The sequence below is a fragment of the Oryza glaberrima genome, chromosome 9, assembly GCF_000147395.1.
Source record: "Oryza glaberrima chromosome 9, OglaRS2, whole genome shotgun sequence".
NCBI lineage: Eukaryota > Viridiplantae > Streptophyta > Magnoliopsida > Poales > Poaceae > Oryza > Oryza glaberrima.
In genome coordinates this window covers 17105752-17165390 of record NC_068334.1, presented here as the reverse complement: position 1 = coordinate 17165390, position 59639 = coordinate 17105752, and the positions used below count along the sequence as shown (strand labels likewise).

The 59639-nt window shown below is 47.4% G+C and overlaps 8 protein-coding genes across 10 annotated transcripts; 3 read left to right on the top strand and 5 right to left on the bottom strand.

The window, feature by feature from the left end:
* Positions 1-4767: 4767 nt before the first annotated feature.
* On the bottom strand, positions 4768-5806 carry LOC127784190 (fasciclin-like arabinogalactan protein 1). Its single transcript, XM_052311381.1, has one exon. The coding sequence runs from the start codon at positions 5719-5721 to the stop codon at positions 4900-4902; it is 822 nt and encodes a 273-aa protein (XP_052167341.1). The 5' UTR covers positions 5722-5806; the 3' UTR covers positions 4768-4899.
* A 7911-nt stretch (positions 5807-13717) lies between these two features.
* LOC127783804 (uncharacterized) lies at positions 13718-14497 on the bottom strand. Its single transcript, XM_052310964.1, has 2 exons — positions 14209-14497; positions 13718-13956 (listed from the first exon to the last, which is right to left on the bottom strand). Exons 1-2 carry the CDS (start codon positions 14495-14497, stop codon positions 13718-13720), a joined length of 528 nt encoding a protein of 175 aa, XP_052166924.1.
* Positions 14498-17824: 3327 nt separating this feature from the next.
* Positions 17825-22473, top strand: LOC127783993 (uncharacterized). Its single transcript, XM_052311162.1, has 2 exons — positions 17825-19946; positions 21860-22473. The coding sequence occupies exon 1, from the start codon at positions 17957-17959 to the stop codon at positions 19769-19771; it is 1815 nt and encodes a 604-aa protein (XP_052167122.1). The 5' UTR covers positions 17825-17956; the 3' UTR covers positions 19772-19946; positions 21860-22473.
* Positions 22474-22737: 264 nt separating this feature from the next.
* On the bottom strand, positions 22738-25506 carry LOC127783995 (protein MICROTUBULE BINDING PROTEIN 2C-like). Its single transcript, XM_052311164.1, has 5 exons — positions 25257-25506; positions 25115-25163; positions 24548-24832; positions 23419-23640; positions 22738-23282 (listed from the first exon to the last, which is right to left on the bottom strand). Exons 1-5 carry the CDS (start codon positions 25346-25348, stop codon positions 23133-23135), a joined length of 798 nt encoding a protein of 265 aa, XP_052167124.1. The 5' UTR covers positions 25349-25506; the 3' UTR covers positions 22738-23132.
* Positions 25507-27347: 1841 nt separating this feature from the next.
* Positions 27348-28536, bottom strand: LOC127783996 (dof zinc finger protein MNB1A-like). Its single transcript, XM_052311165.1, has one exon. It carries the CDS (start codon positions 28257-28259, stop codon positions 27570-27572), a length of 690 nt encoding a protein of 229 aa, XP_052167125.1. The 5' UTR covers positions 28260-28536; the 3' UTR covers positions 27348-27569.
* A 3780-nt stretch (positions 28537-32316) lies between these two features.
* LOC127783991 (uncharacterized) lies at positions 32317-40297 on the top strand. The gene is made up of 14 exons (XM_052311157.1): positions 32317-32738; positions 33652-33809; positions 33949-34171; positions 34266-34408; positions 34516-34718; positions 35118-35252; positions 35551-35679; positions 36052-36443; positions 36976-37186; positions 37383-37576; positions 37747-38035; positions 38106-38198; positions 38411-38502; positions 39000-40297. The coding sequence occupies exons 1-11, from the start codon at positions 32371-32373 to the stop codon at positions 37958-37960; spliced, it is 2370 nt and encodes a 789-aa protein (XP_052167117.1). The 5' UTR covers positions 32317-32370; the 3' UTR covers positions 37961-38035; positions 38106-38198; positions 38411-38502; positions 39000-40297.
* Positions 40298-42032: 1735 nt separating this feature from the next.
* LOC127783994 (rhamnogalacturonan I rhamnosyltransferase 1-like) lies at positions 42033-45557 on the top strand. Its single transcript, XM_052311163.1, has 8 exons — positions 42033-42660; positions 43070-43137; positions 43244-43332; positions 43418-43583; positions 43684-43973; positions 44056-44260; positions 44349-44503; positions 45068-45557. The coding sequence occupies exons 1-8, from the start codon at positions 42339-42341 to the stop codon at positions 45309-45311; spliced, it is 1539 nt and encodes a 512-aa protein (XP_052167123.1). The 5' UTR covers positions 42033-42338; the 3' UTR covers positions 45312-45557.
* Positions 45558-48252: 2695 nt separating this feature from the next.
* On the bottom strand, positions 48253-55584 carry LOC127783992 (pentatricopeptide repeat-containing protein At3g12770-like). 3 transcript variants are annotated; one of them, XM_052311161.1, is made up of 12 exons: positions 55331-55584; positions 55082-55189; positions 54312-54563; positions 53505-53714; positions 51069-51195; positions 50238-50307; positions 50054-50149; positions 49909-49947; positions 49606-49816; positions 49352-49493; positions 49123-49255; positions 48253-48766 (listed from the first exon to the last, which is right to left on the bottom strand). In XM_052311161.1, exons 1-12 carry the CDS (start codon positions 55341-55343, stop codon positions 48650-48652), a joined length of 1518 nt encoding a protein of 505 aa, XP_052167121.1. In that variant the 5' UTR covers positions 55344-55584; the 3' UTR covers positions 48253-48649. The 3 variants fall into 3 exon arrangements, with proteins under 3 accessions (XP_052167121.1, XP_052167120.1, XP_052167118.1); XM_052311160.1 differs by lacking the exon at positions 55331-55584 and having other exon boundaries at positions 55082-55302; XM_052311158.1 differs by lacking the exons at positions 48253-48766; positions 49123-49255; positions 49352-49493; ... (6 more) ...; positions 55082-55189; positions 55331-55584 and adding an exon at positions 51474-53498 and having other exon boundaries at positions 51067-51195.
* Positions 55585-59639: the final 4055 nt, after the last annotated feature.

Genomic DNA, 59639 nt, shown 5'->3' with positions numbered 1-59639 from the left:
TTATTTAATGATTTTTAATCCCGATCGAAAATCGGGGCGTTACATTGGAGGCCACAGATGTTTGTGCAATTTGCGGTACAGAGGAAGAAGACTCTGCCCGTGCATTGTGTCGATGTCCATATGCCAAGTCTCTTTGGATGGCCATGAAGGAGTCCCAGAATATATCCTGTATTATGGATGATGGCCCGTTTGGATCAGGTTGGATCTTTGATAGATTGGAGCATCTTCTCGAACCCGAGCGGGCTATGTTTCTCATGGTATTGTGGCGCAACTGGTTTGTTCGCAATGAGATTACGCATGGGAAACCTGCACCGACAACTGAGTCTTCCAGAAGATTCTTGGAAAGCTATATGTGTTCTCTGCTTGAGATCAAACAACAAACCCCAAGCAAATTTAATGAAAGGAAAACATGTTGTGGATTATGTAGCGACGGGCGCCATCAGGAGTTCCCAGATGCAGAACAATGTCAAGCACAAGTGGGTGAGACCTCCTTTGGGCTGGGTGAAACTGAAAATTGATGGGTCCTTTGATGCTAGTCAAGATAAGGGAGGAATCGGCATGGTCCTCAGGGACAGTACAGGAGAGGTAATTGCTTCAGCCTGTAAACCCCTGGCGAGCTGCATCAGTGCCTTAGAATCAGAGCTTCTTGCCTGCAGAGAAGGATTACTATTGGCCCTGCATTGGTCCCTCAGGCCGATCATTGTTGAGTCTGACTGCCTAGAAGCAATCCAGCTTCTAAAGTCTACTGAGAAAGCGATGTCGGATCAAGCTTTTCTAGTTAAGGAAATCAAGGACCTCATACATGTTAGTAGGGAGATTAAGTTGGTTAAGGGTCACCGAAGTCAGAATAGTATCAGTCATCTTTTAGCTAATAAGGCTCGCGGTGAAAACATCTCTGAGGTCTGGTTAGGAAATAGTTGCAGTTTCATCTCTCATTTGGTTTGTAATGATATTCTAGAAGAGTAATCTATTTCCTTTCGCCGCAAAAAAAAACAAGATATCACGTCATTATATTCTAAGAAAAAATACAAATGTTTCAACCGTTGAACTTGGATGTTTCACGTGTGAGAAATAAATGTTTCAATTGGAATTTGACTATGTTGCACATTTTAAGTGTTATGTTGTAGTAGATCTTTATAAATATTGCACGTGATATTATTTAGATGTTTCAATAAGTATTTTCTAATGTTTCACTAGTTCAATGTAAATATTGCACCGGTGTTTTTTCTAGTGTTTCAATAAATAGGTGCAGTGTTGCAACACTTATAACTCGATGTTTCATATATAGAATAAAAATGTTTCAATTAGGATTTAATAGTGTTTTATTCTTTTTATTTATTTTTTTATCAAAAATATAATCAACTAAGATCTTATTGTAAAGATTTAATTGCAACGGATATAATAGTGTAATCGGATTGTAGATTTAATAAATATTTTTAGGAGAAAACTAGTTTGAATCTACTAATGCATGCATAGCTTTTTTTTTTCTACATACATACACACTTATACATTAGAGTGAAGTACTAAGGAGAAAAGTAAGAGAGAGAGAGAAATGTGCAACCATGCAGTAGGCTGAGAGAAAAAAATAAGACAACAGCTAGACATATACTCCCTCCTTCTCTAAATGTTTGACGCCGTTGACTTTTTTTAAACATGTTTGACCGTTCGTATTATTCAAAAACTTTTGTGAAATGTGCAAAACTATATGTATACATAAAAGTATATTTAACAATAAATCAAATGATAGGAAAAGAATTAATAATTATTTAAATTTTTTGAATAAGACGAACGGTTAAACATTTTTAAAAAAGTCAACATCTTCAAACATTTTGGGATGGAGAGAGTAGTATGTAGGTCGTGAGCAGATCACGTCCGATTTTGTTTGGTGCGTCGGACGTCCGATCGCAAGCATTTTCCTTCTTTTTTTGCAAGTTAAAAACTCCTGAACTTATTTCTTCAAAATCAGTTTGAAACCTCCCAGTTTTTTTTTCAGCTCAGCTCTGATTGATTGAGCTATGACTGATAAACCGTAGAAATATAAAAGAAGCAATAGAAAATAATTGATGAATCAATTTTTTATATGTGTTATTAGCGGATTGGGTTGGAAAAGAAGTTTATTATGAAAAAAATACTCTAAAATATATTTTTAAAATGGAAATGTACGAATTGCCCCCTGAACTATCGCGGTCGTATAAATTACCCCTTGAACTCGAAAAACAGATATTTTGCACCCTCAACTACTAAAACCGGACAAATAACCCCCTCTACTCAATCTCTAGAGTGGTTTTGATCTACGTGGCATACACGTGGCAGGCAAGTCAGCACTCCTTTAAAAAAATTCGGGGGGGCCCACCTGTGCACCCCTCCTCTCTCTCTCCTCACATATTCATCCCCTCCCCTCGCTAAAGCACGCAGCGGCGGTGGTGGGCGCGGCTGCGACGGCGGCTGGCTGGGCGAGCAGCGGCGACGGCGGGCACGGCTGGGCGGGCAGAGGCGACTGGCTAGCCAAGCGGCTGCGGCGGCGGGCGCGGCTAGACGGGCGGAGGCGGCTACGGCGGCGGCTGGCTGGGCAAGCGCCGCCGTCGCCCTCGTGCACCACTTGGAGCAACAGCACGGTGCCGAGGCCCTCGCGCCTTCACTCTCTCTCTTCAACTGGGTGACGGAGGGGTGCTGAGGCGATGTTGTGGCGGCGAGGTGAGGCGAGGTAAGGCGGCAGCGGCGGAGATGAGCCGAGCACTCCGGCGGCTGGGGCGGTGGTAGCTAGGTGGAGGACTCTCCTCTGCCGCCGCACTCTTCCGTGGCCCTCTCTCCTCCTCCACCGCCACGCTCTTCTATCGTCCCCTCACCTCCTCCGCCGCCGCGCTCGCCTGCGCTCGCCTTCTCCGAGACGCGACAGCGGCAGCACACGGGCGCAGGATGATGGCGACAGATGACGGCGCGCAGGTGGGGCTCAAGGCGATAACGACGACGGGCGACGGACGAGGGCGCGCGATGCGGGCGAGGCCCGAGGGGAGATGGCGCCGGCGCGCGGTACCAGCGACGACGACGGTGACCGCCGCTCCTCGAGTTCCTCCGCGGTATCGACGAGCCGCCGAGCGTGCATGCGCATGAGAGAGAGAGAGGGGGGAAGAGTGAGAGAGAGGAGAGAGAGGAAGTGGAAGAGGATATGACAGGTGGGTCCCATTTTTTTATATAAATAGAATGCTGACTGGACTACCACGCGTACGACACGTAGACCAAAACCATTGTGGACTGGGTCGAGGGGGATAATTCGTCCGGTTTGCATAGTTGTGGGTGAAGAATGTCCGGTTTTTGTGGTTCAGGGGGGTAATTCGGACGACCGCGATAAAGGGGGTTAATTCGTACTTTTTCCTTTTTAAAAAGAAGTGCAAGGAGTGAAAGAAGAGAGTGACAGAGTACACAACTTCTAGTAGAATTCGATTCGAATTTAGCAAAATGCGGATTTTCCGGACTAGGCCAAAAATAAAAACCACTCGATTTTTCACGTAAAGTTAAAAACAACCAAACTAAAATTTATTTTTTCAGCAAAAATTATTCAAATTTTATCAGTCTTTATCGATTTATCAACGGATTCCACGAAATTCGATGATACCGTTCGTGACCGGATTGTGAAGCTTTAGAGAGGCCGTGACTGAAACAACCAACAACCAAGTGATCAGAGAAGCGGCATCACTGACCACCAAAGAAGAGGAATGACTGAAACAAGATTTGCTGCCCACTGTCTTGTCGGAAACGGGCACAGTTCCGAAGCGCTTTCTCGTGCCAAAAGATGCTGGGCTAGGATGGCAACACTGCGAGGTCGCTCAGCTGCGAGTGGCGGCAGTGTCCGGATGGATCCACGGCCCTGTCGGTGCTACCAATAAAGGCTCGTTTTCATCCCCTCCTAGGGGGAAATTGGCCCGAATCGGAATCGGTCTCGTGTCCTGTTTTCTCGGTAAAAAAGACACAATGCAACTAAAATTATGGCTGAGTTCTAAAGAAAAAAAATTAAGAACGTTTAACACGCTTTCAAAACTGCTCAACATTACGTTTTTTACATTTAAAAACCTTTTATATATAAGTCTTATGTAAATCAAAATTTTAATTTTGCGATAGCTAATACATATAAATAATTATGTGCTAATGTCTCGTTTGTTTTCTGTGTCAAGGCACAATCTCAACCCCTCTTTCAAGCTCACCTTAAATCTCTCCGGCTCGATCACGTCAAATATCTCTGTCTCGATCTCCTCCTCTCCTAGTAACAGTTACTTCCACCTTTCTTTATTTTTACTGTGTGCTTTTTAAGGAATTTTTTACTGTTGCTTTTGATGTGTGGGTTGGGTTGTTTTGACCTCTGAAGCAAATGGCCTTATGGCTCCACCGACAACTGAAATAACAAGAAATGAGCTGCAGAAGTTGCCCTTGATGCAACGAAAAGATCCTTGCCAATTTGTCAGTAAAACGGGCACCATGATAAGTTTCATATCTGAGATTTGGTCGAGGAGATGTACAGAAAAACATTCCAACAATTTAAGTGACAAATCTCTCTGTCAAAAAAAATAATGGAAAAGCTGCAAAATGGGTTTAAATTTTAAAATGCACGGTTCATGTAGCAGAATCTCAGCAACTTAACTGCACTCATCAAGTCAAAACCAAAATGCTGATAAGATATCAACATCTCATGATCTACTATGCTAATTAACAATTAACAAGTAGCAACAGCAGGCACAAACAAAAAAACGAAAATCTAGGAAAGCACTAACAAAATATTTAAGCACGCCACTAGTTCTTCCACGAAAGTAAGCACAAATCTCGCAAGCACATCAACACGCCATCACACCACGATCACGCCAATGGATCATCAACCAAGAACACAAAAAAAAAAAACGAACAAATGCCCTAGGCCAATGTGGAGGCCATGGCGACGGCGGCCAACGCCGCGGCGAACCACCGGACGCACGGCGGCGCGCCGGCCGCCGCGCTCTTCTTGGCCTCCTTCTTCTGGTCCGCCGGAGGCGAGTCGGTGGCGGCGGGGCCGGGAGCGTCCGCCACGACGGGCGCCGGGTGGTGCGCGGGCTTACTGGCCTTGGGAGCGTCCGCCGCCGGAGCGGGCGACGGCGCGGGCGTCGGCGACGGCGCCGGCTTGAACAGCTCCACCGGCTCGATCACCGCGTCGACGGTGAAGATGGCGACGGGGTCGGCGTCCACCACCGTGGACTTGACCCGCGCGGCGTCCCCGGAGGCGGCGGTCTTGATGGTGACGGCGTCGCCCTCGTTCTGCACCGTGAAGTTGTAGTTCTTGGCGGCGCCGTCGGTGGCGAGGGTGTTCATGACGCCATTGTTGGACTTGAGGCTGCCGCGGGAGTAGTACACGGGCACGGCGTGGAACAGGAGCAGCTCGGCCTTGCCGTCGGCGGTGAGGTTCTTGTACCTGGGCAGGAACGCCCTGACGGCGTCGTCGGTGGGGCAGAACACGGTGATGCCGCCGCCGGCGGCGGACTGGTACGTGGAGGACGCGTCGGGCGACGCCGCGATCAGGTCGGCGAAGGCCTTGCACCCGCCCTTCGCCATCGCCGTCGTCACGTTGGGCGGAGCCGGCGGGGCCGCGGGCGCCTTGGCCGCCGCCGGCCCGGCCGCGGCCACGAGCGGCAGGAGGAGGAGGAGGAGGAGGAGGACGCCGTGTGGCGCGGCGGCGGCGGCGGAGAGGCGGAGGCGGCGCATGGCGCGGCGCGGCGTGGGGTGGGGTGGGGGTGGAGTGGAGCGTGGTGCAGGGTGCAGCGGGGTGCGTGCCGCGTGGGAGTGAGGGGGAGTGGGCGCAGTATACAGATTGGCGCTCACTTAACTTGGTTGGGTGCGCACAGCGTGATGCCCCGGGGGTTCACAGGTAATTGCAACCCTTTGCCATTTTGATATTTTCTTTTCAGTTCCTGAGCCTTCCTAAGCCAAAACAGTTTATTAAAAAATAAATAGTAATTAATAGGTAAAATTTTTATATATTTGTTTATAGTGATTTAAAAGCCAATGCTAAAAATAAATTACTTTAAAAATACCTTAAAATTAAATTTGAAATTTAAATTTTAGCTTTTGCTTTAGTTTATTTGACCAACCGATGGGGCTCCGAATATGATCATAGTTTTCGTACGCATATGTGCACATATATCATTACACATGGACATCACGCGTACATATATTTATATACTTATGTATACTTTATGTATACTTTAAAAGAAATTTAAAGATAAAAATAAATTCATAGGTTAACTAAATATATTTATACTACTGAAAACGTATTTTTACATAATATTTATAAGCATAATGATTTAAACTCTGACGAATATATTCATATGTCCACGGCTCAATATCACCAATGGCAATGCTTGTTCCTCCAAGCTCACCGCTTGCTCTTGCACTCCACCGAATAACCTTTTTATGCCCTCATCTTCCTCATCTCTTTTCATCCTCTTTATTTGGATCTTGTGTTTGATGTGATGATGTCCTCATTTACTATCAGTGGTTTCTAGCGTACGTAGGAAAGGCTGTTTTCATCAGCACTTCAGCAAGTTGTCGCGCGCAGTGAAATGTCTTCATGCAGAGCTTGCTCATGTCTTCACTCTAGCAGTACTCGAGCTGCCTGGAATTGAAAACGAAGAAAGAAAATTTTAAAAAAGAACTAGTCGATGTCCTTTTCGAGCATGCGAGTTGCAATCGAGAAGAATCATGACCGGTGGAGTGTGCAGGGGCAAGAACAGCGGGCGGCGGGCCCAGCAGTAAGCGAGACAAAATTAGCACGGCAACTGAATTCTATCCGGAATTCCGGATGCATCATGAAGTGGTTAGAGCAGGTACAGAGAGGAGATAAAAGAGAAGAGTGAAAAACAGCGGGCAATAGATTTATAGCCAGCTGCAGTACGGACTCCTAAATACATGTGTATATGATATGTGGGACTAAGTATAATTGTGTAGTATATGTTTATAGGTATCTATAGTATGAATTTGGCTATAAAATTGACTATAAATGGTTTGGAGCTGGTAGTTAGCGATACTATTAAGCTTGCTCTTATACGGATTGCAGAGCATGTCTAGTTTTCAGTTGTAAAAAAAAAAAAAAGCATGTCTAGTAGGAGTACTCCATCTTCTCTAAGAGCAAGTTTAATAGTATAGCTAACTACTAGCTCCAAATCATCTATAGCCAATTCATATAATAGTTGCTTACTATTCTATTAATACCTAGTCACATCTATCATACACACATTATGTTTTAAAGTCCGTGCTGCAGCTGGCTACATATCTGTAGCCCGTTGCTCTTCTCAAACTTTCTTTATTTTTTTAAAATATGTTTATAGTTGGCTTATAGTCTACTATTGAATCTGCTCTAATGATTTGCTCTCTAAAGAGAAGTTTTTACAGAGTGTAGCTAAGCATCCAAGCAACTAGTAATAGAGTAGAGTACTTTTATGTGGGCAACGTGGAGTACTAGCGTTGTGCGAAGAAGAGAGAAGCTGATATGACGAATACCGAGGCATCGTATTTCGAGGGTCAAAAGCTTGATACTCCAGAGAAAAGGTCATATCTGGCCCTAGATCTAGTCCATATCTGAGTCAGTGCGATGGTGAGAACTTTCTCAACTGTCATCAACCGCCGAGGACACAGGTCTCAACTGCCGCCGAATTTCGGTTGGAGCCCATGAAATTGCAGCCGATGTCGTGCACCAAAATGCTGTCCAAAAAGCCAGTCCATCGAAAATTCAAGGGCATCATCTTTTCACTTATGTTTATATTTATTTGTCAAAATTTAAATTTTTAACTTTAAATTTAAAGCAGATTTTGAGATTTTTTTTATCAAAGTTTATTTTTCAGCCTTTGTTTTTACTCCATCATACTATAGTATAAGTGATTTTGATTGGATGTGTCACATCCTACTACTATACGAATTTGTTCATACTCTTCGTTTAGATTCATAGTAATAAGATATTTCCCATCCACCTGACAGCGGGAGTAATTGCTAAGAATACGTATATAAAAATTTTATTCACAAATTATTTTTCGTTTACAAATATATCGTTTCGTTTATTTCGTGGATAAGCGAAATGATGACTCCGAAAAATCTACTCCGTAGGTTAGTAGTAGTAGTACGTAGCGTCAGCCATGGACGGCGGCTCGCGGACGGCGCCGTCCATCGCGCGGCGAGGCTGACGAAGCGACGAGACTTTAAAGCAAAAAAAAAAAAAATTGTCCCCCCGAATCTGATGCTGCTGCTAACCTCGGTGTAATCCGGAGGTTTGTACGCAACCTCGCGCGTCTCCCCCACCGCCCGATCCCGCATCCGACGGCTGTGCACCCACCGGCCGGAAGCTTTTTAACCACGTGGTGAGCGGCAGATTGGGGAGATGCATGGGCCCGAAGCTTCGAGATGCCCCCCCGCCAACACGCCGCCGCGTGCGGTGGGTTGCCGCGAGTCGGGAGGCCGGGATTCCACGTGCACGGCGCCAGAGTGCAGCTGCCGCTGCTGTGCTGCACCGGTAGCCTACCAGTGTCGCGCTCCGGTTAAAAACGAGCCTGTAAGTCTGTAACACGCGGCCGACACGACAAAGGCCACCGACGGACGATGGTGAGTGCGACGTATACCACCCTCTCTCCATCCCACGAAAAACTAAGCTAGAATAGGATTAGATGTTTTTTTTTGTCTAATTTGTTGTATAAAAAACATGTATCCAATCCCATTCTAGATTGGCTTTTTGTGGGACGGAGGAAGTATGTTAGCAGTATACTCACACACATATCATATAACCCTAACCGGTTAACCCAGAGATTTCTCTCCATGTTAATATTTTTCGTTGCCTCAACAAGAATAAGGAGCCAAAATAAGCTGCACGTTCTTTATCAAAATTGTAGATTTAGGCCCACAATCTTGTGTCCCACGCCCCTTCGGGAAGAGAGCTCGAGGTTGATCCGTCGCTGCTCCGCTCGGCGCTGCTTGGGCCGTGCGCTGCCGCTCCGCTTGTTGCCATTGCTTGGACCAAGCTGCTGCCGCTCACGACCATGACCTCAACCGTTTCATTCGGCACCACTTGGGCCGCGCCGCTCGTGACTAAGACCTCAATCACTCTGCTTGACGTTGCTTGGGTCGCGCCACTCGACGCCGTCGTGGCGCTGCTCGAGTATCGCCGCTTTGTTTCCTTTGCCGAGGCGAAACAAAGAGAGGAGATATAGTGGGAGATGCGACCCACTATAAGCTACTGTGGAGTATATAGCTAGTAATGTTTTTGGTTTAGGTGATACTCTCTCTGTTTCGTAATGTAAGTCATTCTAGCATTTTTCCCATTTATATTGATGTTAATGATTCTAGACAGATTTATTGACATCAATATGCATGTGGGAAATGCTAGAATGACTTACGTTGTGAAACGTCTATACGAGGCTAGGTAAATTCTGTCACAATGCTATTGCCCTCACACGCCGGAGCGTGTGTAGCCGGCGTGGCATCTGCATCTCTGACGCCCGACGGTGGCATGTTGACGTGAAGGACGGGCAGATCAGGGCTCAGCACCTGCCGATTTTGCTGTTCAGGTGTCTGTAGAACATGTTCGGTGAACTGGTGGAAGAAACCGAAATGCAAAGCATAGGCCACTGTGCGGGCAGGGAAAAATCACTCGAGATCTGAGACACTCACCGAGGGAGTTTGAGCAATTCGGCAGTAAACAAAAGTACAAAACCGCAGGTTTGCGGCGAACGATGTTTGTTTACCGCGGTTAGTACTTGGAGTAGTACTGTAGCTGACTTGGAACAGACAGTTCACATGATGGTGTCTGCTTGGATTTTGGACGAAGCCAAAATGGACGCGACAATGGAACGTGTAGCAGGTTGTACAAGGAGCAAACATCTGGGCCTTGGGCCTTGTGCTCTGTTTCGGGGCCCAAAGCCCGAAACAGTTTGGAATAAGTTCACCGGAGGTCCCTCAACTTAACCGCGAGATATTCTAAGATCCCTTAACCACAAAACCAGAAATCTCCACCCCTAAACTATACAAAACCGTTCACTCAAAGTCCCTAGACAGTATATATGGGTGGTTTCGCTGACATGGCATCATAGTCAACAAAAATAATTAAAATTAATATGTGGGGCCCACATGTAAGTGAGACAATGGTGTAGGTCCCATATTTCTCTCTTTTCTTTCTTTTTCTCTTCTCTTCTCTCCGGGTTCTCTCGAGCAGGCGCGGCGACAGAGGGGGCGAGAGGTGGCCAGCGACGGAGCTGGGACGGCGGCGGCGGGAGAGGGAGAGAGAGGCGATCAACGTGACGACGGCGGTGGGAGAGGAGTGGTGGCGGTCGGCGCGATGGCGAGCTCGGCGGCGGAGATGTTCGAACGCGCCGGGTGCTCGACCTCGGGCCCAGCCGCCGGCGAGCGGCGCACTCTCCCCGTCGACCCTCTCTCCCTCTCTTGCCTACTCGTCGTACACCGCCATCCTCTCCAAGCACTCCCGCCACGGCCGCCCCCCCAGGAGGCCCTCTCCCTCTTCTCCACCTCCGCAGTCGTCCGCCCCGACGTCGCCTCTTTTCTTACCTCTCTTCTCTTCTTCAGTGAGGTAGGCCGTCGGCCGGCGGGCGGAACGGCGGCAGGCCCGTGGCGGGCGAGCGCAACGGGGCGGCGAGGAGAACGGTGGAGAAGGCGAGTGAGGTGGGCGGCAACCTTGCTCCCGTTCGCGTGCGTCATCGGCGTCGCCTTTGTCCTTCGCAGCGATTTCCCCGACAGATGCGGGCTGTAGATGCGAGCGCGGCGGCGCGCGGGGAAGAAGTGGGAGAGGGGGTCGGTACGGCAGCGGGCGGCGTGGAGAGGGGAGAGAAGGCGGGCGTGGCGGCAGGCAGCGTAGATTGGGGGAGAGAGGCGGGCGGGACGGCGGGAGCAGCGAGCGGGGCGGAGGGTGGCGCCTCTCGCCGCTGCCCATCGCCGCTCTGCTCGCATCCCGGCGCCGCTCCGATACCACATGGGCCCGCTGCCGCCCATCGCCACGCTCGCCTGCCACCCTCCCATTGCCACTCCGCCCACTGACCGTCGGCCTCCCTCACTGACTAAGAAGAGAAGAGAGAAGAGAAGGGAATGAATGTGCAGCTGACATGTGGTCCCCACATACTTTTTTTTTTCTGACTAGGATGCCACGTCAGTGAAACCACCCATATATAGTGCGTAGGGACCTTGAGTAAACGGTTTTGTATAGTTTAGAGGTGGAGATTTCTGGTTTTGTGGTTAAGGGACGTCAAAAAAAATCTCTTTGTTAAGTTGAGGGATCTCTGGTGAACTTATTCCAAACAGTTTTGGATGCCTACAAGTCGGCCCACTACCTCCACCACCGCTGAGGCCCAAACCCCACTTCCTTACGTACGCAAGTCCAAATTCCTCGCGATAAAAGTAAATTTCATGAAAGCATAAATAACTTGACTAAAGATATATCAAAACTACACATTTACTCCTTAGAAAAAACGACACATTTACAATGATATATAACAAAACTACAAATTTGGTATGAAGTATCACATAACTATATATCCAACAATAAAACTATTATAAAGCTGCACATTTGGTGACAATTTAAATAGAAAACTACAACGTTGAAAACTCCACCATAGCTGCACTGCAATTAATGGATTTAAACTATGAAATATGTAGTTTTGTGATAATACTTTTTTATTAAAATTATGGTTTTATGAATTTGTTGCTAAACAGTAGCCTATGATACACCGTCTTTTTTTTTTAAACGACTCGCACGAGACAGTGCGAGGTTCTATTGATAGAGCAGGAAAAAATTACAAGATTACAACTCTGGATGGTCGTAACCAAGAAAAAGGAAAAAATATACCACACCCACACACCGACAGCACCAACACACAAATCCGGGAGAAAGCTAACACCGAACTAGTCGCCGCTAAGCGTGACCGACCGCCGCTAAACCAATAAAGGAACACAACGAGATCGCCCAAAAGAACGCCCTCACAACCAACACAAAGCCAACTCCTAGAGCGTGCTTGCACCAATCGTTCGAGAGGCTTCGGCTAGGTGATGCCAAAACGACATCTTCAAGAAGAGAAGCGACGGAAAACCGCCGCCGCCGTCCATCGGGGCTCAAAGGAGCCAAGACTGGGCTTTCACCCAACAACCACCCTTGAGGAATGAGACAGCACGACAACGCCCTCAGGAGGGGGAATTAACCATCGATGTTGGTCCGGCCAAGGCCGGGCTAGGTTTTCACCCACTGCTCACCACCTGTGAATCCGCGACTGACGTACCGATGCTCCACCACCGCTCAACATTTGCCGACATGTGGGACCACTGCACCGGCGCCCCCGCCGGCTAGCCTTCGTGCGCCAAAGACCGCGCACATCCACCGGCAGCTCCTCCTCGCACCGGGGTCACCTCCTCTATCGCTGGCCGCGCCTCTCGCGCCAAGCCGGCCTCCTTCACCGAATGCGCCTCTCGTGCCAATTTGGCCTCCCTCCATCGGCTGCGCCTCTCTGCGCCAAGCCGGTCTCTGACCCCTCCTCCAAACGCTGCCTCGCCGGCCAGATGCAACCGTCTGCCATGCCCTCGGCTAGTCGTCCGAGGCCGCCATGCCTTCTCCCATCTCAACCACGGTCGCCACCGTGCCTCCTCTCTCCGTAGCCACGGTCGCCATAGTAGCCGCTGCTGCCGTCGTCCAGCCACCTACTGTCGCCGACCAGCCGCTGACGCCACCGTTGCAACAGCCTCTGCCTCCGCACCGCCAGCCACCGCCGCTGCCACCTCAGGCCACGGCCGTAGTTGCCACCGGCGCTGGCCCTACCGGCGCCAGCCCTGCCAGCTAGCCACAGCCACCACGCCGTCGGCCACGGTCGCCCGTGTCTCCGCCGCTGACGCCGGCGCCCGTGCCTTCGCTGCCGACGCTGTGCCTCCACGGCTGCCACGGCCGCCCGCTGACGCCGGCGCCCGTGCCTTCGCTGCCTGCCTCCATGGCTTCCACGGCCGTCCGCTGTCGCCGGCGCCCATGCCTTCGCTGCCGACGTCGTGCCTCCGCGGCTGCCACGCCGCGCCTCGCCGCCGTCGCCGTCGCCTACGTCTCGCCTCCGACGCCGTGCCTGTGTCGCCAAGGCCCAGATCCGGCGGCGGCGGCGGCGGATCCAGCCGCGAGGGTGCCAGATCCGGCGGTGGCGGCGCTGGATTCGTTGCCACAACGCCTCGCTGCCGCGCGGCCTTCCTGGCGTTCCGCGCCGCCCCTTCGCGCAGAGACAGCCGCGCCGCCGAGGGTAGGAGCCTCGCCGCCGCCATCCCGGCGGGCCGTGCGTTTCCGCCGACGCGCTCCGGTGGTGGCGAGGCGGGGGAGGGGAGGGAAGAGTGGTGGCGGCCGGAGGCTAGGGTTCGCCCTGGTCGCCCGCGCGAGGATGACAGGGACGCGGGCTCTGGAAGCTATGATACACCAGTCTTAAGTCTATAGTTCTCGATTGTTTAATTAAAATATATGTAGTTTGATAAAAATTACTCCAAGTTAAAAAGGTAAACCTAAACACAGCTATGCATGTCATGGAGACACAGAAGGCGTAACAGATGCATCGGGCCAACTCATCGTACAATTTGTAGTTTTGTACACTTGACCAATGGAACAACGAGTGCGTCGTAGTAGTGCAGCGTTTTTCGTTGCGACATGGATACACTCCAAGCTCCACCGTCGATTCGCCGGCCGGCCACGTCGATCTTACAGGGCAAAGACGGCGGCGCCGACGAGGAGCACGGCGGCGGCGGCGAGGCTGCCACGCTGCGTCGTGGCGCTCGCGCCGCTCTCCTCCTCCTCCTCGTCGGCGGCCGAGGGGCCGGGACCTTCCGCGGGGCCCTCGGAGACGGTGACCGCGGCCGGGGAGACGTCGGCGGCGGTGGCGGCCTCGGCGGTTGGGGCCTCCCCCGAGGCCGGCTCGGCTTCCTCGCCGCCGCCGGATTCTTCCGGGGCGGCGGCGGCGGCGGCAGATGGCTCCTCGGAGGACGCTTCGGATGGGCCGCTCGCCGCCTCCTCCGCCTCGGCGTCGGGGGCGCCCGCCGGGGCCTCCTCCTCCCCCTCCGCCTCCTCGCTCGCGCCGGGCGCAGACGCCGGCGACGCGGTGCTCGCGTCTTCCTCTTCGTCTCCCTCCTCCGCCGGCGCGGCGGCTGCGCCTGCAGGTGCCGTGGCAGCCGGGCTCTTGGACGGAGCAGCACCGTCGTCGTCGTCGTCGAGCATGTCCATGTCCATGCCCATCGTCTTGAGCGGCCCGGCCCCCAAGCCAAGCTCCTCGGAGGCTTCAGACAGCATCCCCGGGCCCTCCGCAGCCCACTCGGACTCTTCAGACTCTGGCGACTCGGCCGACTCCGGTGACTCGGCCTCGGACGACTCGGGAGAGGCGGCCGGGGAAGGGGGCTGGGACGACGCCGCGTGCACGGCGCACGCCATCGCGAGGAGGACGGCGAGGAGGAGGACGACGCCGGCGAGCGCGGGAGCGCGTGCCATCACGCGGAGAGGCTACGTACTCGCCGCACTTGATCGGTGTGTTCGATCCTGCAACTGGAAGAAGAGGGAGAAGCTTCCGATGAGGCGTGGCCGGCTGGGCGCGCTAGCCGTGCCGATCGATGGACGGACTCCGACGAGCGGTGGTTGTTGTTCTCGTCGCGCGGCCGTGATGGGGGTTGGGTCGAGGGGGGATGGCCGGCCGGAGACGAAGGCGCAGTTATACGGGAGGCGGCGGAGGCGATGGCTATCTTTGGCGCGCGGCGCGTGTTCGTCGGCATGGTCGGGGGGCGTCGCGGGTGGTGGCGCGCGGCATGCGGGGTCGCGGCGGGGAAGAAGGGGTGGCGCGCATGCTTAGCTCGGGAGGCAGCGCCCTGGCCGTTCGATCTTGGCTTCGGTCGAGAACGGGCGGCTTGGATGGCGTCGTTTGGCCACGTGCCCCCTTCTTTTTTTGAAAGGTACTCCAGACCGTTGTGTCTCGTTGACTCGATTTGACTTAGACCTCATTGTGTATGACTTCCAGACCGTGGTTGTGTATTGAGAAATGTGTGATACAAGATGCACACGTTAATTGGCACGAGTACAACGTATGTCTTGGTATGCTCCTCCATCGATAAACGCATGGTTTTATTTGATATGCATTCTCTTTTTTTTTTTTTGAGGGAACGATTTTTTTTTAGGGAACTTTGATATGCATTCTAATATTGAATTTTGGCCGTAAAATTTTGTAATATAGTGCAAATTATTATTTTTAGATAATAGATTTTCATTAATACGGAAATAGTGCAAATTATAGTTTGTACTCTGTGTATATATGAAAAAGAAAAACTGCACAACGGTCTTAGAACCTATGCGATTTTGTTATTTAGGTCCCTAAATAAGGGCTAGCTGTGCACCTAGATTGTTATAAATTTAGGGTGTGTTCCTATGCTGAGGTTGGGAACTTACCTCCTCCTGTGCACGTAAAACGGAGCGACTCATTTGCGCATGATTAATTAAGTATTTGCTATTTTTTTGAAAATAAATTAATATGATTTTTTTAAAGCAACTTTCGTATAGAAACTTTTTGCAAAAAAAAATATCGTTTAGTAGTTTGAAAAGTGTGCGCGCGAAAAATGAGGGTGGTGAGTTGGGAACTCTCTCAAAAGAACACAGCCTTAGAGCATCCCCAGTAGATCTTTCATCCGGTACTCCATCCGAAATATAGTGCATAAGAGGAGAAAACGACGCTCCAGCAGATACGGTATCAATGCCTCCAAAAATAGAGGATGCGTCAAATCGAGGAGAAATCTGCCAAATATGGCGATTCTCTCTCCTCACGCCATACCTCAACGCCAGCGCTCCCGCCTCCATCCGGAGTTCCGGATCAACCTTGCTCCATCACGACCTCCCCTTCGTCGTCGGCTGGAGGAATGGAAGTAGAGAGGAGATACTTACTGGATTTGGTGGCGGAGGCTCGGAGTAGAGACGGAGGCCCGCCCACTGCCGGCTGCCGTTCCTTCGTCGCAACACCGCCACCCGCGCCCCGCAGCAAGTGGCTGCCGCCCGCCGCTCCTCCGCCCGCGACCCCGCTGCCCGCGCCCGCGGCCGTGCGGCTGCCGCCCGCACCTCGCCGCCCAAAACCCTCGCCCGCCCACCGCCGCCTCTGGTTGTCCGCTGAGCAGTAGAGAAGAGAAGAGGAGAGAAGAGAAAAGGAGAGCAAAGAAGGGTAGTACTGGACAGGCGGCTGCTATCGTTGACATATTGATTTTGGAACGTTTGAACAAATAACGATTTTACAGTGTCCCGTATCATTTTATTTTTGTTCCTATGATTTTTCTTGCTACTATTCACTCAATTCAAATATATCAATTAAAAAATTACCAGGTAAAATTATCTCTGTTAAAATTTACTCATTTAGAAATTTTTATCGCGATAAATAACACCGCGATATATAATACCGTTGAAATTTAGTTGTTGAAAATATATCCCTTAATAAAAGATAGAAATGTAAGGTTAGTTGAAAGATATTACTAAAAAAATAGAGAATGTAATATGGATGATGTGGTATAGATGATCTGTTGGAGTAGGAAGGGATATGAATGAGGAATCTTTTTTTGGATGGCCATCTATATGGGTATATGGAGGATGAGATTTGGATGAACTTCTGGGATGCTCTTAGTCATCATTCAACATAACTTAATCTAGAAAAAAAAGTATAACAAGCATAACATTTGTAAATGTGAGTGATTCAAAACCAGTGCTAAACATGAACATGCTAACAAAGATAATAAAATCATTCGGTAACATGATTAACATTGAAATAAAAGACATAGTTAGAGAACATTCCAAGATCCAGTAGCGAAGTTGGTGTTCCTGATACCGATGTTGCCGTTCCCAATGCCAATGTTCACGTTCCTAGTGTTGACGGTCGACGTGATCACAAACTCCACCCAAAAAAAAGGCAATGCTGATGTACAGGAAAACGAAGAAGAGAGCAATCATTCGAAGAACACGCTATAAAAAAAAAAATAATCGCCCGCTTACCCGTGTAGTTACTAAGGAGGATAGAGTTTCGGATGCCTACTCATCCAGGAGATCCGTACGGGCAGATCACAAGGATCAGGAATATCTAAAGCACCACATATGAGCATGGCCGTCAGTTTCGTTCTATAAAAACAATAACAGTCCGAAGATCACCCGACGGAGAAGTCTCCGTCGCTCGCTCGTACGCCATTCCTCGCCTCCACCCGGGTCGGCTCGGCGCATGCGCATGTGGCATTCCATCCACCAGTTTAACCGGTCAAACGGTGCATTCAATTTGTAGCATATTTAAGTTGAAATTTTTTCCGTTGGTTTTTCATATAGTATTAATCTCTAATGTTAATGTGTGCTCTTAAATTTTAAGATGATTAATTTAGGTCTGGCCCGTTTAATTCTAATATAGGTGACATGATTTAAGACCAATTGTGTACTTTTACTATTTTCGAAAAAAAAGTTCTTTGGACCTTCGATCTAAACTACCATTAGTCAAACTGTGTTGGGCACAATCTAAACATGTCAAAGGGCCTCAATTCTGGCACATTCTGTTTGGGCTTTCGATGGGCTGTAATCGAAGCCCCACCAAACAAGGCCCTACAAGTCTACAACAACAGGCGGGGGGCGTTGCGCCGGTCGGAACGGGATCCACACGATATGACGTCAGGTCAAATCCCACCCGTGCACTCGAGCCCCGCCACGTCCTTCCCCCCTCGACGACGAACCATCTCGCGCGTGGGGCCCACCCGTCATACGCACCGCACCACCCGCTCGTTAGCTCTGAACCCGAGACGCCTCCAGAAATCCGAACCCAATCACACCGGATTAGTTGAGCTCGTTTTGCGTTTTGCCCCCTTTCCCACCTCTTCCTCCCCCTCGCGCTCTCTCCCCTCTCTTCTAGATCCAGCCCTCCCCTCCTAGGGTTTGGCTCCGCCGCCCGCCGCCATGGATCCCGACGGCGACGGCTCGTTCCACCGCAACGAGGCCATCTCCGCCGTCCAGGACGTCGACCAGTACTACGGCGACGACGACGACTACGACGACCTCTACAACGACGTCAACGTCGGGGACGGCTTCCTCCAGTCGTCTCACCCGCCGCCCCAGCCCCCGGCCCCGCCGCAGCAGCAGCAGCAGCCGCCGCCGATTTCGCAGCAGCCGCCTCCGTTGCAGGCGCCACCGCCGCCGCCGCAGCAGCAACATCAGCAGCAGCATCTGCAGGCGCCCCCTTCGCTCCCGCCGCCGCCTCCGCAGCGGCAGCCGGAGAAGGTGCACATCCCGGGCGTCGCGGCTGTCCCCCCCGCCCCCGTTCCCGACCGGCCCAACCCGGTCCACCTCCCGCCGCAGCCGCAGCCACCGGTGGCCGCCGCGCCTCCGCCGCCTCCGCATAACCAGATCCAGCCGGGAGGAGGCGACGGCTTCCACCGCCAGGGTGGGGGAAACTACGGTGGGGGCCCGATTGTGGTCGGCAACGGCGGGGGTGGTGATGGCCCCGGTGGTACGACCCTCTTCGTAGGGGAGCTCCACTGGTGGACCACGGACGCCGATCTAGAGGCGGAGCTAAGCAAGTACGGGCAGGTCAAGGAGGTGAGATTCTTCGACGAGAAGGCGAGCGGCAAGTCCAAGGGATACTGCCAGGTTGATTTCTATGACCCTGGCGCTGCTGCCTCTTGCAAAGAGGGCATGAACGGCCACTTGTTCAATGGACGCCCCTGCGTCGTGGCCTTCGCCTCGCCTCACACCGTGCGCCGCATGGGTGAAGCTCAGGTGAAGAACCAACAATCGATGGCTCAGCAAAACTCGGGTGTGCAGAAGGGTGGTAGAGGTGGTGGTGCAGCTGGAGGTCCGGGTGGAGCTCAGGTGGGTGGGAATTATGGTGGTGGTCGTGGAGGCGGAGGAGGTGGACCGGGTGGTGGCGGAGGTGGAGGCGGCGGTGGAAATTGGGGAAGGGGTGGCGGGGGTATGGGGGGTAGAGGCCAAGCTGGGAATATGAGGAATCGGATGGGTCCGGTTGGTGGACGTGGATTAATGGGGAACGGAGGGATGGTAGCTCCACCACCACCTATGCTTCATCCTGGAGGCATGTTAGGGCAGGGTTTTGATCCAACTGGCTATGGTGCAGCAATGGGGAGGATGGGTGGTGGGTTTGGTGGCTTCCCTGGAGGACCTGGGGCTGCTCCATTCCCAGGCTTAATGCAGCCATTCCCACCTGTTGTTGCACCTCATGTAAACCCAGCCTTCTTTGGAAGAGGAGGTGGTATGGGTGCTGGTGGGGTCGGGATGTGGCCAGACCCGAGCATGGGTGGTTGGGGTGGGGAAGAGCAATCAAGCTATGGCGATGATGCAGCATCAGATCAACAATATGGTGAAGGTGGGAGCCATGGTAAGGAGAGGCCACCAGAGAGGGAATGGTCAGGGGCATCTGATAGGAGGCGGGAGAGGGAGAAAGATTTGCCTCCTCCACCAGACTGGCCAGAGAGGAGGCACCGTGATGAACGGGACGCAGGTCGGGAGAGGGAGAGGGAGAGAGACAGGGACAGGGAAAGGGAAAGAGACCGAGACAGGGAACGGGAAAGGGAAAGAGATCGAGACAGGGAGAGGGAACGGTACCGGGATGATAGAGATCGCCATGGCGATTATCATAGGCACGGGAAGCGTGAGTCGGATCGTAATGAAGACTGGGATAGGGGAAGATCATCTGGGAGGCGTAGCAGATCAAGGGAGGTTGACCACTCAAAGCGGCGGCGGATGTCGCCTGAGTAATGTATCTGGATGGGCTATGTTTAGTGTAGGGGTATCGGCAATTCGCGGCGGCATCTTTTTTGCACATGCCTTTTGGTTAGCGAATCAGCTTGCAAATGTCAACTGTTTACTGCTTATAACATCGGTGGATTTTACCTGCTTGTCTCCAAGGATCTGTTGTAGCATTAATTGAGATGTAAGTTCTTAATCTGTTCTCCTTTTTTATGTAAATATTCTTTTTTTTTTGTTGTATACCTGTATATAATTTCTTGTTGGATACTAGTGTATAGCATCATATTCATGTAACCTCATCATGTATACCAGTTTTTGTTGTGTATAGTTATTCTTTTTTCCATTTATTCTTTTGTAGCATAAAGGAATTGCTCAAGCCGAGAATGTAATTAGTTTTGTATGCTTAACATGTAACTATAGCGCTGTAGGAAGCAAACCTTTTTGTAATCCATTTGCTGATTATATGTATTCTCAAACAAAAATGTAAAGGTTCCTGTCCTCTACTCTGCAACTGACTTTGTAACAAGTGGGCTATATTTCTCAGAAACTGGATTAATATTGCAGCGGGTATCCTTTGAACTTAATGTAAGTTTGCAAAATTATCTATCTTTATGGAACCTGGAATTGTTGTATCATCCTTTCGGTTATAGAGAGGATGCTATACCAATTAGCCCACAAGCCCCTGCTATCAGTAGTATTTGCACAATGAAATATTAAGCATGTACCTGTGGAAGTTTACAACATGGACTAGATAGTATCACATGAAAACAAAGCCAGAAAAGAATAGCACATTAAATCATGTATAAAAGAGCAGCAGTCTTGGGGTAAAAATCCTAAACAAATATCATTTGTATGTTGAAAGGGAATGCCAATGCTTGAAGTTTAGTATGCAAGGTGTAGACAAATCATTGCAAAGTATAATATGGGAATGCATAAAAGAGTTCCTTCATCTACACATGACTGGACTTAGCTGTGCTTTTTATAAGAAAAAAGAAGTTTCTTTCTTCAAATATATGTAAAAAAATCATCCACAATTGAACTTAATAGAGCATGCTACATTTTGGCAGTTGTACTTAGCACTGATCAGTACCAAAATCAATTTCACTAACTAAATTTCAATGTTATAGCTGTACTGATCCAAGCTGGATTGCTGCGCTTTGAATATGTTAATAGTTATCATATTTAAATATGTTTCTTAGTATATGACTACTCAATGCTTGCACAATTATACTGTGCATTGGTGCTTTTTTTGGTTATTTGTATTTCTACTACTCCATTAGTGCATTGGTGCTTTCTTGGTTATTTGTATTTATGCTACTCCATTAGCTATAAACAAGATTAACTCCATTAGCTGTAAATTTTGCACCGGGATAAACTTTAGATTTGTACAATGTTACGGTTGGCATGTTTTATTTTTTTATCATTTACGCTCTTTTGTACTGTTCAAATGAAAATTTAATTTTCAAATTTGCATAGAGATCAATGCTCCTTAGTTTTTTTCCTGTTCATATTATTTGGTGATAGCAAACATGTATGAGCTAGCACAAATTTACTCTGGTTCGAGGAATGCATCATTTTTAGGGTGCAATATGCTCTCTATTTGGTACTAATCCCTTGTGTGTAGAACTTGACTTGAAACTCCATATCTGAAAGGCTTAAGAAAAATTAGTATGAAGCACAAGAAATTATTATCGGAGACAAGTTAGTGTTGGTTAAATAACATAAATATGAAACCTGTGGTGGGTACATTGCATCACATGGACTAGATCTCATATATGTTGTATGCTATTTAATCCAAGCTGCTGAAGTATCACATGATTTTGTTAATATTTTAATTGGTACTCGCTTTGCAAAAGTTTTCCCTATCAGCCTAAAAGAAATGCTGTTCAGATGCTTATCATACTGTACTGTGTTGCATTCGTTTTAATGCACCAGGTTTCGTATGTTATGCTTACCCAGATCCTTATTGTTATACTTGTGCCATACCAGTAGATTTTCCATACTATCAACGCTCATTTACTATTTTTCTGGTGTTGTTACTTTGCCTTCTGTTTCTCTGCGGCTAATGAGTACTGACTTTTGCTTTCTTGTTTGCAGTAATAAAAGCAGTTGGAATAACAAGATGTAGCTGCGGCTGTGACTTCAACTTCCTGCCTTCCTCTAATTCAAGATGTAGCTGCTGCCTGCCCACCCCTACCATTAACCATAATATAGTGCTCAAGTGGCATACTGCCAGAAAAACTGTCAAATGTATTGTAATTCCCCTAAGTAGCTTTCTGTTTAATTTCTTTTCTAGTGGGGATAAAAGAACTCTGTACTATTACTTTGTATTAGGACGATCCTCTGGTCTGTGTTGTGAGTTGTAAGTTGTAACTCGTGACTTGGCTTTTACTCACTTTTCCCTTCTGCTGATGGCGGACAGAGGACTCGACAGTCAACATTCCTGTGGCTCAGTCCTTCACTGAAGGTAGCTTGGGAGTGTCTGATTTTGCTTGGTTTTATATGTTTTGTTGTATTATGCCAATCATGAGTGCCTTTTCTGTATCTGAACGAAAGAATGTTGTTTTTGATGTTGTAACTCTTAGAAATGTAACCAAGCAGAAAATCTTGTTAGGTCTGTTAGATGTCTTAGATCACCAACCTGTATATACGCTCTTTATGTTGGTCGTTACTCATTTCATAATTTATTCTAGTTTTCTTATTACGGTCCACTGCATTTTTTCCCCCTTGAAATCCAGTGTTCATTTGATTTAAAGCCTGCACTCCAATTTAAAACCCTATGGAAAATCCTTCAATCGGAATCCGGAAGGTTCAATGCTTAAATGTGATAAAGGACTAGTTCTGAAATACTTCGATCCAAATAGATATATTTGTTGTGGTTTGAATGGTTCTGAGATACTGTAGCTATCCGCGTGCGCGTTAACATTTCATGATTGGGCAAATGTGTACATATCATACGTTAGCTCGTGACTTCGTTTTCTGGGTAAAATGCTGCATCAAATTCAGTTGGCTCCAAAGCTCAAACCACAGAGAACGTCAATCTTTAGGTCGTTCAGGTAAACTGAACTCACCTTCTGTTCACCCTTCACTAAAATGGTACACGGTGTGACATCTACTAAGATGTTCAGATGTTCGGTCATAGTGTCATACGGTTCTTAGCTTACAAAGTTACAACAATAACAAGCTCAGAGGCATCATCAGACAGACCCAGACCGACAGAACGCAAACATGGATCTTTTTGAAATGTGAGATCCAGGAAGCAAGAGCTGTCAGTTTAGATGCATTATGACACCCGCATAACACATGATGGCCCATCAAAATAGAGCTACTCCTTCAGGTAGTACAGGGCATGTCAGTGCTTCAATCCAAATTAGAGTACGAAGGCTTGGAGTCTTAGTCTTGCCTCTGTTACTGCCTTCAAGAACTCGTCAGTAGGATTGTCTTTCGCGGCAGCGAGAGCTGTAGCGTATGCAGACATTTCCTGCTCCATCTTCTCCATGTCGATGTCACCAACCATATCCTGCCCATATCAAGTAGGACGTTTAGCCAATTGTATTGAGGAAAAACAATCGCTCATCAAAGAGGTGGTAAAACTACATGACGTACTTTGGGTTGAAGAGCGAAAGGAAACTATAACAAGGAAAAAATGAGCTTACGTCAAGTTGAACCGGTTCACATTCCAAAGATGAATCATCGGCTCTCTCCCTCGAGTAAGGGGCTCGGTCATTTTCTGTTATTTTTCTAAATAGCTTCATTAACGCAGAGATTTCAACATCCATAGACGCCACATCTACTTGGAGCTCTTCGACTTTTGTACTTGAAACCTTTGCCTCCCACTCTAACTTCTCCAGTGCAGCTTGTTTCTCTGCCAATTGAATCTACAGCAAACAACATTCAATCAGCAAGTGTTAAACACTGTTATAATAAAAAATGTTATCAAGTGAGAACACACGCACACAATGTTGGTTCCACATGATGTTGCACTGCATACTTAGCAATTTATATTACGGCAAGAACAGGAATAATATGCACTTCAGAATAATCAGGCTTGATATTCCCATATAGCACTACAACAAAGATAAATTAAAATGCAAAGAGCAATGTTCTTTTTTCTTCTTTTTTATAGTCTGCCAATTGAAGTTAAAGACAAGGACAAACACACAAGAATCTTCTGAACAGCACTAATACACAGTGGTGGGAACATATCTTTCTAATCAAGTAAAAATACACAAATAGAGACCAATTCCATGCTTGCACCTGTATTTGTTGAATCCAAAGGAGCATCCACATTGAATGCCATGCAGTAGTGTAGTTAGAACCTCAAATCAGCATATCAAAAATTCATTTGTTCAGTGCAGTCCAACAAATGAATCCACTATGGATGACAAAAGGACAGACTAACTAAACTGAATGGGCTTAGAAAAGATGATGTACACGTAAACCTATTTTCAGATTAGACTGTTTTAAAGATGATACTAGACAGTTGGGCACTTGGGCTACATCACATTCTTTTATGAAAACTGTATGGTGTGAGAAAATGTTTGAAAATTTTACTTCTAGATATTACGCATAATATGGTCATATGTAATGCAGACAAAAGCTTATGCCATTCAGTGATCACGTTTTTTGCTGGCATCAGGGCTCTAAAGATAATTTCATAGCTAATGTGGTATTGTGGTGTTTTCTTCAACAAAAGGTCTTTTCAACTGATAGATGCATTAGTAGTTTATAATGGTATATATCTGCAGTGCAATACCAATGGTATAAAATCAGATCTTAATTCACCTTTGCACCATGCAATTCTGATCCGGTGGATTCAATCTGCGATTCCTTCTCAGTAAGCTGCCCTCTCAGTTCATCGACCGCTGCATTCGCCGCGCTGATTCGGCTAATCAAGTGCTCAGCCGACCTCAGGGCCTCATCTTTCTCAAGCAACTTCTTTTGCAGGCCACTAAGCTGCTCCTGCAAAGCGGCAAGCTCTTCTCTCTGCTTCTGCGCCTGATCTACCTGCGGCCGCTTCTTGACCGGCGTCGTTCTCCTGGCTGGCTTCACAACCTTCGGGTCAGGAACCTGAACACGAAGATGGTTAGGAGAGATCAATCACTTGAGACAACACCAACAAGCATACATACTTTCAGTTAGAACAATAGACACTATCCATTTTGTGCAGTGGCATCAGATTTTTCACACATATTGTACTACTGCTCATCGGTAACAAAGTAAAGTAAAGATTCACGCTTTGAACACAAGAACCCACCATTTCACTGACCAGACAAAGAAGCGATTCCAAAAGCCCCAAAAAAGAATCAAAGATTTTTCAAAAAAAATAAAAAAAAATCACGAAAAACCCACCTTCTTGGTCAGATTCGGCGCCGCCGTGTACGACACCGCAGACAGCCTCCTGCATCTCAAAACAAAGCTTCCAAAATCAAATTCAAATCGAAACCCCGCTAGTAGAAAAATGCAGATCGAGGAGTGGGAGGCGAGACAAAACCTCGCGGCGGCGGAGGGCGCGGTGGGGGCGGCGGCGAGGCCGCCGCCCCGGATCCTCGTCCTGGGCCCGTGCCCCACCGCCTTCTCCGCCATCCTCCTCCTCTTCTCCGGCGAGGCCGCGCGCGCCTCGGCGTCTGCGCCCGCGGTGGCGGTGGCCGTGAACGGTGGACCGGTTCCACCAGGCGGCGTCGTGGACCCGTGAAACGGCGCGGCGCGGGCTTCACTGCACTGCACGGCCACTACTCTTACTCTGCCTGAGCCGTGGACCCAAGGGATGTTTTGTAGTGGAGCGCATATCACACTATCAAAAGGAGATTTTGCCCTGATTTTATTATTTTGTTTTGTTTCTATTTTATGAAGAGATCGCCTAGTGGGTGATAGGGGGAGGAAATGTTTTGGGTCATGTCAACATCCAACATTCCATTGAATGATTTTATAGTGATTAAAGAAATTTGTCGGTAGAAAATGGGTGTGGTTATTAACTTGTGGAGGTGTATGACCTGGCCATAGGCCCCTAATATGAATATTTTGAAAGCAAAATAAATAAAATTCTCTCTTCTGTATACAATAATCTCATTCCATCCTATAACTATGATCGGGGTTTTTTTATTATTGTTTTAACTACAACAATTCTACTTTTGACCTCTCAAAATTAGAAATTTGGAGTGGATTATTTATTTAAATAATTAAAAATATATTAATATCGATAATTGAAAGCGAGACTAATTCAAGTCTCTCAACACTTAGTTTTGAAAGCACTAACCAAGAATGTCACGCAAGTACAGTTCAGCTATATAAGTGTATAATAAACTAAGCAAGTTTCTCCGATTGAATGCATTCCATATGATCTTAGGTGGCTGTTTTTTTTCAACTGGTTTTATTTTTCTTATTAACCTTTTAACGGTCAAGAATTTCACGATTGCTTTTAAATTAGTGCAGTCTTTTATAAGCCTAGCACTATCTATTATCTTCATTTACTCTGTCTCATCCCACCCCAACCCACTAGGATTCGGACCTCCATCTCGTCGATACTAATGTAGAGGTGGCGCTAGCTAGTCACACACCCTTCTCGACGCCTCCCAACTCCTCCTTCCTAGATCTATTGTCTCCAAGTCCAATGACTCCTCCATGTCGCATCTCCTCCCCCGTATTCGGTCAAACACGCCGATAGATTTGCCTACGCTGATGCCGTTTTCCGCCCACGAGACTTCTCTTGCCCTCGCCACCGATCTTGTCCACTGCTTTGACATCTCGCCGCCCACCATCTCTATAATAGTCACCCTATCCCTCCTACAAAGTTCTAACCATGAAAACCTAATCCGTGAAACCTGCTAGAGTTCGGAGGTCGCCGACTTAGTTGGTGCCTTCCCCCGTTCAGAGGCTGAACACACTATTACTTATCTTAGCCATTTTGGACTTGTGAGATACAACGACCTGGGCTAGGTGACCTCTCAATTTTCGGTCACCTGGTGAAACAGTAAAAGCGATCCCGTTTTATTTCGTACCGATCTCGTACTGTGGTACCTCGACACCAGACACCAACGTACGGTCGACGTCGGCGGGAGCCAGCCGGCGAATAGCGAAGGGCACGCACGCCCCGACGCGCGCCGGGGACACGTACGGCCCCGCGCCACGTCGCCGTCCTCACACGGCGATGCGGTGCCGCCCCCACCGCGCGCACGTCGCGCCACACGGGCGCGGAACGGACGAGACGACGACGACGACGAATCGACCTGACCATGACACCGCCCGCGCCTCCGTCGCCGTCGGAATCACGCCCCCCCCCCCCCCCCCCCCCCCCCCCCCCCCCCCCCCCCCCCCGCCGCGCGCGCGTCGCCGTCGGAATCAAGAGCCGTCGGCCTCGGCGCCACGCCGCCCCGCAATTTAAAGCCCTCTCTCTCTCTCTCCCCGCGACGCCGACGTCTAACCGAACGAACAGATCCCCCATGCTCTCCATTGCCGATCGATCACTCGAGTCATTTCGTCTAAGCTTATCTCGTCATGTTATCTAGTAGTACTAGTACTTGATGATTTCATGTCGTGTGATATGTGATATCGCCGACTTTAATACAATAACAAATTCACACACACATCGGAGATAATTATCCTTGCAAACTTAAGTGATAATAAATCTTGTAGCACAGATTTAATAATTACATAGTTCGTTCATCTTCCTCCTAAGTTAGCATTTGGATTGGAAAATAAACTAGAATCTGATGAAACTGAGATGGAGCAGAGGTGAAATCAAGAACTTGATCGATAAAACTTGGAAGTTTTTTGCTAACCATCCTCTCGTTCGTCCGGGAGAGGCTTGTCATGGCAGGTTAAGGAACAGTGATGGATCGGTGTCGGCGAACACGCCGGTTGGCCAGTACGGCCCGAGGTCGCAGCCCGACGGCCACTCGAACGGGCTCGTGTCCAGGTGCTCCTTCCCGCCGCCGCCGCCGTCGGCGACGCCGAGCCCGAGCGCCACCGCCGGCTGTGTCGCTGCCGCCGCGGTGAGGTCTTCCGGGGCTTTCTTGGTTGTGGCTTCTGGTGCCGTCGGTGCGGCTACGTCGGCAGCGTCGGCGGTGGTGGGCGGCGGCGGCGTAGGCGCGGGCTGAGGAGGGGGCGGGGAGACGCGGCGGCGCTTGGAGTTCTTGGAGCGCTTGGGGCTCTTGGCTGGCGAAGAAGGCGACGACGACGATGAGGCGGCGGCGGAGGAGGAGGAGGAGGAAGTCGAGCTCTTGCGGGAGCCGCCGCCGACGGGGACGTTGCGGAGGGAGCCGCCCTTGGTCCAGTAGCGGCGGCACGACTTGCAGAAGTGCCGCGGCTGCGACGTGTTGTAGTTGTTGTAGTAGCAGAACTTGGTGTCCCGCGACTCGCACCGCGGGCACGGGTCGCCCACGCCGGCTGCCGCCTCCTCCGCCGCCGGCGTCAGCTGCGCCGCCGCCGGGTACCCCTTCGGCCGGCGGAGGTCCACGCCCGCGAACTGCGGCGCCGGCCGTCGCCCCGCCTCCTGCATGCGCGCCCGCAGAAAAGCTCGGACGAACACGCGCGCGCGCTCTCTCGTCGGTGCAGTGCAGGCGAGGTGTTCGTCCTCGTAGCCGTGTAGCCGCTCCCGCTCTTAAGGCGACCGCTGCCACGGGAGTCGGTGGAGGGAGCAGGTCGCGTCGCGTCGCGTCTCGGCCATTTCTACGGTGTGTTTTCACCATCGTGAGTCGTGACGGCGTCGCGGGTTTACGTGCGGGGGGTGTGAACAGCGGAGCCGGTAGGCGTGCGTGCGTGCGCCACAGTTGCGAGTTGCGACCCGGGGGGGCAAGTAGACTGTACGGGTGTACGACGAACGAGTAACGCGGCCTACTACTACTACTCCTACTAGGCGGCTAGGACGAGGAGACTTACCACCGCGCGGACGCCGAGGTTTCTGTCCTTCCAGAGGGGGGGCGGTGCCGTACGCGTCCGTCCGTCTCGTACCCCAAGTCCCCCAACTACCTCATGGACATGGATGGACCCAGCCGCTACGTGCCAACGTGACCTACCCCACTCGGATGTTACCGTGGGACTCCCTACACCTGTTCAGGGAGTTTTCTTCTAGTAGAATAAAAGCTCTCGTAAACAGTTTAATTTTTAGTATTTTTAAATGTTGCAGTGGTAGAATTTAGAAAATAAATTAAAAGTTAGAAACCGAAGAATCTAGTTGTTTTAATTGAAAAACACTGGCTATCAGAGCAGGTATAATAGCAGGCTATAAGACAGCTGCAAACATATTTTAAGGAGATAAATGAGTAGAGAGAAGAGCAGCGGGCTACAGATCTGTAGCCAACTGCAGCACGGACTCCAAGACGTAATGTGTGTATGACAGGTGGGACCGTATATTAATAGTGTAGTAAGCAACTATTGTATGAATTGGGTATTAAATTGGCTATAGATGAATTGGAGTTAGTAGTGGGCTACACTATTAAACTTGCTCTCAACTAAGGCTGTGTTTGGGAGTGAGGGTTAGGAACCCTTATTTCCCGGCACGTAAAATGAAGCAGCGTTTAACGCGCGATTAATTAAGTTTTAGCTATTTTTTAAAAATAGATTAATACAATTTTTAAGCAACTTTCGTACATAATTTTTTTAAAAAAAACACAACGTTTAGCGGTTTGGAAAGTGTGCGCGTGGAAAATAAGGGAGAGGGGTTGGGAACCCCTGCAACCGAACGTAGCCTAAATGTTTCTTACTTCATCCGTCCTAAAATCTAAATTTGAACAACGAATTTAGATAGAGTTGTCTAGATTCGTTGCTTTAGGATGTGTCAAATCCCATTACAACAATATTTTGGGACGGAGGACGTAAAATTTTAAGCTTCCTAACCAAACCTTGGTTGTGTTTAGTTCCACAGTAAAATTGAAAGTTTGAAAAAATTAAAACGATGTGACGGAAAAGTTGAAAATTTATGTGTAGGAAAGTTTGATGCGACGGAAAGTCGGAACTAACCATGACCCTTATCTCTCTCGTGTCGTATAGTAGTATGGCGATGCTCTCCGCCTTGATGGGGGGCCCGCCCGGGCACCGCCGGCACTGACGGATGCGCGGCTGCTCGGGTGCGAAACGCCACGACGACTCGGCTCCTCTGGCTGGTGGACGTGACGAACGGCTGCACTGCAGCCTGTGCCGTGCATCTTGGTGCGTGCATCTGCGGTGTGCCGGTGCGAGCGAGGCGTGTGCGTGGGTCCCCCGAGTTAAAGGTGTTCTTAGGTCACGTTAAAATTAAAAGTTAATTAAAATTGAAACGATGTGATGAAAAATTTAAAAGTTTATGTGTGTAAATTTTTTTTATGTGATGAAAAAGTTAGAAGTTTGAAGAAAAAAATTAAAAGTAAATTAGGCCTTAGGCGTGTGAGGTTTGGGTTGGTGGAGCCACGTGACGGGATCGTGGGAGCCATATGGGTGGAGACATGGGACTCTTTGCCATCCACGCTGCGTGTGGGAGATGGCCACCGCCACCGCCACCGCCACGGCACGGTGGCTCGGATCGGCGTCGTCGTCAGCTTCGTTCTCGACGTGTTCGTGAGTCGTGTGTCTTATTTGTTTCTCTCTCCCGCGCGGCGCGTCGCAGACTCGCGGTACGGCGTGTATCGATCACAACGACGACGGAACATGCGCAGAACGTTATTGCGAGGAAACAACGGCTGTTTCGGCCATACCCCATACGGAGGACTCCATCTCCATGCATTGCAAGGCACGCGGCATGCGGAAGCAGGTCTTCGATCAGACCACACTGGGCAGGCGAAATCCACTGCACGCGGGCCGTACTACACGTACTCGCGAAGTACTCGTCACTGTACGAAATACTACTGTACACGATACATCCCCTCTGTTTTAATGTTTCGTCATAGCGTCTCAGCTCTCAATAGGACCTGTTTTAGTTGGTAAAAAAATTTACTCCTACATATCACATCGGATATACGGACACATATTACATATTTAAAGTACAATACAAATTATAGATTCCGTTAAAAAAACTGTGAGATAAATTTATTAAGCCTAATTAATCCGTCATCAGTAAATGTTTATTGTAGCACCATATTATCAAATCATGGACAATTAGACTTAAAAGATTCGTCAAGCAATTTCCTGACGAACTGTGTAAGTGGTTTATTTTATATTTAATACTTTATGCATGTGTCCAAGTATTCGATGTAACAGCGTGACAAATTTTGTTTGGGAAATAAACAAGCCCATAGGTGGACTCTTTAAAACACATGATTGAAAAAAATAGATAAATAAGAAAATATAAGAGTGCGGAATTAGCTAACAAGTGTTTATTAAAGTTTTCAGGAAAACCGTGACTCGTTAGTTATATACATAGTTCATAAGCCTATAAGCTAAAAAGAATGGGTTATTTATTTACACCTTCAAATTAGAACATGAACTTATCATAGCATTTGCTATGCCGTGCAACCAAACGTGCAAATTAGATCTTCGCAAACCATAAACCGTTTGTATGAAAATCACACCATTTTAATGTTGTAGCTGAACAATGTTTTTATGATATTGGATGTAGTTTTTTTTATACCAACTCAACCCGTCTAAACTATAATATATCAATACAAATTTATATTTTAAGACATATTTAAAGTAAATCATGTCAAATGTCAAGGAAATGAGTATGGAACAATAGATGGCTATATCATGGCTCCCAATTGTTAGGATCTACGAGTTCCATCACGTTAACGTTAAATGGTATTTTCGCAGACCTTGATAGTGAAGTTCTTTTAAGAGTGACAGTTAAATGTACCTAATATATTATGTCAGACATATGGATTTCAGGTAGGTATAACTAACAATTAAAATAGGAAAAACGAGTTATATTTGTATGTTAGCGAACTCAATACATATGTGGCCTTGTTTAGTTCCCCAATTTTTTTTCCCAAAAACATCCCATCGAATCTTTGGATAAATGTATGGAGCATTAAATATAGATAAAAATAAAAACTAATTGCACAGTTAGGGGAAATCGCAAGACGAATCTTTTGAGCCTAATTAGTCCATGATTAACCATAAGTGCTACAGTAACCTACATGTGCTAATGATGAATTAATTAGGCTCAACAAATTCGTCTCGCGGTTTCCAGGCGAGTTATGAAATTAGTTTTTTTATTCGTGTAAAAAACCCCTACCGACATCCGGTCAAACATCCGATGTGACACAAAAAAATTTTCTTTCCACGAACTAAACAAGGCTTGTATCAACCATGTTAGCTCGTGTTTTTCTCCCAACGAATGTTATTACTGAACCATATTTTGATTTATAACTAAAGATATTTTTCAAAAATTAGGGAAAAAACCGTTTATGAATATTTACAAAATGTCTTAGATTATCAAATCATTTACAAACAAGAACATCCGTATCGAATTATTAGACAATTAATTAAATAACTACTCCACTATACACTAAAAAGCTATCTGAAAAGAAGATTTTATAATTTAGCACAGCTACACAGAAATTCGTTTGAAATTTATCCATTCCAAAAGGATATGCCTAATAAACCCGTCAAAAACCCTCTTCTGCACCAAACCCATTCTACTCACAACGAGCAAACAGCGCAAAACCGAAAAACCGTCGACCCGCGGCCGCGCCGGCGCGATGCTCCGCCGGCGCCACCACCTCCCCGCCGTCCTCCGCCTCTTCTCCACTTCCTGCCGCCGCGGCCACCCCACGCAGCCGCCGCAGCATCCGAGCCCCGCCCCGCTCCCGCTCCCGCCGCCGGTGGCGAAGAAGGTCCCCTTCACGGCGTCGGCGCACGGGAGGTCGTGGAGCGACCCCTACCACTGGATGCGCGACACCTCCGACCCCGACCTCGCGGCGCTCCTCGAGGCCGAGAACGCCTACGCGGACGCCTTCGTCGACTCCGCCGGCGAGGGCGGCGGCGGCCTCCGCGCGCGCCTCGCGGCCGAGATGCGCGCGCGGCTGCCCCCTTCCGCCGCCTCCCCGCCTCAGCCCTGGGGCCCCTGGTTCGTATTGCTCCATTCCGTTTGGTACTGTAGTTTGGTCACGCACGCACTGTGTGGATTGGAACTGTATCGCCGCTATACCTAATTTAGCTATGGCCTGTGATTGTGAAGCTGCTTCAGTGATGGAAACACAACACAATGCACAAATCTACGGGAATAGTAGCAGTTACTGTAGTTTCACAAACTTTTGATTTTGTAGTTTTGAGGTTTACGCATTTGGGATGATTCTATGGTGTTAGCTTTGCGGATTCGTTTGGACCTAGGAGTGAGGCTGATTCTGTGATGGAAACACTCGTAAGTCTACATGAATAGCAGTTGCTGTAGTTTCACAAACCTCTGGCTGCTTCTGTAGTGTTGAGATTTATGCATCTATTTCATTTTTTGCATAGCTAAGCCAGATATTGACTGGCTTGGCTGCATTGGGATGTAGAGTTATTTTGAAGGACACTCAGGAGCGATCTGTTTTATTATTGCCTTTTGCTTTTGTGTGCTTAAATGAGTTAACTGTTCCAGTGTAACGTTACGGTTGGTTTTCCAATCCTTGTAGTGTAATATACTGAGATTGTTTTACTTGCCTTTGCACCACTGAAATGCGCTTCCATTTTTGGCTCTTTTGATTATGTCAGATGGAAGGCTGCGTTGCAAATCGAAATTTTACATGCTAGTGAGGACATGTTTTTATTGGTTTGATCAGGCCTAGTTTTCTTGGAGATATCACATTCTGTGTATATGTCTATGGTTGGAAACAAGTTCAAATATAAGACAGGAAACCAAAGAGCTTTATATTATGTTTTGTTGCTGCAATATTTTTATATCAAGTTAAATGATACCATTCAATATACTGTTCTTATTTGAATTGAGCATTTCATACTGTAAATCCAGAATTATAACATAACTTGCTCTGTGGATCCAGGTTATATTACCAGTATGTTCCAGAGGGTAAGGAATACCCAGTTTTATCCAGAAGATTGAGGTCTTCTGGTGGTCTAGCAAGAGCTGCCCTTGATTTCATTTCTGGTTCAAAAAAGGAGCAGGTGTTGCTTGACTGGAATGAGATTGCAGAAAAATTTGGTGTGTGCTATATTTATGCAGTATTGTCTGGACTCTGCATGCTTAACAAATTAAGCTACTCATTACTGATCATCATAGTAAGGATTATTTATTTACCTAGATATGAAAAGTTCATCATTTGGTCTTGAAACTTATGCAGGTTATGTGCACATCGGGAGTTGTCGAATCTCTCCTGATCATAGGTTTCTCGCATATACTCTTGATATATCTGGGGATGAGTTGTTTTCCTTAGAAGTGAAAGATATTCAGTCGACAAACACCATTTTTAGTTCACCCCACAAGGGAATAGTTAGCTTAGCATGGTCTCGCAACAGCGACAACTTATTTTACACAGTCTGTGATGAGACTCTACGACCTAATCAGTAATTTCCCTTTCCTGCAAAAGATCAATGTCTGATAAGCTTATGAAACTTGTAAGGATACGTTTGATGTTTTTGATATGTTTGCATGTTATAGGGTTCTCTGTAAAGATCTGCAATCAGATCAGGCAGGTTTTTTGGTTTTCATGGAGAAAGATATAAACTGTTGTGTGGATATCACAAGCACAAAAGATTTCAAGTATGTCACTATCAATTCAAACACTAGGACATCATCCGAGGAAGGTTTCTTTTTCAGCTCTTTTCATCTAAAATGCATTTTGCCACCTTCACGCCACTTTGTTTCTCTTTTACTCTTATTTCTTCTCATGTGGTCATGTCATTGCAGGTGTACGTGATGGAGTCTGGTCATGTAAGAGGTGGCTTATGGCCCGTACAGAAACGTTCTGACAAAGTGCAGTACTTTCTGGAGCATCATAATGGGTTTTTCTACATCCTTACTAATGCACCCTTAGAAGGTACTGAAACAGCAAATGGTGGTTACTACCTGGCCAGGTGCAGAGCTGAAAAGTCAGAAATGGATAAATGGCAGGTCTATCTCTCTCTCTGTCTCTGCCTGGCCTTACATGCGTGCGTGTATGTGTTTGTAGGGAAAGAGTGGGGGGGGGGGGGAATCACCTGTCCACATTGCAAATCTGATGAAGAAAGTCAAATTTAAGGAATTGTCCCCACCACACTTTGAAAATCTGCTGCGTTGATTGGAGTACATATATTAAAGCAGCAAGTAGAGCAATGATTACTAGCTCTTCTTTCCGTCTAATGATGCCAATGAAAGCCGATCCTGTGAAATGTACAAGTTTAGTTTAATGCACTAATCTAATAATCTGTATCATGGGTATTTCATTTCCTGGCTCGTAAAGATTGATTCTAATATCGCGAGAAATCAGAGTCCTTACTTTTTAAAATTTGGTGTTTCAATGGCTGTTTCTAGGTTGTTGCACTCCCTGGATCATATTATACCTTTCAGGATATGGACATTTTTCATGAACAATTAGTTCTATTTCTTCGAAAAAGCGGTCTTCCTCTTATTTGCTCCATCAATTTGCCAATTGATGTTGACTTTCAGGTATATTCTTTGGCTCAGCTCTTGTTAAATTTGTTATACAATTTGCTTGTACTGAGGTGAGCAAGACATTTAATAGGCAACTTTGTTTTTGGACCATAACATTTTAATGATTTAGCTCACTGAAAGACCTGCTTGTTGAATGCAATGAATCATCTAGGACCATGTAGCTTCATCTAACGCACTTCTAGTCTTCTAGCTGACAAGTACTTTGATTTTCAATGTTAGATTTGTTCTATTATGCTCTTTGATTGTTTTATTATGTTCAAATATTTGATACTGTTACTAATGTGATTTGTAGGAGCAAAAGGAACTTGATGATCTTGATCCATGGTTTTTCCCTGTACCGTCAGACTTATGCAGCATTGTTCCTGGATCCAACAATGACTTCATGTCATCTACTTATCGTCTGGTTTTGTCATCACCAGTGGTAAGTCATTCCTGCCCTTACTTTGTTATACTTTCTGCATGAATGGAGATTCTTTATTCCATGCCCATGTTACCTCTTGTTTTCTTGATGACTTGCTGTCCAGGATTTGATGCTGCAGTTTATATTGTAGATCCCATGAAATTCTGTTGTGCACATTCAGACATGGGCTATCTCTTTATGTTCACGTAGTGTCACACAATGGCACTAACCATACAACCCAAAATATTAAAAGAAAAAGAGTTTCACAATAAATTCTGTCTACTTGCAATACTTATTGTGTTAATTGAGCAAGTTGATGTTACAATGCAAGCGATGGATAACTGAAGCCAGAGATAAATTTTGTTTCCGTAATCTTTAATTTTCTTACTGTAGCTTCCAGACTTAACAGTGGACTATAACATGAGAATGAGGACATTTGCAATCCTTCACCAAGAGGAAGTAACTGGCCTTTCCTCAAATCTATGCACAGTTGGGCTGCAATCCAATATTACAGGCATCCAACAAAACCTTCAGCTTATTGAAGACTCACAGAGTTGGAGTGATCTATCCAAGCTATTTTCTTGTGAAAGGGTCCAAGTTATTTCACACGATGGTGTCTCAGTACCTTTAGTGATCCTGTATTCACGGGAAGCACATCGTCGTGGAGAATCACCTGGCGTCTTGTATGGATATGGAGCTTATGGAGAAGATCTGGACAAGAGCTGGTGTTCTGATAGGTTAAGTCTGCTTGCTCGAGGTTGGGTTGTCGCATTTGCAGACGTTAGGTATAGTTTCTATTAAGCTTACATATCTGCACTTTCCATCATCTTTCAGTATTTCCTATTTTGTCCTTTTGCCCTGTTGCTACATTTTGAGCTGTGCCTTTTCATTTGATGAATCGGGATTTCAGGCATTGTTTATTCTTGTGCAAGGAATCCCAGCTTTCTTATTCCTATCAATATAGTAGGTTTGGACATTCGGTGATCCCTCTCTCGAGGGAGAAAGGAGTCAAGGGCTCAAGAGTAACCTACCAGAATTATGAAAACTGCCTATTTAGAGTCTTCTAGTTCTACTTTTTATTTTCCTTTTAATCCAGTGGAGTTACAAGGTACAGAACTTTGAATGGTCTGCATGGAGTTTGAGCTGAAAAGTTGCATGTAGAATGATCCTAGCTGCCACAACAGAATAATGTAGTTGTTTTAATTCATTTTGTTTTTGATATTCTTTATTAAAGCAAAGTAATGTAATACCTTTTTAATTGGAAACTGCAATTTTTGTGTTGCATGCTGATTGTGGTTCTTGAGCTTAATCGTGCAGGGGTGGTGGGGATTCATCATGGCATCTTGCAGGCACCAAAGCTAACAAGATAAATTCTATCAAAGATTTTGCTGCATGTGGTACACATCTCATCAAGGAAGGATTTGTTCACAAAAATAGACTTTGTGCTATAGGTTGCAGTGCTGGTGGCCTGTTGGTTGGTGCAGTCATCAATATGCTGCCGGATTTATTTTCTGCTGCAGTTCTAAAGGTAAATCTTTGACATCATCTTCTAATGTGTCAATACATTGCTACTCAAAAGAGAAGAAAATTCCTGGACTACAGTAAATAATTCAAGCGGTAATGGAATTTCATTATGCCTTTATTGTCTCTACGATGTTCATTTCTGCTAGTAAATTATGTGTCTGGTCTTTCATACATTATTAGTAACATGATTTTGTAAACAGGTCCCTTTTCTTGATATCTGCAATACAATGATGGATTCTACTTTGCCTCTAACCATCTTGGATTATGAAGAATTTGGTGACCCTAATATCTCCACTGAATTTGATACTATTCGTAGTTATTCTCCTTATGACAATTTATCTCCTGACATATGCTACCCACCGGTTCTGGTAACTGCCTCATTTAATGATACAAGGTTTTGCTCTACTCCATTTGCTACTCTTGAGATTCATTTCCGTACACTTTGGATCAAGCTTGTTCTGCATTTGACTGCCAGCTCATCTTTTGTATTATTTCTCCTTTCAGCTCAAATCACTATTATTTTTCTCGTAAATCCTTGAATTTCTCATTTTCTTTTACTTTCAGGGTAGGAGTCTGGGAAGCTGCTAAATGGGTTTCAAAAGTGAGAGATATTACATGCCAATCCTGTTCCTGGTCTGTCATTCTCAAAACTAATATGCAAAGTGGTCATTTTGGTGAGGGTGGACGCTTCATGCATTGCGATGAGACAGCTTTTGAGTATGCATTTCTCATGAAAGCCTTGGGGTTGGATGACAATGACAGCTGCAAAATAGTGTGATAGTTTTCAGGGCTTTCTACGCTTCAATGTTTTGTGCAAGTGTGACATATGACTGCAGAAACTGATTACATTGTGGTAAGATCTGGCAGCTCATAGTCCTTTATTAGTTGAAGAGCATGTGCTTTTGTAATTTTCTGCATCGCAGACTGTTAGGTGAGATGAGCAGATTGTTATCTTGTGCTCTCAGGGTAGCACGTGTTTTTCTTAAGACAGGAGATCAACTGCTCCGCTATCAAAGGTCAGTAGCCTGCACTATCTGCGGTAGTAGCATCAATAAAATGTTACTACAGCGGTTGAAAATATCTGGTATCTTGTATTCTGATTATCTAGCCTTTCTCACAATAAATTTTATGCTAAAGCACTATTGGTTACATCAAATTGATTTCTTCGAAGGAGATCCATCACCAATTCATGATGAATTATGACCAAGTTGACCTTCCAACATGATAGGTGATGTTGATGGTGCTAAATACAGAGCTACTTGAGCCCCCCCAAAAAAGTAGAGAGTGGATGTCACTTTTGACTTCTGCATGATATATCAGGTTATTGTCTGTTCCTTTCTTATTTTTTGCTCATCTGAATGAAACCATCTTTTAACAAGCTTCCTTGAGGCGTCATCAGATTGCATGTAACACTCATATGTACATTTTGTGATGTAGTCCATATCTGCGAGATACACATGGCCTATCCAGCTACTTCATATGACTTGTTAAAACGTACTGAGCACATTTCTCTGATCTTATCCTTGTTAAAGATTTAGTTTTCTATAGCGATGTAAATTATTAAGACTTGTAGTGCACGGTGCACTTATCAATAATTAGGTGTTGGTGCGTATGGATCAGTGATATAAACAACTAATATACAGTTAAAACAAATCCCAATGTTCAGATCATTCCATTTACTTTGCCCTTTTTGTCTGGCAAGTGGTAACACGAGCTTTAGCTATTTCCATACCATTCTGTCACTCGGTCCACACCATTTTCATGTGCCAGGGCCAGGCAGCAGCTGCTGAGTTTTCTGACTCCTTGATTGCTTGCAGGTGCAGGTGCTCTAGCCTCTTAAGGCAACTACTCCAAATCTAAATCGAAGTATTTCGAGAAGCAAGCCAATTTCGACATGAGATCACTCTTTTCTATCTGCAAAATTTCTCATGCAGTACTCGACCAGGCGTGTTTCTCCATGGGTTCCACACCTCCACGCTTGCGCCATAGGTGCGGTGGTTGATGCTCCAGCTCATCATGGCCTTGTTGGAAAATGCGATGAATGGCCTCTGATTGCTTCCATTTTTTTTCTAGTGCTGATCTACTCCGTGTTTCACTTTGGTTTTCGATTTCATGATTTGTCTTGCATGTATCCAATAGCCATGATTGGCACACTTGATTTTTTCGGGAATACGCGAGACGCCCATTTTTTATTAAGAAGGAGTAAATGTAATTACAGGAGGGCCAAACAATTTAAAAGAGAAGGGGACAGGGTACAGGAGGGGGAAAAAACAGAAATCCTAATCTCCTAAGGAATTTGGCGACCCGTGAACAAATGAACTACCATGACCGGAATGGCTGCCCTAGCCATCCGCCAAAGGTCCGCTTCCCCTGACATAGCCCTAGTGCTTTCTTGGTTAAAGACCCGATTGTTTCTTTCCTTCCAAATTGTCCAAGCTGCCAGCGTGGCGATGGTGTCGAAACCCCGGCGATGATCCTTGGTCAACTTCTTGCGGCTGTCACACAACCAGCCGTGGAAGGACCGCTCATTGAGCGGGAGGCATTCGGCATGGCCGATAACACTAAGAGCGATCCACCAAAGTTGCCGCGATTCCGGGCAAGCGACCAAGAGATGATCAGTTGTTTCGGGACCTTGATCACAGAGTGGGCAGCGGTCCGGGTGAGGCAATCCACGACTTTGGAGGTGGTCCGCCGTCCAACAACGGTTCAACGCGAAAGATTTCCAAATCGGCGCGTGTTGGAAGCGAGTTCTTCTGAAGAAGAGGACACGATAAGCCGAACGGGAGGAGTACTGCCCCAAGTTCTCCCACCGCCAAGAAAGCTTGTCTGGCTCCTCCGTTAGCTGCACAGGTCGAAGGAGACACTTGATTTTTCTTAAATCAGAGAATCGATACGCTTGGTTTGAGTTCAGAGGACACGTAACTTTCGTAGATTGGATGTGTAAACAATTTGAAGTGTGTACCATTTTGATTGCATGGTTTTGATTGGGATAAGCTACTTTGCTTCTCGTGCGCGCCTTCTTCCGTCTCATGGGTGTAGTAGTTGTCATGGCATTGTAGGCCACCGTTTTGCTCGGTGAAGTCGCCGTGTTGGCTGGTGTATGCCATGCGATTGTTATCGTGGATTTGGAGTACGCGTCTCGATGTCTCCATAATAAATATTCTGGTAATATCAGCGTTTAATGCATTGTACAAGGCAGTTTCAGAGTTTTCTAACACCAATCTCTCTTTTTTTTCTGTGAGTACTACTTGTATGCGGAATCTATGGCGTTCAAAGCTTGGAACGATGGTTTGAACGGTAGACTAATCTAACAAAATCTCGACAAATATAAATCGCAAACTAAAATAGCTATTTACTCCCTCCATTTTTTAATAGATGACGCCGTTGATTTTTTCTTACATGTTTGACCATTCGTCTTATTCAAAAACAACATTTTTGTTATGAGTTGTTTTGTCACCCATAGTACTTTAAGTGTGATTTATATCTTATACATTTACATAAAGTTTTTGAATAAGACGAACGGTCAAACATGTGAGAAAAAATTAATGGCGTCATCTATTAAAAAACAGAGGTAATATTTTTTTCCAATTACATGAAATACCCATATGCACATACATCATTATATACTGATTAAAGTAATTCATGAATGTGCACCTTAACACATTCTCAAATCATTGTACACCGATTAAAGTAATTCATGAATGTGCACCTTAACACATTCTCAAAGAGATAAAAATCAACTGTAAATTCCTAGCCTCGCTGAAATTCGTGGACACCAGGACCCGAGAATCATGCACCCATCACTATACAATAATACCATCATTACTTCTACCAAAATAACTATACTTATTGTTATCAACCAAATTAGCAGGAATTTCCTTCGGGCTAGACTTTTCCATCTAAAAACCGGCTTATCCTTCTAGAAAAGTAGAATAATAATAATAATAAAACCTTGTCGTGGAAGCTTGTTTCCGATAGGAACGTTTCTTCCTTCTCCATAGTTTGATTAGTTTCCAGTTAGGATGAGAGTTTCGGCGCCAAGTTCCTCTCCCCATTTGAGAATCCTTTTAACCACGCAAAACCACTGAAATGTGGGGCCAGGGATATAGTACTAGCCCCACATGTCAGTGTTTTCAAAGTACTACTACCTCCGTTCCTGATATAAGGGATATTTACTATTTGCTTAGTATAACGTTTGACCACTTATTTTATTTAAAAAATTGTGCAAATATAAAAGTTGTGCTTAAAGTGCTTTGAATAATAAAGTAAGTCATAAATAAAATAAATAATAATTCTAAATTTTTTTAATAAGATGAATAATCAAATACTATCTCCGTTCTAAAATAAGTGTAGCCGTGGATATCCGTGCCCAACGTTTGACCGTCCGTCTTATTTGAAAATTTTGCGAAAAATTTGAAAATATTTAGTCACACATAAAGTACTATTTATGTTTTATCATCTAATAGCAATAAAAATACTAATAATAAAAAATTTTCAAATAAGATGAACGGTCAAACGTTGAACGTGAATAGTGCAAAACTACACTTATTTTAGAACGGAGGGAGTAGTATAATCAAAATGTCAAAATCCTTAAGGACGGAGTTAGTAGTATCACGAGATCCACAGTGCTGGTGCGAAAGTCAAAACTCGAACCCCTCCATGCACCAACCCGAGTACTGGTATCCTACAATTCACCCACTGACCATGTGGGCCCACTAACCAGAATTCTTCTGGTCTATGGACCATGTCCACACAGCACGGGTTGGCTACTTGGCTGGTTCTCTTGCTGTTCGAACAGCGCCGTGTCGCCGTGTGTGTACAAATAATATGCCAACCTGGCCGCGGCCACCACGCGGCACGTCTTGACACGCGCCTCCTCCTCGCCTCGCCTCGCCGCCGGTGGCCGCCACCGCCGCCGCCGACGCAGCCGTCGCCATCGCCGCGCCCACCCTGGCTTGGCGGCGAGCCGAGCAACAGGAAGGCGATAAGCACGCGAGGAGGAGCCCATAGCAAAGAGAGGGAGAGAGAGAGAGAGAGAGAGAGAGAGAGAGAGAGAGCTTTGATCACGCAAGACCGCGGCGTGCGAGGATCTTCCGGGTGCTGTGCTGTGCTGCGCGTGCGGCTGTTTGGGCGGCGGCGGGGCGCCTTCGGATGAGATGCGCAGGGGCGGGGTGAAGGCGGCGGCGGCGGCCGAGAAGGCGCGGGAGGCGGCGCGGGCGAAGGTGTGGGCGGCGCGGGCGAGCACCACCGTGGTGCTCTGGCTGTGCTGCGCGCTGCTGCTCGCGACGTCGCGGGAGCTCGGGAGGTGGTCGGGCTGCCTCACCCAGCCGCTCATCGTCGTAGAGCGCCGGTTCGAGGCGGTTGCCGCCGCGGGCAGCGAGAGGGCGGCTGCATCAGCATCGGCAGCGGCAGCGGCGCGCGGCGAGAGGGCAGAATCATCAGCATCGGAAGCGGCGGTGGCGGCGCTCCCGCCGAAGAGTAAGTCGATCGTGGCGTCGCTTTCCTTTACTTCTTTGGATTTTGATTTTTTGAGCTTTGGGCTTCCCTTCTCTGTTTGGTTAGGAATATTTCAGCATTTACTGCAAATGTTTTCCCCTTCCCCTTCATTATCGGGGATTACAAATGATTTCGTTTCCAATTTGGGAGGTTGATTTATCAGTTCTGTGTATAGCTTGCTGATATGTTTGGCGATCAATTCAGTTCATATCCATGTTGTGATTTAGTTTTAGTCGATCAGTTCATGTCAGACTAATCCGGTTGATCGATTGCAATAATCGTTTCATATCTTCCATGCGTTCTGCTAACTCTAACTCTGTTTGAGCCTCTACCATTCAAGCTATCGATGGAAATATGGACTTCGATTTGATTTAGTTTATTCGATGTCCAGGAATCTACAAGAACAATGGCTATCTGATGGTCTCCTGCAACGGTGGGCTTAACCAGATGCGAGCAGCTGTATGTCTGTTTGTGAATACATTACTAATACATTATGCATCAGCTTTGCAAGTCAGTATATCTGAATCTGTCAATGGAAGTACTGAATTTTGATTGTTTGTGTCAGATATGTGATATGGTGACGATTGCAAGATACCTGAACGTCACCCTTATCGTCCCAGAACTGGACAAAACTTCATTTTGGGCTGATCCTAGGTGAGCCTTGTTCATGCAGTTGACACTTGCCAGAATTCAGTTGAGAATGGTCCTGACTCATCCTCTTTTGGTTCTTTTGTTACAGTGAGTTCAAGGATATATTTGATGTGGATTACTTCATATCATCATTGAGAGACGAGGTTCGGATACTGAAAGAGCTGCCTCCAAGGCTGAAAAGAAGAGTTGAACTGGGATATGTTCGCTCGATGCCACCTGTCAGTTGGTCTGATATATCTTATTACCAAAATCAGGTTTGGTGAATCTCTCGTTTTCGTTGATGTATTCATCATGAACTGAAAATCATGTGCAAAAATCAGGGGAGGATTGTAAGTGTTTATTTGCGGAAAACAGATTCTACCACTGATTAGGAAGTACAAGATCGTTCATCTGAACAAAACTGATGCTCGCCTTGCAAATAATGGCCTACCTATGGAGATTCAGAAATTGAGGTGCCGTGTCAATTTTGCTGCATTGAGATTTACCCCTGAGATAGAAGAGCTGGGTAGGCGTGTGGTTCGAATTCTTCGTCGTAATGGCCCTTTTCTGGTTCTTCACTTGCGATATGAAATGGACATGCTCGCGTTCTCTGGTTGCACACATGGTTGCAGCAACGAGGAGGCTGAGGAGCTCACAAGAATGAGGTATATAAGTTTCATCCTAAAATTTTTCTCTCACTATTTTTGCCATCTGTATTAACAAATGGATTGTGTTTGGAAATGGAAGATATGCTTACCCATGGTGGAAAGAGAAGGTGATTGACTCAAATGCAAAGAGGAACGACGGGCTCTGTCCATTAACACCGGAGGAGACTGCAATGGTATTAAAGGCACTAGACGTTGATAGCAGTTATCAAATATACATTGCCGCTGGTGAAATATACGGTGGGCAAAGAAGAATGGCTGCCCTTACCTCAGCTTATCCCAATGTGGTCAGTTCAGCATCTCCATTGCTTACTAGCACTTCATTCTTTTCATGTCCCATATTTCTAAAATTTATTCCTTATTGTTGATGATCAGGTGAGAAAAGAGACATTATTGCCTTCAGATCTCAGGTTTTTCCAGAACCATTCCTCCCAGATGGCAGCATTAGATTACATTGTATCCTTGGAGAGTGATATTTTTATCCCCACTTATGATGGTAATATGGCAAAAGTTGTTGAAGGTCATCGCAGGTAATTTTGTCAAGTTCCACTACTACAGATATTTTGTCAGAATTCTGTTACTGCTGATAAATTGTCTCCTGGTAACATTTTGCTTAATACTTTTGCCATACAACACCTGAGAAACAATTGCCAGCCTACACTATTCCTCCTACTATATTATACTGTAGTATAACAAAAACAGAAGTTCTTGTTATTAAACTCTGAAACATATAGTACCTCCACGGCCCCACCACTTACCTCTATAAATGGCAGCCCATATCATGCTGCATGATCCAAACCCTTTCTTTCAATGGGAGGATGTCCTCAAACCCTCACCTAATGATACACTGAAATGCTCCACTCAACATCGTGGAAATAATTAGACATTAAACTGGATGCTCTATGCGTATTCATTGCAATCTTGATAACTGTTCGCTGTAAGCTGAAACTGTTCGCTGCAATCTTGATATTGTTTCCGAAACTCTGAATAATCATTTATCTCCTTTCCCGTTCAACCTCTGATTGGATCATTCTTTCTTGTTCCTTTTCTTTAGATAACGGGATTGATTTTCTTTCTTGTTCCTATGAGAACAGATACTTGGGCTTCAAGAAGACTGTACTGCTAGATAGGAAGCTTATAGTTGAGCTCGTTGATCAGTACAAAAACGGCACAATGAGCTGGAACCATTTCTCCTCCGCTGTGAAGGCGTCGCATAGCAGCCGCATGGGCGCGCCATCAAGGAGGCAGATGATTCCTGACAAACCTAAGGAAGAAGACTACTTCTATGCAAATCCTCATGAGTGTTTGCACCAACCAGAAGAGCTATCAGTTTTGTGACACCCCTCCCACTATACAGAATTACACATTCTTTCAGGATTATATTGCAGATTGAATTGGCAATAAATGGAGGCCCAGCTGTATTGATGAATAAAAGCACACGAGATGAGAGAATTTGGCCTCCTTTTGCTAGGTGACTGTTACATAACATACACGTTGGCATAATTTTTTGCCGTTTTCTCCCAAAAATAAGCATGTAATTTTGTTTTGTAAATATAAGCATACATGCTCACAGGTGTTGAGTTGTTCGTACATATACATACGGATCAAGACTTGTCAAAAATTCTTCCACTGTACTTCTCTGTACTACATTTGGGCAGTTGGTGGTTCATGCATGTACTTTCCTGATTGTTTCTGAATTCTGAATTATCATTTTCGCCGGGCTGAATTCTGGTAATCCTCTCTAACTATAACTATAAAGTTATAACCCACTAAATATTAAAGCTTAGCATACAAAGATACCACATCATCATCCACTAACAATTATTACATCTAATCATCATGCAAGCATACTATATTATCTATAATTTTATAATTTATTAAATTTTAGAGATTAGTAAAATGGAAGCATGTTAAATCATTGAACATAATTCACATAATATTTCAATATATCTCTCCATCACTCTTTGTAATATCCTATATACCTATATAGTTCATCCTCACTTAGTTAATGTTATTTCTATTTTCTTTCATTAAGCCATATCATTTTAATTTTTTAGCCCTTAGATATATGGTCTAAATTATCTTGCTCCTTTTCTTCTCTCGTGAAGCCAAATCATCTTACTTTTAAATTTGAACCATCATTTTATATACTATTTAAATTTAAATCACATCAACTTATGTAAGTTTATGTTGTAAGCTATCTTACACATTGTTTTTACTTTTTGTTATCATATTAAACTCCCGCAGCAGCGCGCGGGGTTTCACATAGTATATACAGTTCTTTTGGCTCGTACAGAAACTCTTGCTCTCCCCGTAATTATTAATTTATTATAAGCTTTGTCCGTTCCATGTTGACCGGTTTCATGTTGACCGGTTTAAGTATATAACTACGGAGATAGTAACATGTGCACTGAACAAACATTCCAAGAAACTTCCACGTGCTGTGCCCCCTCTGAATCTGAAGTCGTCACTCCTCACTCGTCGTCTCCTTGAAGCTACCGCAAAAGAAAGCAGCGCACACTTCTTCGAGTTTTAAAGCCACTCCTCCTCCGCCGCAAGCAACCAACTGCACATGCCCCCACCCGCGCCGTGTGCGTGCAGCTTGCACCCGTGCATCCGTGCATGCGTGCACGTGCAGTTGCCACGGGAAATCGCTCGCGTCAAGCGCACCTCGCCCGCGGGTGGTACGCGCGCGTGTGCGCGCCGCACCAATTGACCGGCGCGATGTCGCCGTGCTCCCGGTGGAGCGTAGCGTCGTGCGTGCGCGTCGTCGGGTTCTCGGCATCCGGCGAGCCGCGCACGTACGCCAAACGCAGCGGCCGCGCGCGTAGTTCTCTCTCTCGATTTTCTCTATTTTAAAATTTTAAGGACAGATCCTTCCAAAACTTAATCTGAACTTTTTTTTAAGCACTTATGTCATGACAAAACAATACCGAGACGACATGTAACAGACGTTATGGTTTTGTCTTACCACGCTAGTGAGGATAGCGTGAGCAAATAACGTTGTCACGCTAGCCAGATCGGTTCATAGTGTTGCTTTGCTATGTTAGTTCCGCTGGCATGTTCAAAAGGTTCATGTCTTACAAATTTTCTTGAAAAGGTTTATTTTTAAAATTAAAAATTAAAAAAGTTCAAAAAAAAATAAAAGAAAAAAATCCGCGCTCGCTCTCTCTCTCTCACTCGTTCCGGTGAGCACGGGCTGCACGGCGAAGAAACGGGACAAAGGTGGTGGTGGGTGCGGGTGCGTGTGCGGTGGCCACTTTCCCTAGTGCGGATCCTTGCGATGGCGACGGCATCGGCATGCGTAGAAGAGCAGCAGCAGCATCAGCAGCGGTCACCGGGTTTCGAAGACCGACTCCAGTTCTGGAGCTTCTGAAGACTTCGATTTCTTGAGTTCCATATTGATCTTTTACTGTGTGGATTTTCTTCAAGCACGTCAAGTCCACCTTGTCTTGGAAGGGACAAGAATTAAGATAGCCTTTCGGTACATATGCTGACATTTTTTTTTTGTCTACTACACATGATCAAATCGCAAGCTTAGCTTTTCAAACTCCAGCTTGAAGTATTGAAGGTACCGAACCGTCACGTTGATGTCACCATGCTTTTGATTGAAATGCTTGCATGCTTGTTCGATACTCCAATCCAACAGTACCAGGCTACCAGTCATCGAGCCAACAAGTAGTTCAAAGGGCTGGATTTTCTTCACCTATCTGCATAATTGGTCAGAGTGAGAAATAAATCGGAGATGATGCGTACTGAATAGGGACTACAATACTCCAACGTATTGCTTCCTCGTGCGCTCGCGAAATTCCCTAGTGCGACCATTGCAACGGCATTCGCATGCGTAGAAGAGCAGCAGCATCAGCGGCAGTCACCGGGTTTCGAAGACTTACAATTTTGGAGTTTTATGAAGCGTCACCGGTGGAGCGAATTGCCTAGCTGAATATACATTACTTCGAAGTTGCTTACACAAGACAAGCTTAGTCTGCGCAAGCACGGGAGCCCAGAAGGACAATTAGCGAGATTACATGGGAATATTACAGAGAAAAGAGAAGAAAACATAGGAGATGACAGCATCCCAAAAGCACACATGGAAAAGAGAAAAATACTTCGATTTCCTGAGTTTGATTTTTACTCATGCATTTGGTTTTTGTTTTAGCATGTCAAGTCCACGGAATCTATGAGCTTGCATGTTTAGTACTTCAACCCATCAGTAGTAGCCAGCAAGTCACAACCGAAAAGGATTAATACTTCACTCATCAGCACAATAGGTCAGAGATAGAGAAGTGATGTGCAATGAAGCACTAGAGATCTAGAATACTTCAACGAATTACTACTTCACATAGCTAACAGGTGCAGCTGAGTTATCATACAGGTTACAACGTAGGACTGACTGTCTTGTCAGGGGGGAGCTTCTCATAGGAATGGAAGCCTGTGTACAAGAGCAGCTTCACAATCCACAATGAGAAGCGCCTTTCTTTGGTCTTTTTTTTTTTTTTCTTAAAACAGGTTGGCCAAGTGATTGAATGAAAGAATTACACCAAGGTCTGCCTTGTTCAACGCGATGCCGTCACTGCTAACATAATGTACATCCAATTCTGGAATGCCCTGGCTGGTTGGTAGGGAGGAAAGAATGATCAATCGGTCTGGATGATGCAACAGAGTGAGAACCGCCATCAGCTGTTGCCCGATTTATGGCGCTTCGTTGGGTATGGAAGTTCTTCAGTACCACCCCCTAACATCGTCAGCTGGTGACCCATGTTTTCGTTGTTCGCTGATGTACTGGGGAGCTCCTACATAGATGTAAAGTGGCATCAGATCAGATATCTGTCGGGGAGGATGGCGTTGATCAATGCAAAATACCAGATGTTAGATACCTAGATATATTTGTGAGAATCACCTCCGTGCTCTTTATGGGGGTTTGCGGGTGTGGGGGTGTGTGTATGGGTTACCGGTTAAGACTTTGAGTTAAGTTCATGCAAATATGTCTAATAAGCAATGCGCATGCACTAGGATAATGTCAAACAATTCATTTTGTTCGCAGTTCATCACAAACTGGCAACAGGAATGATTGTGACTATTCAAGTTTTGCTGATGGTGTATCCTTAAAATGAATCTCTAGCCGGGCATATGAATATCTTTGATGTACCTTAGAACTGGAGGATCCATCAGCACCAGGTCTCTTAACAGCTCGCTTGCCAAGGTTGATCTGCACAGATATGCTGGCTTGGGACAGATCAACACCTGAGCTTTCAAGGGCATGAGTCAACGTACCAAGTAGCCTGTAGTAAGTCAACAAAAACAAACCTATGCATCAATGTACTTTTCCCAGCAAGGGGAACAAAATAACACTGGGAATTATATTTTTAAAGACGTACTGTTGGGAATATTGGCTTGACAAGCTTATTGTTCCTTCATCAATTGCCAACTGTTGGTTATTTAACATTTCGCTGTTCATTGCACAGTCATCCACACCAGCCGGACTAGCCCACTGGGCTTGGGCTCGGGATGTAACATTGTCTACGTTCAAAGAAAGATTTATTCGTGAATAACCAATCCTGCTTCTGGTCTCAGAAAGGTAGCAGAGAAAACTATTCTAAAAATTAAATCAATTGTGGATTAGCAATCATACTGGTAATGTTTGTCGGAGTTTCTGCTGATCTGTAGGACACGCTAGCTGCATGGTCAGTTTCCACCAGTTCTTGTGCCCCTGAGGCAGCTGCTGATGTCACCATGTTGTGGTTATCATCAGGTTTGCCAGTGAAATTATACCCAGAAGAGGACCCATTCCGGATGAACTGTGAAGGATCAGGCAAATCATCTCCAGGGTTCTGACCTTTACTCTGCAGCACAAGAGCATGAGGAAGATGCTGGTCAGAATACCAATTGAAAAATGAAATTATTTGAAAAGGGTATAATATCAACAGTAACTTACTTGTGAATTTTTCCAGAACGATCTAAAGTATATGTTTGACTGCAAAATACAAAACTGTGTTGAGACGCAGACAGCCAAAATTTGACTTCATAAAAATGCTAATCAAGCAGCGCTGGCTTGGAGGATAAAAATGAGTAGTAATTACCCATGGAAGTATCTTTGCATTTTCTTGGTTCCATTCAGGGACTGAAGCTTCAAACTTCTGCACTTTCTCTTGCAAAAAGCGTATGTATTCAATAACCTGCATTAGAAAGGGTGTTAAAAAAATAACCAAGCTGATTACCTCGGAGAGACTAATTGAATCAAATAGGCTGCTGCTACGAGCATACCTCTAACAGAAATGTTGCTTTGTCTCTCTTTTGGTCGCTATGAGGTAACAGCTCCCTAAGTATCTGAAACCTGTGGAAATGATGCAGAGTAAAGGAAGCAGTTACACAAGTGTTTGCTCAACTTCATATAAGCGACCCATTCCGTTCCACATGAACATATACCTACGATCTTTCAAAGTAAATATTTGGTAGCGTTACATGCATAACCTTTATGATCTCAGAAATTCATATGGTTTTGACGATTGAATGTGGTTCCAGTTGTTTATCATGAACAAAATATGACAATTTACTCATAATACTAGACTTAAGAGACTTCACAAAGACATTTTTTTCCTGTCAGTATACAAAAGGGAAGCCTGACCAATTACATGTCCAAAAGTTATTTAGACAATGCATCCTCTAGACACCTGCTTAGTCTTCAACAAGCATTAGTACTCATGTCTTCGATTTTCCAGATTGCAAGATTAAAAAAGAGAACTTCAGGGTTTTTTTGGATGGAGAGGATTTGTAGTTTTGTGCCAATGTGCTCTTGCATAACTCAGTAAAGTGCACTTTATACCCTTTTGTGATTTTTGTTTAAAAAACTGATTTGGGATTTCTTTTCAAATTCACTGTATTTAATAGGTACAAACATTGCCTCAATATGTACAAATACACCAGAAATTTTTGCAATACTTTATAACCAGGCACTCTATTCCTGCAGTATATTCTCTTCATCCAGGGAACATAACATGTGGTCAAACATAATCTACAGCACCAAAGGTCCTGCAGACAATCATACTGTAATAGCCATTTCTATGGTTCAGAAACTCCGGATACAGGAAATGTTACCTGTCATTGATCTTGCTGCGCCGACGCTGCTCGGTAGCAGAGTGCTTTGAACGTGGTGAGCTGGGCCGCTGATCAGTACCACTTCCACTGCAGCTCCCACCCTTCCCATCCACCCTCACTGTCAACTCTGCTACATAAATAAAAATTCATTAGTACCAAATAAGGTGAGGGGAATGTTCCATAGAATATTTTACTCCATATATGTAAATAAATAAGCTGTACTGGTATGTAAAAAATATTTTTTTCTTTTTCTTTTCGTTGGTTCAGGTGTTCTGTTGTGAAATATATTGTGGTTGCATTATCATAACAAGATACAAATAACAGAATGAATGCTGACTGAAGACTGCTCAGGTCATAAACAATTGCAGGATACAAACAATGCATGGCTAGTTAAAGGCACTCAACAACTTTCACCCGGTTGGAGTTGGAGAAAGAAGGCACAGCATGGCGAATATCTCGGTGGCCCTCGGGTGCGAGTGATCCCAAGCATGGAATGAGTGCATCTCTCCATCAACCTCGATGAAGCTAAACCCCGTTGCCTTGGTGACACCCCTCTCTCTCATGGTGACTCGCATGCCAGCGACTTGGCTCCACATCCCTGCAGATGCATACATGTTTGCAAGCTGAACATAGTGCCCTGCATTGGACTGCTCCAACTCAAAAATGTGCTGTGCTGCGCATTCAGCCATGGCCATGTTTGAGTGCCCGTGCATCTTGCAACCATGGAGTAAAGCGCCCCAGACAGTCATCTCTGGTTTGATGGGCATATTCAGTATAAATTGGTAGGCTCTATCAAGCTGTCCAGCACGAGAAAGCAGGTCTACCACGCAAGCATAGTGCTGGTGCTGGGGCTCAATTCCATAGTCAGGTTTCATAGAGTGAAAGTAGCTCCATCCTTTCTCAACAGCACCTGCATGGTTGCATGCTGATAGAAGTCCAAGGAATGTCACGTCATTTGGTCTTACTCCAGCAAGCTTCATGTCCTGAAACAGAGTGCAAGCCTCATTGACAAGGCCTTGCACACCATAACCCGTGATTAAAGCACTCCAGACTACCACATCACGATCATCCACATGCATCCGTTCAAAGACTGCACGTGCATGAGAGATGCTCCCTGATTTGGCATACATGTCAATCAAAGCTGTGTTCACAAGCACATCCTCCCTGTACTCACTGCGGCATACACAATCCTCCATCCATGCCGCAAGCTCAGTGGAGCCAAGCTGAGCACATGCAAATATTACTGATCGCAAAGTGATAGAATCGGGAGCCAAGTTCCTAGCAACCAGCTGCATATGCTTGTATAAATGCACTGCCTCACTGGCAAATCCATTCTTGGAGTAACCTGATATCATGGCATTCCACAGGATCACATTCACCTGCTGGGGTGGGACCATGTCAAAAAGCGCCCTCGCAGCTACTAAGCACCCAAAGCTGGCATACATGGCTGTCAATGTGATCATCACATCTTGTTCATCATGGAAACCGCCCTTGACAACTAAGGAATGAGCTGATTCAGCACCTGGCAGGTTATCAAGCTCCATGAACGCCTTGGCGATGGTCACTAGCACCACAAAGTCAGGGCGTACATTACAGTGCATCATCGTTGCAAACTGCTGTATACCTTGCAAGGGGCTGCCATTTTGCACTAGTCCTGAGATTAGCGATGTCCATGAGATGACATCCCGGTCACACATTCCCTCAAACACAAGCCGTGCGCGCTGGACATCTCCACAGGCAAAGTACATCGCGATAAGTGTGTTATCCAGGAACCTAGTGTCCCCTGCGTGGGCGGTGACGCGTAGCGCGTGGGCATGCGCGGCGCGGCCACGGACAGACTTGAGCATGTCCGCGATGGCCGCTGCGGGAGGGAGGAACACCGGGTGGTGCGTGCGGAGGGCGACATAGTGGCGGAGCGCGAGGGAAGGCAGGCGCAGACGGTACGCGAGGCGAGCGGCCGCGTGGAGCAGATGCGGGTGCGGGCGCGGGATATGGTCGAGCAGGTGGTGGGCGAGGGGACGCAGGCACGGCGACGCGCGCACGCGGCACGCGGCGCGGAGCAGCGCGAGCGCGAGCGACGGCGAGGTGCAGCGGAGGCGGCCGGAGACCACGAGGCGCGCATGCAGCTGGTGGATGTGGGATGGCCGCGCGCACCGCGAGTACATCTCCATCTCCATCTCCATGAGCTCACGCGACCTCCTCCTCCCTTCTTCCCCCCTACCCTCCCTCCTCCTCTCTGCTACACAAACACTACCTCGTGAGCACCAACAACGGGGCATTTCTCCGCTTCTCGCATAAAACACAGGCCAAAAAATTGGGGGAAAACGATGCCAAAACCCCGCAAAACCCGCGGATTCTCCACCATCGACGCGGCCAGCAACCCAGAACAACAAAATTTCTCGCGAAACCGAGCGGAATTGAACGGAATTGGGGTACCTTTGAGCGAGGACGAGACCTCACGCCGCGCGGCCACGCCATCGTCGTCGTCGAACCCGGCGCCGCCACTGGATCTGGAGCCAGAGTCCATGAACCCGCCTCCCCCGACTCGCCCCTTCCTCTCCTGCTGCTGCCTCGCCGCGGTGGCGGCCACCTGCCCGACGCCGGCGAAGGGGAGCGTCCACTGCTGGTGGTGGTGGTGGTGGTGCCCTGCACAGTGGAGGAGTACACACAATGACAAAGTGCTCGCCTTCAGCTTTTGTCTAAGGCAGCAGAGAAAATGCCCACTGGCCCACATGTCGGTGGGATAGTGGTGCTCTACGTGGAGACGCGCGTGTGGCCGTAGCCGCGGTGGCGGCCACCGGTGGTGGGCCGCGTCCGGCGGCTAAGCACCTGGCGTTCACGTGGTGGGACGCGTGACGACTAGACGAAGGCTCAGTTTTGCACGGACAACATGGGCCCCATTTTCCGGCCCAAACTTCTGATCGCCCGGCCCACCGATCGAGGCCCAGCTTGTCCCCTCCCCCTCGGCCCTCCTCCACCTTTCTCCCTCGGTCTCACGCGCACGCGCGCGCGAGTGTGATGCCGCGAAAGCGACCGCGGTAAGGAGAGGAGAAAAGGCGACGCGCTCGCGCACCGCGCACGCGTGGCCGCGTGCGCGTGTGCCCCCGCGAGCGTCAACGTCGGCGACCGGAAAAGGCAAACTCGAACGCGAGAGCGGCGTCCACTAGCTACCGCGGCGGCGTGCGCGCGCGCGCGCGCGGCGCCGCAGGTATTCGCTGTAGACGAGTGTATGTATGTGCGTACCTAGTGCGGCGACCGGGTGCGCGGCGGCGGCGGCGGCGGGCTGGCCCCAGAGAACGAACGGCGTCGGCTCGGCCTTGACGACGGCAGCCGCGACCGGGCGTGCGCCGGCGACGTGGCTGATGCTGAACGTTCCGATGCCGCCGGGGAACGCTTGCTGCTGCTGCTGCTGCAGCTGGCTCGTCGGAGGCGGCGCCGGCGCCGGCGTCGGCTTCTCCAGCGGCTGCAGGAAGTCGTGCGTCCTCAGGAAGAAACCTGCGGTAATTCTAACATCTCAGTACAAGTTGGAACAAGAAGCTAGAGAGGGTATACGTGCTAGTAGGCTAGTAGTATTGACAAGCTAGAACTAGGGTTATGACCAGGCTAATCATGATTAAGCCCGTGGGTTGGAGGGGTGGGTCCCAGCCAGATAGGATGGAAGGCCGTCGACGGCTCCTTGCGTCCAACCCACACGTGATCCTTTCGTTGCTTTTGGTTGTCGCTTCCCATCACGAACTTTGCACGAAATTTGAACCCCTACCATCACACGCGATAGCGCTAATAATGTACTTACTGACTTGCTATTTAACTAACCAATGGTCTTGCGCACTCTGCCCCCCTTCGTGATTTCCATCCCGATTGATTTGTCAGCGAAATTTCCAAATTCTGCAACTCCTCACAGATCTACCTACCGCCCAAGCAACCGCTAGTTCGGAGCTCGAAGAACTGAGACGAGAGAGAGCAGAATTGCGCCGAGAAATTAAGAGGCAAAATTGAAGGTTTTTTTTTCTGACCTTGGGAAGGAGGCGGCGGCTTGGCGTCGTGGAGCTGGAGAGACGGATCCTTAGCGGCGGTGGTGTACAGCGAGAGGAAGTCGTGCTCGCGCGTCGTCGCCTTGTTCCCTGCGTTGCGAGCAACACGAGACCGACGCGGCTTTTGCCGAATTAGGCGACGCAGCCATGGATCCACGGCGAAAGAGAAAAAATCACGGGACATCTCCGCATGCTTTGCATTCGATCTCACCATGCGTGCGTGCGTCATACCTTGGATGCCCATAACTGTAGCTCGCTGATCAATCCCACCGCCTCCCGGCCGCCGCCGCTGCCGACTCGCCGCGATCGCTCGCCGGACCAATCATGCCGCGGCGACAACGCGAGAATTCCGACGCGAGACGACGAGAGACCCCTCCTCTCTACAAGACAAGCTTTTCTCCGCTTCGCTTCCCTTTGCTTGGCTTCGCTTGGCTTGGCTTCGCCTTCTCCTCTACCAGCAGCGGGCCGCGAGCTACCAGCTGCTCGTGTGAAGTTAAGCTTTATACGGTCTTCGCGCGGCTAACGACGGCGTTACGTACGTGACGGCGGTTAGCGGCGCAGCGCAAGCTAGCGCACGTGCCGTGGGTGGTGGTTACCCGCGGCGCGCGTGGCCGCGCCGTACTGTCGCGAGTCGAACATTAGCGGGGTTAATCCCGAGGCGGGGAGATTAAAGGCTGGCTAATTAGGGCGTGGGTGACGGGTTGATTAACAAGACGTTAAGTACATCATCAAGGGGGAGTTTATAGATGATGGGCGGCAACGGCGTGTCACGTACTCACGTGACGGTTGGGAGTGGGGCCCGCGGGGGTGTGGGCCGGGGGAGGGGGGAGGCACATGAGGCCGGAAAATGCGGGCATCCCGTGGATGGGGACGGCGAGGGGGTCATGTGCTCGAGATTCGGCCAGGCCACTCCTCTCCATTTCCACACTTGCCTCCTTTTCCTCTTTATGATTCGGGGGAGAAAATTTATTCAGAAAAAAAAAAGAGTGTTGTTATATCATTGATCGCTTCATTCTTCATGCATGCATCTGTGTATTACCTTACGTTGTAAGATAACTGAGGTGAGATACGATGTGATGAGCACGTAGTTGACAGCGGAACAATCTAAAGACGCATGAATGCGTAAATAAACCAATAAACATACGTAACAAATTTCTTATTCGTCGCACGAACCAGTTGATCGTTTGCCGCCGGCCGAGCCGCCTGAGTGTTAGGAAAGGAATATTTCCGCCTTGCGCTTTTCGCTTTCCCCATCGGCCGTGCCGTAGAGAAGACATGGCCACGCGATCTCCTTGTGGCTCGCAAGCTGCCGCCTCTGTGGCTCTGGCTCTTCGACCGCACCGCACGCACTTCCCTTTTTTCACTTTCTATCCTGTCACCACGGTAAAAAAGAATCGGTCGACGACGCATCATCAATCACCAACAAGCCCAGGCCGCTTCACGTGGAACGTACAGACCTAGAGTCCTAGAGTACTCCTATACTGCTCCCCGCCACATAAGTGAAAAAAAAAAGGACCATGCATGCATGCAAAATTAACCGCACGTGGCCGGTCAGTCAGTCCGCCTCGCCTGCTGTTCGCTGCACGGGCGCAAGATACTGTAGTAAGATCTCAGAAAGGTTAAGGTTAGTAGGCCGGTTTTGCGCGCGGTTGGAACAAAGCAGCTGTCTTTGGCTTACCGGCGATTGCGACGTTGGAAGCGAAGCGACGACGATGCGTGCGAGTGAGCGGCCGCCCCGCCCGCGGCGCGCGTGGTGGCGATGTCGCCGTGTCGGGGCATTCGCGTGGGACTGATCGGATGGGCGTGGCGTGGTGGGGACGTGGGGGGCTCCGGCTTGGCGTGTGGGCGTGTGGCCACGGTGCCGCGCGCGCGCCTGCCTTGCACGCGTACGATCGATGGAGCTAGACATTGAGATCTAGTACTACAACTACTGTAGTAGTACTACTAGCTTAGGTAGCCGCTTTACAAGTTGCGAGGTGTTGGGGGCACGGGATCATATCGCGTGGGCGGGCGTGCCTACGTACGTCTACTCATGTCTGCGTGCGCATCCGCGCGGCGCACGCACGCGCGTGATTCTGGGCGAAGGAAAAAAGGCGGATCTGCGAAGCGGGGTCAGGCAGGGGCCAGGCGTCGTGTCAGCCATGTCGCGTGCGTGCCACATGGGCTCGTACGTACGCGCTCCAGTTAACTTTTCAGTCACTTTTCCTTTCCTACATGAATGAATGAATTGAATGAAGCAATCCGTCTGGATTATGCGGCGCCTACATGCATGTACTCAGTCTGTCCCAATAAACCACAAGAATCCGGCCGGTAGAAACCACAAGGATTGGTTAGGTAAGGGGTGGTCTTCCGTTTAGTGGTACTAGCAGAACTCGAACGAGTTTCTGAATCCTCTGATAATAGGATACGTACAGTTCAATATGTCACAATAAATGCTAGCTCTAGCAGTCTAGCTCTCGCTGTACATGTGTGACCCAGAAAGCACTGTACCGAACTACTGATGTACACCCCACTGTGGTACACTCGTGTCGGCCCTTTTGTTTGCATGCCCCCCGGACTTACCAAGGCCAAGCAATCGGTCCAAGCCTGCGTTAATTTCCAAAGCAATGCTCCTGTCTACAAAGGACGCCTAAGTATGGGAAAAACACATACTACTTCCTGTCGATGTCGCCCCAAGTCATGTTCTAGTAAGACGTACTACTACGTACTATACCTAGTCAGTAGTCTCACCATGTACTGATGCATCAAGAAATATATATACAGTAGTTTTTTCTATCTGTCGATCCCTTTGGTCCATGAGTGCCATGCAGACATGCAGAAGGCCATAATGACGGCTCATCGAGAGTGTACGAATGATCAGCCGATCGATCGACTTGATTGGGGGGAGACATGGACCCGTGCCGGCCGTGCGCGTGTGCAGTGCAGGCCACCAGCGCGCGCGCCGGGGTTGGGGGGGGGGGGGGGGGGGGGGGGGCCGTGGCCGTGGCCCGGCCGGATCACGTACGGCTCCAACTGCAAGCGCCGATCGAGCAGCACGTACGCGTCGGCGCCGTGTCGACACAGGGCGCGCATGGGACGCAACGGCTCGATTCCCCCGGATCACCGAGCTGACGAGGCGCGCGCCCGCGCACGCACCGTCCATTCCGCGCGGGGGCCCTGCCCTGCCTGCTTACCTCCGTCCCTCCTCCAAGCTCGGGCCGGCGCGCCGCGCGCGCGCGCGCGCCAGACGAGAGGACCACCAACACCACCACCACACTGCGCTGATCTGCAAACAGCCGCAGCGCGAGATCATCTCACTGGGCGCGCTCACGTGTGCGCGCTGACACGCGCGCGCGCGCATGCACGTGCCAACAGTGGTGCACTGGTGCGGGGGGCGCTCGCACTGTGCCTGCCGCGAGATCTGGAAAACCGAGAGGGAGGCCACGGACGGCCCGGTCCGCGGCTGGATGGCCGGGCGGCATTCATGCACGCATGCATGCAACGCTGATCAGGGAGTGGCTAAAGATGGCATGCCATGCCATGACGTGCACGTTGCACGCCGCCACGCATGCCGCATGCGTGCCTCTGGCTCTGTGTCACGGAGGACAGTATATACGCGCATTTGAATTTGGCCCGTGACCTTGATCAGCCATGGCATGCATTGCATCAGACTTGTCCACGAAGACCGCGACCAAGACCAACAGTCGACGTGCTTGCATTGATATTCCACAACGACTTGAGTATAAACGACGGTCTTAAATTAGAGGTGTGTTTAGTTCACGTCAAAATTAAAAGTTTGATTGAAATTAGAATGATGTGACGGAAAAGTTGAAAGTTAATTTATGTATGCAAGAAAGTTTTAATGTGATGAATAAGTTATAAATTTAAAGAAAAAGTTTGGAACTACACTCGGCCTAGATCGATTCTTCGCTTATTCATTGTTGATGTCTTCTGCAAAATCAAGCCCAGTAACGATTTTTTTGTAATAAGGCTAATTTTGTACTGACTTGCATACATGTGCAGTCAGGGACCCAATCGCATAAAATGTTCCGTTCTGTTTAGATATACCAACAGATGGGCATAGACTTTTCAGCAGGAAAAACAGTCACTAAGTACAAAAGACCTCACCCTGCATACGTCCACGGTGTGAACCAAAACACACCAAAATGGTCGTTGTACTTTTGGCTGCGTTGTCATGTCGGAGTTTAATTAGCGCAGCACTTAATCGAAACATGTCTGAATAGAGCTTTAGATCCATAGTGCCATTATGCCTGCAGCATCCCACCATGTGTGCGCCACTTTTCTCCTCCTCTTCTCTTTTAGTCATTTCGAGTTTAATAAATGTCCATTTGTTATACTTTACATCACGATCGAGCTAAACATTGGCACCGCCCACCTAGGCCTATGTGTCTTCTTGTAGAGTCAGAAATCTTTGTCAGGGTGAAGACATCCACTAACTAACATGCATGCTAATTAACTTTGCTGGCCTTGAGTTATCCTTATTAACACGAGAAGTTCAGAAAGTGAGATGATCGGATCGATGGCTGTCAACTTTGTGTAC

Excerpts from the sequence above, each read along its gene's own strand:
- LOC127784190 (XM_052311381.1), bottom strand. The coding sequence starts at position 5,721 with ATGCGCCGCCTCCGCCTCTCCGCCGCCGCCGCCGCGCCACACGGCGTC.
- LOC127783804 (XM_052310964.1), bottom strand. The coding sequence starts at position 14,497 with ATGGCACGCGCTCCCGCGCTCGCCGGCGTCGTCCTCCTCCTCGCCGTC. Across the intron at positions 13,957-14,208 it reads GCTCGACGACGACGACGACG|AATCCGGCGGCGGCGAGGAA; the intron begins GTGCTGCTCCGT and ends CCGCCCCGGAAG.
- LOC127783993 (XM_052311162.1), top strand. The coding sequence starts at position 17,957 with ATGGATCCCGACGGCGACGGCTCGTTCCACCGCAACGAGGCCATCTCC.
- LOC127783995 (XM_052311164.1), bottom strand. The coding sequence starts at position 25,348 with ATGGCGGAGAAGGCGGTGGGGCACGGGCCCAGGACGAGGATCCGGGGC. Across the intron at positions 23,641-24,547 it reads CAGAATTGCATGGTGCAAAG|ATTCAATTGGCAGAGAAACA; the intron begins GTGAATTAAGAT and ends TGTTTGCTGTAG. Across the intron at positions 23,283-23,418 it reads GTGAACCGGTTCAACTTGAC|GATATGGTTGGTGACATCGA; the intron begins GTAAGCTCATTT and ends TGATATGGGCAG.
- LOC127783996 (XM_052311165.1), bottom strand. The coding sequence starts at position 28,259 with ATGCAGGAGGCGGGGCGACGGCCGGCGCCGCAGTTCGCGGGCGTGGAC.
- LOC127783991 (XM_052311157.1), top strand. The coding sequence starts at position 32,371 with ATGCTCCGCCGGCGCCACCACCTCCCCGCCGTCCTCCGCCTCTTCTCC. Across the intron at positions 32,739-33,651 it reads CCTCAGCCCTGGGGCCCCTG|GTTATATTACCAGTATGTTC; the intron begins GTTCGTATTGCT and ends CTGTGGATCCAG. Across the intron at positions 36,444-36,975 it reads GTCGCATTTGCAGACGTTAG|GGGTGGTGGGGATTCATCAT; the intron begins GTATAGTTTCTA and ends TTAATCGTGCAG.
- LOC127783994 (XM_052311163.1), top strand. The coding sequence starts at position 42,339 with ATGCGCAGGGGCGGGGTGAAGGCGGCGGCGGCGGCCGAGAAGGCGCGG. Across the intron at positions 43,584-43,683 it reads TATCTTATTACCAAAATCAG|ATTCTACCACTGATTAGGAA; the intron begins GTTTGGTGAATC and ends TGCGGAAAACAG. Across the intron at positions 44,261-44,348 it reads CCTCAGCTTATCCCAATGTG|GTGAGAAAAGAGACATTATT; the intron begins GTCAGTTCAGCA and ends GTTGATGATCAG.
- LOC127783992 (XM_052311158.1), bottom strand. The coding sequence starts at position 53,347 with ATGCCCCGTTGTTGGTGCTCACGAGGTAGTGTTTGTGTAGCAGAGAGG.